Below are 72089 nucleotides of genomic sequence, written 5' to 3'. Positions count from 1 at the left end.
CACCCCAACCACTAATCACTAGAAATATGCCATGATATGAGTAGGCTGATGAAAGCTGATTACAATGATGACACAATTCTACTTCTAGGGTGCATTCTTTGCGAGAGTGGCGATTTCGTTCTCACTTACCGCATTTAGACTTCCATGCACAAGCTGATGCATTCCTTCAACCTTCGCATAAGTTTCGTGGCGAGTCCATTCTTGTACTTGACGAGTAGGTTGAAGTTTACCTTGGACTCGTCGAGTCCAGTATGGGGCTCGGCGAGTTTCCAGTCCAGACAACGGTTTTTCGAGTTTTTTGGCCTGTTTTGGATTAGAATCATTACCAAAAAATATTTTAGTTCATAAAATCTGATTTTCTTGATATGGTAATGATGATTATCATCCAAATAAAAGATAATTGTGAATGTTTCATTAATTGTATTAGTTTATATGGTTAGGCTAATTTCTAGAAACTTGTTTGATATGAATTATCTTATCTTATGATTTAAATTAGATCATAGGCAAATTGTTTGACTTTTTAGTCAGAATTTTTGAATTAATTGATTTTGGTGAAATCCATAACTTGTCCTCAAGTTATGGAATTATTAGCATAATGATTTAAGCGAAAAAGAGAAGAATATGATACATACCTATAGTGTCGTAGGGTTCTGCTCCCCCTCCCTGTAGAAGCACTCGCAATTCAACCTGAGCCACCCCAACCGCTAATCGCTAGAAATCTGCCATGATATGAGTAGGCTGATGAAAGCTGATGGCAATGATGACACAATTCTACTTCTAGGTTGCATTCTTTGCAAGAGTGGCAATTCCGTTCACACTTACCGCATTTAGACTTCCATGCACAAGCTCATGCATTCCTTCACCCTTCGCATAAGTTTCGTGGCGAGTCCATTCTTGTACTTGACGAGTAGGTTGAAGTTTACCTTGGACTCGTCGAGTCCAGTATGGGGCTCGACTTGTTGCCTGACCAGACAACAATTTTGCGAGTTTTTTCGCTTGTTTTGGATTAGAATCATTACCAAAAAATATTTTAGTTCATAAAATCTGATTTTGTTGATATGGTAATGATGATTATCATCCAAACAAAAGATAATTGTCAAAGTTTCATGATTTGTATTAGTTTATATGGTTAGGCTAATTTCTTGAAACTTGTTTGATATGAATTATCTTATCTTATGAGTTTAATTAGATCATAGGCAAATTGTTTGATTTTTTAGTCAGAATTATTGAATTAATTGATTTTGGTGAAATCCATAACTTGTCCTCAAGTTATGGAATTATTAGCATAATGATTTAAGCGTAAAAGAGAAGAATATGATACATACCTGTAGTGTCTTAGGGTTCTGCTCCCCCTCCCTGTAGAAGCACTCGCAATTCAACCTGAGCCACCCCAACCGCTAAACGCTAGAAATTTGCCATGATATGAGTAGGCTAATGACTATGATGACACAATTCTACTTCTAGGGTGCATTCTTTGAGAGAGTGGCCATTCTGTTCACATTTACCGCATTTAGACTTGCCGTGCACAAGCTCATGCATTCCTTCACCCTTCGCATAAGTTTCGTGGCGAGTCTATTCTTGTAATTGACGAGTAGGTTGATGTTTGTCTTGGACTCGTCGAGTTGCCTGTCCAGACAACAGTTTTTGAGTTTTTTGGTCTGTTTTGGATTAGAATCATTACCACAAAATATTTTAGTTCATAAAATCTGATTTTGTCGACATGGTAATGATGATTATCATCCAAATAAAAGATAATTGTCAAAGTTTCATGATTTGTATTAGTTTATATGGTTAGGCTAATTTCTTGAAACTTGTTTGATATAAATTATCTTATCTTATGACTTGAATTAGATCATAGGCAAATTGTTTGATTTTTTAGTTAGAATTTTTTATCTAATTGATTTTGGTGAAATCCATAACTTGACCTCAAGTTATGGAATTATTAGCATAATGATTTAACCGTAAAAGAGAAGAATATGATACATACCCGTAGTGTCTTAGGGTTCTACTCCCCCTCCCTGTAGAAGCACTCGTAATTCAACCTGAGCCACCCCAACCACTAAACGCAAGAAATTTTCCATGATATGAGCAGGCTGATGACAATGATGACACAATTCTATTTCTAGGGTGCATTCTTTGCGACAGTGGCGATTCCGTTCTCAACTGCCGCATTTGGACTTGTCGTGCACAAGCTCATGCGTTCCTTCACACTTCTCATAAGTTTTGTGGCCCCTCAGGCCTCTAGCACTAAACATGGAAGCATCAGATTTCTTAGATGTTGCTAGCAGTGTCGCAACATGAGTTCGCTTCTACTTCCCCAGTTTCCTCTCCAAACCAAGCGCCTGCTCCCAAGTCAACAAAACCATCCCATCAACTACCTGAATGGCCGATATCCGATCCTTGAATCTGGTGACCAGTCTGCCAATGACATGACCATTGATTTCGGGTGACTTTTCGCATAAAGCTCAAAAACCTCAGTGGCATCCAATCATGGAATTGATCCCCATGAAGACATGATGCATAATCTACCTTCAATTCCTCATAACAAGAGATAGTAATAGGATCCTCCTCCCTGAAGTAGTATAGGGCTCCACAAGCCTTGAGCCCCCGATGGGCCCCCTCTAACTTCCATGCTACAAAATTGGCCCGAAAAGTCTCGAGACGATCGTCCAAGATTTCCAAGATTCCTTCTGTGATGGTACCAAATGTCACAGGAGTCAGGTCTAAAATACCATGGGTGATCTCCGACGAGATGAACTCCTGCATCTGCTCATCTATTGGCTCAGCACCTGCACCAGATCCTAAACCAAAACCCGAACCTCCTCCTTACGTGCTCATAACCATTCTAAAAAGAAATCATACATGTGATGAAAACATACCCAAATAATCCTCATCCCACCGGCTGTTGGATCAGGTGTATAAGTCCATAACTATAATTGGAATGTACTTGACCCGAGAGTAGCATGCTCCATTTGGGCTGCATATCATCAGGACAATTTGATAGCATGGACTTTTGAGAAGAGGTTATTTATGATTTTTTAAATATATTATAAGTTCTAATATACTATTATGAAATCATATGATTTAATTAGTATTGGTCAATAATTAATTTGGAATTAATTTTGTGATCAAAAGAGACTATTAAATATATGGGGATTGATTCGGTAAATCAATGATTCTATAGTGTGGGCTAAGTGTTATTTAGGATGGGCTAAACCAATATGGTAGTCCATGGATTGCCCATGGAGGTTTAACCCATGGATCCTAGGTAATATGAAGAGTCATGGGCATACGGGTTTACATGGTGCTAACCCTAATCTTGCCACACTATATAAGAAGCCCCTTAGCATCCAAAATCGTGCAGTAGATGTTATGAGAGTTCATGAGCCGATTTGAGTGTAAGAAGACTCTCTCAAAAGTCATCATTTGTCCAAAGGTGTGTTTTGATTACAATTGAGGTGCAACACTTGGGGCACTAAGTTCTTAAGGCCAAACACAATAAGTTCTACAAGCCACAACCAAGATGTAACTCCATAACTAAATTTAATATTTTTTATATCATTTTGTATGATATTTGTAGGCTTAATGCTTTGGAAACAATATTGCTTGTATAATTAGATAAAACATATATCCAAAGCATTTAGGGTTGTATGTGCACCATAGGATGTTGTAGTATACTATAACCCATCAGCGATATCATAGCCATGGGTTGTTTTCTTTTATATTTGTTGCAATGTGTTAATTTTCAAAGCTGAGAATTGTTGTCTGACAGCCCTACTCACGGAGTCCATTCTTGTACTTGACGAGTAGGTTGAACATTGCCTTGGACTCGTCGAGTCCAGTATGGGGCTCGACGAGTTGCCTGTCCAGACAACGGTTTTTCGAGTTTTTTGGCCTGTTTTGGATTAGAATGATTACCAAAAAAATATTTTAGTTCATAAAATCTGATTTTGTTGATATGGTAATGATGATTCTCATCCAAATAAAAGATAATTGTCAAAGTTTCATGATTTTTATTAGTTTATATGATTAGGCTAATTTCTTGAAACTTGTATGATATAAATTATCTTATCTTATGAGTTTAATTAGATCATAGGCAAATTGTTTGATTTTTTAGTTAGAATTTTTTATCTAATTGATTTTGGTGAAATCCATAACTTGACCTAAAGTTATGGAATTATTAGCATAATGATTTAACCGTAAAAGAGAAGAATATGATACATACCCGTAGTGTCTTAGGGTTCTACTCCCCCTCCCTGTAGAAGCACTCGCAATTCAACCTGAGCCACCCCAACCACTAAACGCAAGAAATTTTCCATGATATGAGCAGGCTGATGACAATGATGACACAATTCTATTTCTAGGGTGCATTCTTTGCGACAGTGGCGATTCCGTTCTCAACTGCCGCATTTGGACTTGTCGTGCACAAGCTCATGCGTTCCTTCACACTTCTCATAAGTTTTGTGGCCCCTCAGGCCTCTAGCACTAAACATGGAAGCATCAGATTTCTTAGATGTTGCTAGCAGTGTCGCAACATGAGTTCGCTTCTACTTCCCCAGTTTCCTCTCCAAACCAAGCGCCTGCTCCCAAGTCAACAAAACCATCCCATAAACTACCTGAATGGCCGATATCCGATCCTTGAATCTGGTGACCAGTCTGCCAATGACATGACCATTGATTTCGGGTGACTTTTCGCATAAAGCTCAAAAACCTCAGTGGCATCCAATCATGGAATTGATCCCCATGAAGACATGATGCATAATCTACCTTCAATTCCTCATAACAAGAGATAGTAATAGGATCCTCCTCCCTGAAGTAGTATAGGGCTCCTCAAGCCTTGAGCCCCCGATGGGCCCCCTCTAACTTCCATGCTACAAAATTGGCCCTAAAAGTCTCGAGACGATCGTCCAAGATTTCCAAGATTCCTTCTGTGATGGTACCAAATGTCACAGGAGTCAGGTCTAAAATACCATGGGTGATCTCCGACGAGATGAACTCCTGCATCTGCTCATCTATTGGCTCAGCACCTGCACCAGATCCTAAACCAAAACCCGAACCTCCTCCTTACGTGCTCATAACCATTCTAAAAAGAAATCATACATGTGATGAAAACATACCCAAATAGTCCTCATCCCACCGGCTGTTGGATCAGGTGTATAAGTCCATAACTATAATTGGAATGTACTTGACCCGAGAGTAGCATGCTCCATTTGGGCTGCATATCATCAGGACAATTTGATAGCATGGACTTTTGAGAAGAGGTTATTTATGATTTTTTAAATATATTATAAGTTCTAATATACTATTATGAAATCATATGATTTAATTAGTATTGGTCAATAATTAATTTGGAATTAATTTTGTGATCAAAAGAGACTATTAAATATATGGGGATTGATTCGGTAAATCAATGATTCTATAGTGTGGGCTAAGTGTTATTTAGGATGGGCTAAACCAATATGGTAGTCCATGGATTGCCCATGGAGGTTTAACCCATGGATCCTAGGTAATATGAAGAGTCATGGGCATACGGGTTTACATGGTGCTAACCCTAATCTTGCCACACTATATAAGAAGCCCCTTAGCATCCAAAATCGTGCAGTAGATGTTATAAGAGTTCATGAGCCGATTTGAGTGTAAGAAGACTCTCTCAAAAGTCATCATTTGTCCAAAGGTGTGTTTTGATTACAATTGAGGTGCAACACTTGGGGCACTAAGTTCTTAAGGCCAAACACAATAAGTTCTACAAGCCACAACCAAGATGTAACTCCATAACTAAATTTAATATTTTTTATATCATTTTGTATGATATTTGTAGGCTTAATGCTTTGGAAACAATATTGCTTGTATAATTAGATAAAACATATATCCAAAGCATTTAGGGTTGTATGTGCACCATAGGATGTTGTAGTATACTATAACCCATCAGCGATATCATAGCCATGGGTTGTTTTCTTTTATATTTGATGCAATGTGTTAATTTTCAAAGCTGAGAATTGTTGTCTGACAGCCCTACTCACGGAGTCCATTCTTGTACTTGACGAGTAGGTTGAACATTGCCTTGGACTCGTCGAGTCCAGTATGGGGCTCGACGAGTTGCCTGTCCAGACAACGGTTTTTCGAGTTTTTTGGCCTGTTTTGGATTAGAATGATTACCAAAAAAATATTTTAGTTCATAAAATCTGATTTTGTTGATATGGTAATGATGATTCTCATCCAAATAAAAGATAATTGTCAAAGTTTCATGATTTTTATTAGTTTATATGATTAGGCTAATTTCTTGAAACTTGTATGATATAAATTATCTTATCTTATGAGTTTAATTAGATCATAGGCAAATTGTTTGATTTTTTAGTTAGAATTTTTTATCTAATTGATTTTGGTGAAATCCATAACTTGACCTAAAGTTATGGAATTATTAGCATAATGATTTAACCGTAAAAGAGAAGAATATGATACATACCCGTAGTGTCTTAGGGTTCTACTCCCCCTCCCTGTAGAAGCACTCGCAATTCAACCTGAGCCACCCCAACCACTAAACGCAAGAAATTTTCCATGATATGAGCAGGCTGATGACAATGATGACACAATTCTATTTCTAGGGTGCATTCTTTGCGACAGTGGCGATTCCGTTCTCAACTGCCGCATTTGGACTTGTCGTGCACAAGCTCATGCGTTCCTTCACACTTCTCATAAGTTTTGTGGCCCCTCAGGCCTCTAGCACTAAACATGGAAGCATCAGATTTCTTAGATGTTGCAAGCAGTGTCGCAACATGAGTTCGCTTCTACTTCCCCAGTTTCCTCTCCAAACCAAGCGCCTGCTCCCAAGTCAACAAAACCATCCCATCAACTACCTGAATGGCCGATATCCGATCCTTGAATCTGGTGACCAGTCTGCCAATGACATGACCATTGATTTCGGGTGACTTTTCGCATAAAGCTCAAAAACCTCAGTGGCATCCAATCATGGAATTGATCCCCATGAAGACATGATGCATAATCTACCTTCAATTCCTCATAACAAGAGATAGTAATAGGATCCTCCTCCCTGAAGTAGTATAGGGCTCCACAAGCCTTGAGCCCCCGATGGGCCCCCTCTAACTTCCATGCTACAAAATTGGCCCGAAAAGTCTCGAGACGATCGTCCAAGATTTCCAAGATTCCTTCTGTGATGGTACCAAATGTCACAGGAGTCAGGTCTAAAATACCATGGGTGATCTCCGACGAGATGAACTCCTTCATCTGCTCATCTATTGGCTCCGCACCTGCACCAGATCCTAAACCAAAACCCGAACCTCCTCCTTACGTGCTCATAACCATTCTAAAAAGAAATCATACATGTGATGAAAACATACCCAAATAATCCTCATCCCACCGGCTGTTGGATCAGGTGTATAAGTCCATAACTATAATTGGAATGTACTTGACCCGAGAGTAGCATGCTCCATTTGGGCTGCATATCATAAGGACAATTTGATAGCATGGACTTTTGAGAAGAGGTTATTTATGATTTTTTAAATATATTATAAGTTCTAATATACTATTATGAAATCATATGATTTAATTAGTATTGGTCAATAATTAATTTGGAATTAATTTTGTGATCAAAAGAGACTATTAAATATATGGGGATTGATTCGGTAAATCAATGATTCTATAGTGTGGGCTAAGTGTTATTTAGGATGGGCTAAACCAATATGGTAGTCCATGGATTGCCCATGGAGGTTTAACCCATGGATCCTAGGTAATATGAAGAGTCATGGGCATACGGGTTTACATGGTGCTAACCCTAATCTTGCCACACTATATAAGAAGCCCCTTAGCATCCAAAATCGTGCAGTAGATGTTATAAGAGTTCATGAGCCGATTTGAGTGTAAGAAGACTCTCTCAAAAGTCATCATTTGTCCAAAGGTGTGTTTTGATTACAATTGAGGTGCAACACTTAGGGCACTAAGTTCTTAAGGCCAAACACAATAAGTTCTACAAGCCACAACCAAGATGTAACTCCATAACTAAATTTAATATTTTTTATATCATTTTGTATGATATTTGTAGGCTTAATGCTTTGGAAACAATATTGCTTGTATAATTAGATAAAACATATATCCAAAACATTTAGGGTTGTATGTGCACCATAGGATGTTGTAGTATACTATAACCCATCAGCGATATCATAGCCATGGGTTGTTTTCTTTTATATTTGATGCAATGTGTTAATTTTCAAAGCTGAGAATTGTTGTCTGACAGCCCTACTCACGGAGTCCATTCTTGTACTTGACGAGTAGGTTGAACATTGCCTTGGACTCGTCGAGTCCAGTATGGGGCTCGACGAGTTGCCTGTCCAGACAACGGTTTTTTGAGTTTTTTGGCCTGTTTTGGATTAGAATGATTACCAAAAAAATATTTTAGTTCATAAAATCTGATTTTGTTGATATGGTAATGATGATTCTCATCCAAATAAAAGATAATTGTCAAAGTTTCATGATTTTTATTAGTTTATATGATTAGGCTAATTTCTTGAAACTTGTATGATATAAATTATCTTATCTTATGAGTTTAATTAGATCATAGGCAAATTGTTTGATTTTTTAGTTAGAATTTTTTATCTAATTGATTTTGGTGAAATCCATAACTTGACCTAAAGTTATGGAATTATTAGCATAATGATTTAACCGTAAAAGAGAAGAATATGATACATACCCGTAGTGTCTTAGGGTTCTACTCCCCCTCCCTGTAGAAGCACTCGCAATTCAACCTGAGCCACCCCAACCACTAAACGCAAGAAATTTTCCATGATATGAGCAGGCTGATGACAATGATGACACAATTCTATTTCTAGGGTGCATTCTTTGCGACAGTGGCGATTCCGTTCTCAACTGCCGCATTTGGACTTGTCGTGCACAAGCTCATGCGTTCCTTCACACTTCTCATAAGTTTTGTGGCCCCTCAGGCCTCTAGCACTAAACATGGAAGCATCAGATTTCTTAGATGTTGCTAGCAGTGTCGCAACATGAGTTCGCTTCTACTTCCCCAGTTTCCTCTCCAAACCAAGCGCCTGCTCCCAAGTCAACAAAACCATCCCATAAACTACCTGAATGGCCGATATCCGATCCTTGAATCTGGTGACCAGTCTGCCAATGACATGACCATTGATTTCGGGTGACTTTTCGCATAAAGCTCAAAAACCTCAGTGGCATCCAATCATGGAATTGATCCCCATGAAGACATGATGCATAATCTACCTTCAATTCCTCATAACAAGAGATAGTAATAGGATCCTCCTCCCTGAAGTAGTATAGGGCTCCACAAGCCTTGAGCCCCCGATGGGCCCCCTCTAACTTCCATGCTACAAAATTGGCCCTAAAAGTCTCGAGACGATCGTCCAAGATTTCCAAGATTCCTTCTGTGATGGTACCAAATGTCACAGGAGTCAGGTCTAAAATACCATGGGTGATCTCCGACGAGATGAACTCCTGCATCTGCTCATCTATTGGCTCAGCACCTGCACCAGATCCTAAACCAAAACCCGAACCTCCTCCTTACGTGCTCATAACCATTCTAAAAAGAAATCATACATGTGATGAAAACATACCCAAATAGTCCTCATCCCACCGGCTGTTGGATCAGGTGTATAAGTCCATAACTATAATTGGAATGTACTTGACCCGAGAGTAGCATGCTCCATTTGGGCTGCATATCATCAGGACAATTTGATAGCATGGACTTTTGAGAAGAGGTTATTTATGATTTTTTAAATATATTATAAGTTCTAATATACTATTATGAAATCATATGATTTAATTAGTATTGGTCAATAATTAATTTGGAATTAATTTTGTGATCAAAAGAGACTATTAAATATATGGGGATTGATTCGGTAAATCAATGATTCTATAGTGTGGGCTAAGTGTTATTTAGGATGGGCTAAACCAATATGGTAGTCCATGGATTGCCCATGGAGGTTTAACCCATGGATCCTAGGTAATATGAAGAGTCATGGGCATACGGGTTTACATGGTGCTAACCCTAATCTTGCCACACTATATAAGAAGCCCCTTAGCATCCAAAATCGTGCAGTAGATGTTATAAGAGTTCATGAGCCGATTTGAGTGTAAGAAGACTCTCTCAAAAGTCATCATTTGTCTAAAGGTGTGTTTTGATTACAATTGAGGTGCAACACTTGGGGCACTAAGTTCTTAAGGCCAAACACAATAAGTTCTACAAGCCACAACCAAGATGTAACTCCATAACTAAATTTAATATTTTTTATATCATTTTGTATGATATTTGTAGGCTTAATGCTTTGGAAACAATATTGCTTGTATAATTAGATAAAACATATATCCAAAGCATTTAGGGTTGTATGTGCACCATAGGATGTTGTAGTATACTATAACCCATCAGCGATATCATAGCCATGGGTTGTTTTCTTTTATATTTGATGCAATGTGTTAATTTTCAAAGCTGAGAATTGTTGTCTGACAGCCCTACTCACGGAGTCCATTCTTGTACTTGACGAGTAGGTTGAACATTGCCTTGGACTCGTCGAGTCCAGTATGGGGCTCGACGAGTTGCCTGTCCAGACAACGGTTTTTCGAGTTTTTTGGCCTGTTTTGGATTAGAATGATTACCAAAAAAATATTTTAGTTCATAAAATCTGATTTTGTTGATATGGTAATGATGATTCTCATCCAAATAAAAGATAATTGTCAAAGTTTCATGATTTTTATTAGTTTATATGATTAGGCTAATTTCTTGAAACTTGTATGATATAAATTATCTTATCTTATGAGTTTAATTAGATCATAGGCAAATTGTTTGATTTTTTAGTTAGAATTTTTTATCTAATTGATTTTGGTGAAATCCATAACTTGACCTAAAGTTATGGAATTATTAGCATAATGATTTAACCGTAAAAGAGAAGAATATGATACATACCCGTAGTGTCTTAGGGTTCTACTCCCCCTCCCTGTAGAAGCACTCGCAATTCAACCTGAGCCACCCCAACCACTAAACGCAAGAAATTTTCCATGATATGAGCAGGCTGATGACAATGATGACACAATTCTATTTCTAGGGTGCATTCTTTGCGACAGTGGCGATTCCGTTCTCAACTGCCGCATTTGGACTTGTCGTGCACAAGCTCATGCGTTCCTTCACACTTCTCATAAGTTTTGTGGCCCCTCAGGCCTCTAGCACTAAACATGGAAGCATCAGATTTCTTAGATGTTGCTAGCAGTGTCGCAACATGAGTTCGCTTCTACTTCCCCAGTTTCCTCTCCAAACCAAGCGCCTGCTCCCAAGTCAACAAAACCATCCCATAAACTACCTGAATGGCCGATATCCGATCCTTGAATCTGGTGACCAGTCTGCCAATGACATGACCATTGATTTCGGGTGACTTTTCGCATAAAGCTCAAAAACCTCAGTGGCATCCAATCATGGAATTGATCCCCATGAAGACATGATGCATAATCTACCTTCAATTCCTCATAACAAGAGATAGTAATAGGATCCTCCTCCCTGAAGTAGTATAGGGCTCCACAAGCCTTGAGCCCCCGATGGGCCCCCTCTAACTACCATGCTACAAAATTGGCCCTAAAAGTCTCGAGACGATCGTCCAAGATTTCCAAGATTCCTTCTGTGATGGTACCAAATGTCACAGGAGTCAGGTCTAAAATACCATGGGTGATCTCCGACGAGATGAACTCCTGCATCTGCTCATCTATTGGCTCAGCACCTGCACCAGATCCTAAACCAAAACCCGAACCTCCTCCTTACGTGATCATAACCATTCTAAAAAGAAATCATACATGTGATGAAAACATACCCAAATAGTCCTCATCCCACCGGCTGTTGGATCAGGTGTATAAGTCCATAACTATAATTGGAATGTACTTGACCCGAGAGTAGCATGCTCCATTTGGGCTGCATATCATCAGGACAATTTGATAGCATGGACTTTTGAGAAGAGGTTATTTATGATTTTTTAAATATATTATAAGTTCTAATATACTATTATGAAATCATATGATTTAATTAGTATTGGTCAATAATTAATTTGGAATTAATTTTGTGATCAAAAGAGACTATTAAATATATGGGGATTGATTCGGTAAATCAATGATTCTATAGTGTGGGCTAAGTGTTATTTAGGATGGGCTAAACCAATATGGTAGTCCATGGATTGCCCATGGAGGTTTAACCCATGGATCCTAGGTAATATGAAGAGTCATGGGCATACGGGTTTACATGGTGCTAACCCTAATCTTGCCACACTATATAAGAAGCCCCTTAGCATCCAAAATCGTGCAGTAGATGTTATAAGAGTTCATGAGCCGATTTGAGTGTAAGAAGACTCTCTCAAAAGTCATCATTTGTCCAAAGGTGTGTTTTGATTACAATTGAGGTGCAACACTTGGGGCACTAAGTTCTTAAGGCCAAACACAATAAGTTCTACAAGCCACAACCAAGATGTAACTCCATCACTAAATTTAATATTTTTTATATCATTTTGTATGATATTTGTAGGCTTAATGCTTTGGAAACAATATTGCTTGTATAATTAGATAAAACATATATCCAAAGCATTTAGGGTTGTATGTGCACCATAGGATGTTGTAGTATACTATAACCCATCAGCGATATCATAGCCATGGGTTGTTTTCTTTTATATTTGATGCAATGTGTTAATTTTCAAAGCTGAGAATTGTTGTCTGACAGCCCTACTCACGGAGTCCATTCTTGTACTTGACGAGTAGGTTGAACATTGCCTTGGACTCGTCGAGTCCAGTATGGGGCTCGACGAGTTGCCTGTCCAGACAACGGTTTTTCGAGTTTTTTGGCCTGTTTTGGATTAGAATGATTACCAAAAAAATATTTTAGTTCATAAAATCTGATTTTGTTGATATGGTAATGATGATTCTCATCCAAATAAAAGATAATTGTCAAAGTTTCATGATTTTTATTAGTTTATATGATTAGGCTAATTTCTTGAAACTTGTATGATATAAATTATCTTATCTTATGAGTTTAATTAGATCATAGGCAAATTGTTTGATTTTTTAGTTAGAATTTTTTATCTAATTGATTTTGGTGAAATCCATAACTTGACCTAAAGTTATGGAATTATTAGCATAATGATTTAACCGTAAAAGAGAAGAATATGATACATACCCGTAGTGTCTTAGGGTTCTACTCCCCCTCCCTGTAGAAGCACTCGCAATTCAACCTGAGCCACCCCAACCACTAAACGCAAGAAATTTTCCATGATATGAGCAGGCTGATGACAATGATGACACAATTCTATTTCTAGGGTGCATTCTTTGCGACAGTGGCGATTCCGTTCTCAACTGCCGCATTTGGACTTGTCGTGCACAAGCTCATGCGTTCCTTCACACTTCTCATAAGTTTTGTGGCCCCTCAGGCCTCTAGCACTAAACATGGAAGCATCAGATTTCTTAGATGTTGCTAGCAGTGTCGCAACATGAGTTCGCTTCTACTTCCCCAGTTTCCTCTCCAAACCAAGCGCCTGCTCCCAAGTCAACAAAACCATCCCATAAACTACCTGAATGGCCGATATCCGATCCTTGAATCTGGTGACCAGTCTGCCAATGACATGACCATTGATTTCGGGTGACTTTTCGCATAAAGCTCAAAAACCTCAGTGGCATCCAATCATGGAATTGATCCCCATGAAGACATGATGCATAATCTACCTTCAATTCCTCATAACAAGAGATAGTAATAGGATCCTCCTCCCTGAAGTAGTATAGGGCTCCACAAGCCTTGAGCCCCCGATGGGCCCCCTCTAACTTCCATGCTACAAAATTGGCCCTAAAAGTCTCGAGACGATCGTCCAAGATTTCCAAGATTCCTTCTGTGATGGTACCAAATGTCACAGGAGTCAGGTCTAAAATACCATGGGTGATCTCCGACGAGATGAACTCCTTCATCTGCTCATCTATTGGCTCAGCACCTGCACCAGATCCTAAACCAAAACCCGAACCTCCTCCTTACGTGCTCATAACCATTCTAAAATGAAATCATACATGTGATGAAAACATACCCAAATAATCCTCATCCCACCGGCTGTTGGATCAGGTGTATATGTCCATAACTATAATTGGAATGTACTTGACCCGAGAGTAGCATGCTCCATTTGGGCTGCATATCATCAGGACAATTTGATAGCATGGACTTTTGAGAAGAGGTTATTTATGATTTTTTAAATATATTATAAGTTCTAATATACTATTATGAAATCATATGATTTAATTAGTATTGGTCAATAATTAATTTGGAATTAATTTTGTGATCAAAAGAGACTATTAAATATATGGGGATTGATTCGGTAAATCAATGATTCTATAGTGTGGGCTAAGTGTTATTTAGGATGGGCTAAACCAATATGGTAGTCCATGGATTGCCCATGGAGGTTTAACCCATGGATCCTAGGTAATATGAAGAGTCATGGGCATACGGGTTTACATGGTGCTAACCCTAATCTTGCCACACTATATAAGAAGCCCCTTAGCATCCAAAATCGTGCAGTAGATGTTATAAGAGTTCATGAGCCGATTTGAGTGTAAGAAGACTCTCTCAAAAGTCATCATTTGTCCAAAGGTGTGTTTTGATTACAATTGAGGTGCAACACTTGGGGCACTAAGTTCTTAAGGCCAAACACAATAAGTTCTACAAGCCACAACCAAGATGTAACTCCATAACTAAATTTAATATTTTTTATATCATTTTGTATGATATTTGTAGGCTTAATGCTTTGGAAACAATATTGCTTGTATAATTAGATAAAACATATATCCAAAGCATTTAGGGTTGTATGTGCACCATAGGATGTTGTAGTATACTATAACCCATCAGCGATATCATAGCCATGGGTTGTTTTCTTTTATATTTGTTGCAATGTGTTAATTTTCAAAGCTGAGAATTGTTGTCTGACAGCCCTACTCACGGAGTCCATTCTTGTACTTGACGAGTAGGTTGAACATTGCCTTGGACTCGTCGAGTCCAGTATGGGGCTCGATGAGTTGCCTGTCCAGACAACGGTTTTTCGAGTTTTTTGGCCTGTTTTGGATTAGAATGATTACCAAAAAAATATTTTAGTTCATAAAATCTGATTTTGTTGATATGGTAATGATGATTCTCATCCAAATAAAAGATAATCGTCAAAGTTTCATGATTTTTATTAGTTTATATGATTAGGCTAATTTCTTGAAACTTGTATGATATGAATTATCTTATCTCATGAGTTTAATTAGATCATAGGCAAATTATTTGATTTTTTAGTTAGAATTTTTATCTAATTGATTTTGGTGAAATCCATAACTTGTCCTCAAGTTATGGAATTATTTGCATAATGATTTAAGCGTAAAAGATAGGAATATGATACATACCCGTAGTGTCTTAGGGTTCAACTCCCCCTCAGTATAGAAGCACTCGTAATTCAACCTAAGCCGCCCCAACCACTAAACGTTAGAAATTTTCCTTGATATGAGCAGGATGATGACAATGATGACACAATTCTACTTCTAGGGTGCATTCTTTGCGATAGAGTCCCTTCCATTCACACTTACCGCATTTGTACTTGTCGTGCACAAGCTCATGCGTTCCTTCACCCTTCGCATAAGTTTCGTGGCGCCTCAGGCCTCTAGCACTAGACATGGAAACATCAGATTGCTTAGATGTTTCTAGTATTGTCGAATCATGAGTCCGCGTCCTCTTCCGCAGTTGGCTCTCCAAACCAAGCTCCTACGCCCAAGTCACCTAAACCATCCCATCAACTACCTAAATGGCCAATATCTGATCCTCGAATCCGGCGACCAGTCTGCCAATGACACGACCGTTGATGTTGGGTGACTCCTCGCATAAAGCTCACGAAACCTTAGTGGCATCCAATAATGGAATTGATCCCCCTGAAGACATGATACATAGTCCACCTTCAATTCCTCATAACAAGAGCTAGTAATTGGATCCTCCTCCCTGAAGGAGATAGGGCTCCACAAGCCTTGAGCCCTCGAGAGGCCCCCTCTAACTTCCATGCTGTAAAATCAGCCCGAAAAGCCTCAAGACTATTGTCCAAGATTTCCATGATTCCTTCCTTGATGGTACCAAACGTCACAGGAGTCTAATCCAAAACACCATTGGTGATCTCCGACGAGATGAACTCCTGCATCTTCTCATCTATTGGCTCAGCACCTGCACCTGAGCCTAAACTAAAACCCGAACCTCCTCCTTGTGTGCTCATTACCATTCTAAAAAGAAATCGTATACTTGATCAAAACATACCCAAATAATCCTCATCCCATCGACTGTTGGATTGTGTGTCTAAATCCATAACTATAATTGGTATGCACTTGACCCAAGAGTAGCATGGTCCATTTGGGTTGCATATCACTAGGACAATTTGATAGCATCGACTTTTGACAAGAGGTTATTTATGATTTTTTTAATATATTATAAGTTCTAATATACTATTATGAAATCATATGATTTAATTAGTATTAGTCAATAATTAATTTGGAATTAATTTTGTGATCAAAAGAGACTAATTATATATATGGGGATTGATTCGGTGAATCAATGGTTCTTATAGTGTGGGCTAATTGTTATTTAGGATGGGCTAAACAAATATGGTAGTCCATGGATTGTCCATGGAGGTTTAACCCATGGATCCTAGGTAATATGAAGAGTCATGGGCATTGGGGTTTACATGGTGCTAACCCTAATCTTGCCACACTATATAAGAAGCCCCATAGCATCCAAAATCATACAGTAGATGTTCTAAGAGTACATGAGCCGATTTGAGTGTAAGAAGATTCTCTCAAAAGTCATCATTTGTCTAAAGGTGTGTTTTGATTCCATTTGAGGTGCATCACTTGGGGCACTAAGTTCTTAAGGCCTTTCACAACAAGTTCTACAAGCCACAACCAAGATGTAACTCCATAACTCAATTTAATGTTGTTTATATCACTTTGTATGATAGTTGTAGGCTTAACGCTTCGGAAACAATATTGCATGTATAATTAGATAAAACATAGATACAAAGCATTTAGGGTTGTATATGCACCATAGGATGTTGTAGTCTACTAAAACCCATCAGTGTTATCATAGCCATGGGTTGTTTTCTTTTATATTTGATGCGATGTGTTAATTTTCAAAGCTAAAAATTGCTGTCTGACAGCCCTACTCAGGGAGTCCATTCTTGTACTTGACGAGTAGGTTGAAGTTTGCCTTGGAATCGTCGAGTCCAGTATGGGGCTCAACTAGTTGCCTGTCCAGACAACGGTTTTTCGAGTTTTTTGGCCTATTTTGGATTAGAATCATTACCAAAAAATATTTTAGTTCATAAAATCTGATTTTGTTGATATGGTAATGATGATTCTCATCCAAATAAAATATAATTGTCAAATTTTTATGATTTGTATTAGTTTATATGATTAGGCTAATTTCTTGAAACTTGTTTGATATGAATTGTCTTATCTTATGAGTTTAATTAGATCATAGGCAAATTGTTTGATTTTTTATTTAGATTTTTTGATCTAATTGTTTTTGGTGAAATCCATAACTTGTCCTCAAGTTATGGAATTATTTACATAATGATTTAAGCGTAAAAGAAAAGAATATGATACATACCCGTAGTGTCTTAGGGTTCTACTCCCCCTCACTGTAGAAGCACTCACAATTTAACCCGAGCCACCCCAACCACTAAACGCAAGAAATTTGCCATGATATGAGCAGGCTGATGACAATGATGACACAATTCTACTTCTAGGGTGCATTCTTTGCGATAGTTGCCCTTCCATTGACACTTACTGCATTTGTACTTGTCGTGCACAAGCTCATGCGTTCCTACACCTGTAGCATAAGTTTCGTGGCCCCTCAGGCCTCTAGCACTAGGCATGGAAACATCAGATTGCTTAGATGTTGCTAGCAGTGTCGAATCATGAGTCCGCTTCCTCTTCCCCAATTGCCTCTCCAAACCAAGCTCCTGCTTGCAAGTCACATCAACCAACCCATCAACTGTCTGAACAGCCGATATCCGATCCTTGAATATAGTGACCAGTCTGCCAATGACACGACCATTGATGTTAGTTGACTCCTTCCGTAAAGCTCAAAAAACCTCAGTGGCACCCAATCATGGAATTGATCCCCATGAAGACATGTTGCATAATCCACCTTCAATTCCTCATAACAAGATTCCTTCCTTGTGTGCTCATCACCATTCTAAAAAGAAATCATACACGTGGTCAAAACATACCCAAAGAATCCTCATCCCACCGGCTGTTGAATTAGGTGTCTAGGTCCATAACTATAATTGGTATGTACTTGACCCGAGAGTAGCATGGTCCATTTGGGTTGCATATCACCAGGACAATTTGATAGCATGGACTTTTGAGAAGAGGTTATTTATGATTTTTTTTAATATATTATTAGTTCTAATATACTATTATGAAATCATATGATTTAATTAGTATTTGTCAATAATTAATTTTGTGATCAAAAGAGACTATTAAATATATGGGGATTGATTCGGTGAATCAATCGTTCTTATAGTGTGGGCTAATCGTTATTTAGGATGGGCTAAACAAATATGGTAGTACATGGCTTGTACATGTAGGTTTAACCCATGGATCCTAGGTAATATGAAGAGTCATGGGCATTTGGGTTTACATGGTGCTAACCCTAATCTTGCCACACTATATAAGAAGCCCCATAGCATCCAAAATCGTACAGTAGATGTTCTAAGAGTACAAGAGCCGATTTGAGTGTAAGAAGATTCTCTCAAAAGTCATCATTTGTCTAAAGGTGTGTTTTTTATTCGATTTAAGGTGCATCACTTGGGGCACTAAGTTCTTAAGGCCTTTCACAACAAGTTCTACAAGCCACAACAAAGATGTAACTCCATAACTCAATTTAATGTTGTTTATATCACTTTGTATGATAGTTGTAGGCTTAACGCTTTGGAAACAATATTGCATGTATAATTAGATAAAACATAGATCCAAAGCATTTAGGGTTGTATAAGCACCATAGGATGTTGTAGTCTACTAAAACCCATCAGTGTTATCATAGCCATGGGTTGTTTTCTTTTATATTTGATGCGATGTGTTAATTTTCAAAGCTAAAAATTGTTGTCTGACAGCCCTACTCAGGGAGTCCATTCTTGTACTTGACGAGTAGGTTGAAGTTTGCCTTGGACTCGTCGAGTCCAGTATGGGGCTCGACGAGTTGCCTGTCCAGACAACAGTTTTTCGAGTTTTTTGGCCTGTTTTGGGTTAGAATGATTACCAAAAAATATTTTAGTTTATAAAATCTGATTTTGTTGATATGGTAATGATGATTATCATCCAAATAAAAGATAATTGTCAAAGTTTCATGATTTTTATTAGTTTATATGATTAGGCTAATTTCTTGAAACTTGTATGATATAAATTATCTTATCTTATGAGTTTAATTAGATCATAGGCAAATTGTTTGATTTTTTAGTTAGAATTTTTTATCTAATTGATTTTCGTGAAATCCATAACTTGTCCTCAAGTTATGGTATTATTAGAATAATGATTTAAGCGTAAAAGATAAGAATACGATACATACTCGTATTGTCTTAGGGTTCTACTCCCCCTCCCTGTAGAAGCACTCGCAATTCAACCTGAGCCACCCCAACCACTAAACGTTAGAAATTTGCCATGATATGAGCAGGCTGATGACAATGATGACACAATTCTACTTTTAGGGTGCATTCTCTGCGATAGTGGCCATTTCGTTCACTCTTACCGCATTTTTTCTTGTCGTGCACAAGCTAATGCATTCGTTCCCCCTTCGCATAAGTTTCATGGCCCATCAGGCCTCTAGCACTAGACATGGAAACATTAGATTGCTTAGATGTTGGTAGCATTGTCGAATCATGAGTCTGCTTCCTCTTCCCTAGTTGCCTCTCCAAACCAAGCTCTTGCTCCCAAGTCACATCAACCAACCCATCAACTGTCTAAACAGCCGATATCCGATCCTTGAATCTAGCGACCAGTCTGCCAATGACACGACCATTGATGTCAGGTGACTCCTCGCGTAAAGCTCAAAAAACCTCAGTGGCACCCAATCATGGAATTGATCTCCATGAAGACATGTTGCATAATCCACCTTCAATTCCTCATAACAAGATTCCTTCCTTGTGTGCTCATCACCATTCTAAAAAGAAATCATACACGTGATCAAAACATACCCAAATAATCCTCATCCCACCGGCTGTTGACTTAGGTGTCTAGGTCCATAACTATAATTGCTATGTACTTGAACCGAGAGTAGCATGGTCCATTTGGGTTGCATATCACCAGGACAATTTGATAGCATGGACTTTTGAGAAGACGTTATTTATGATTTTTTTAATATATTATTAGTTCTCATATACTTTTATGAAATCATATGATTTAATTAGTATTGGTCAATAATTAATTTTGTGATCAAAAGAGACTAATTAAATATATGGGGATTGATTCGGTGAATCAATCGTTCTTATAGTGTGGGCTAATTGTTATTTAGGATGGGCTAAACAAATATGGTAGTCCATGGATTGTCCATGGAGGTTTAACCCATGGATCCTAGGTAATATGAACAGTCATGGGCATTTGGGTTTACATGGTGCTAACCCTAATCTTGCCACACTATATAAGAATCCCCATAGCATCCAAAATCGTACAGTAGATGTTCTAAGAGTACATGAGCCGATTTGAGTGTAAGAAGATTCTCTCAAAAGTCATCATTTGTCTAAAGGTGTGTTTTGATTCCATTTGAAGTGCATCACTTGGGGCATTAAGTTCTTAAGGCCTTTCCCAACAAGTTCTACAAGCCACAACCAAGATGTAACTCCATAACTCAATTTAATGTTGTTTATATCACTTTGTATGATAGTTGTAGGCTAAACGCTTTGGAAAAAATATTGCATGTATAATTAGATAAAAAATAGATCCAAAGCATTTAGGGTTGTATGTGCACCATAGGATGTTGTAGTCTACTAAAACCCATCAGTGTTATCAGAGCCATGGGTTGTTTTCTTTTATATTTGATGCGATGTGTTAATTTTCAAAGCTAAAACTTGTTGTCTTAGGGTTCTACTCCCCCTCCCTGTAGAAGCACTCGCAATTCAACCTGAGCCAACCCAACCACTAAACGTTAGAAATTTGCCTTGATATGCGCAGGCTGATGACAATGATGACACAATTCTACTTCTAGGGTGCATTCTTTGCGATAGTGGCCATTTCGTTCACTCTTACCGCATTTTTACTTGTCGTGCACAAGCTAATGAATTCCTTCGCCCTTCGCATAAGTTTCATGGACCCTCAGGCCTCTAGCACTAGACATGGAAACATCAGATTGCTTAGATGTTGGTATCAGTGTCGAATCATGAGTCCGCTTCCTCTTCCCCAGTTGCCTATCCAAACCAAGCTCCTGCTCCCAAGTCATCTAAACCATCCTGTCATCTTCCTGAACTGCCGATATCCAATCATCGAATCTGGCGACCAGTCTGCCTATGACACGACCATTGATGTCGGGTGACTCTTCGCATAAAGCTCACAAAACCTCAGTGGCAACCGATCATGGAATTGATCCCCATGAAGACATGATGCATAATCCACCTTCAATTCCTCATAACAAGAGCTAGTAATAGAATCCTCCTCCCTGAAGGAGTATAGGGCTCCACAAGCCTTGAGCCCCCGATGGGCCCCCTCTAACTTCCATGCTGCAAAATCGGCCCGAAAAGCCTCGAGTCGATCGTCCAGGATTTCCAAGATTCCTTCCTTGATGGTACCAAACGTCACATGAGTCTGGTCCAAAATACCATGGGTGATCTCCGACGAGATGAACTCCTGCATCTGCTCATCTATTGGCTCAACACCTGCACCTGAGCCTAAACCAGATCTCAAACCTCCTCCTTGTGTGCTCATCACCATTCTAAAAAGAAATCATACATGTGATCAAAACATACCCAAATAATCCTCATCCCACCGGCTGTTGGATTAGGTGTCTAAGTCCATAACTATAATTGGTATGTACTTGACCCATGAGTAGCATGGTCCATTTGGGTTGCATATCACCGGGACAATTTGATAGCATGGACTTTTGAGAAGAGGTTATTTATGATTTTTTAATACATTATAAGTTCTAATATACTATTATGAAATCATATGATATTATTAGTATTAGTCAATAATTAATTTGGAATTAATTTTGTGATCAAAAGAGACTAATTAAATATATGGGGATTGATTCGGTAAATCAATGGTTCCTATAGTATGGGCTAATTGTCATTTAGGATGGGCTAAACCAATATAGTAGTCCATGGATTGTCCATGGAGGTTTAACCCATGGATCCTAGGTAATATGAAGAGTCATGGGCATTTGGGTTTACATGGTGCTAACCCTAATCTTGCCACACTATATAAGAAGCCCCTTAGCATCCAAAATCGTGCAGTAGATGTTCTAAGAGTACATGAGCCGATTTGAGTGTAAGAAGATTCTCTGAAAAGTCATCATTTGTCTAAAGGTGTGTTTTGATTCCATTTGAGGTGCATCACTTGAGGCACTAACTTCTTAAGGCCTTTCACAACAAGTTCTACAAGCCACAATCAAGATGTAACTCCATAACTCAATTTAATGTTGTTTATATCACTTTGTATGATAGTTGTAGGCTTAACACTTTGGAAACAATATTGCATGTATAATTAGATAAAACATAGATCCAAAGCATTTAGGGTTGTATATGCACCATAGGATGTTGTAGTCTACTAAAACCCATCAGTGTTATCATAGCCATAGGTTGTTTTCTTTTATATTTGATGCGATGTGTTAATTTTCAAAGCTAAAAATTTTTGTCTGACAGCCCTACTCACGGAGTCCATTCTTGTACTTGACGAGTAGGTTGAACATTGCCTTGGACTCGTCGAGTCCAATATGGGGCTCGACGAGTTGCCTGTCCAGACAACGGTTTTTCGAGTTTTTTTGGCTTGTTTTGGATTAGAATCATTACCAAAAAATATTTTAGTTCATAAAATCTGATTTTGTTGAAACCTGAAGAGTCTTTTATATAAATGTTTTACGAGCTCCATAACTTGTCCTCAATTTATGGAATGTCAAGAGTCTTTTGATAAGACCTATATTAAACTCATAAGTTATGGAAACCAAAAGTTTTTGAATAGTTCAAAACTTGCCCTCATGTTTTGGAATTTGTAAAGTCTCACTTTTGAATACTTTAGCTCCAAACCCTAAAGTTTTAAAAGTTAAAATTCTACCCTTATACTTTATATTATTATAAGTTTAATAATTATATATGTATAAGACAAGTCAGTCTTACCGTTAGTAGGTCTCATTCAGGATGTCGGTCTATAAGGGGAGTATATGGTTGTTACCTATGAATTGGCAGTTTAATGAGTGTTCACTCTCACCCACCGCTTCCTTGAGTGGTAGAAAGTCGTTAGCCGAACGGGTAGATTAGGATACTAATTCTCATTATAAGTATACGATAATTATAAAGTAACTAAACTTTTATTAAATTCATGATCTTAGTTACTTTAGAAAAATGTGAAAATGGTGTTATTCCATGAAATTGCACTTAGCACCTTGTTAAGTCCTTAGTGGAGCATGTATGGTTAACCGGCACACTAATTTGGGATTGACAGTGCGTGGAAAAGGGTAGCTTGATGTTAATGATAAATCAATGGCGTGTGTGGTTAACTAGCATATTGATTAGGTGGTTGTAACATTGGGTGTACCAAGCTAATTTGCATGGTTATTCACACCTTGTTTGTGATCCTCGACATCCCAGTCACAAACTTGAAGGGCACAATCGAGATTTAAGCATGTCATTGAAAAATTCAATGAATCTCAAATGATCTAGGAATTTCAATGCATTTAAAACTTAATAATCAATTTCGTTTTCGATGGTGGAAATTGGTAAATCGTCATTTACCTATCTTCAAATATTTTGCAATTGGATTACGACATCCCTCTTCCGAATTGTAAAATATTGTGTTGGGTCCTAGCCTTAATATTTCATTTGGGTGTTATATTAAGGACTTAAATCAACTAACTTGAATTTCTCCCATTGTAGATGTCTAGTTCATACTACTATGATCTTCCCAAATCCTTTCTTCATAAAGATGATATTCCACAAGACAATCAAGGTGAAAGATTAATCCCTTCTCCGTGATATAGTGGAACTTCACTTCCTCCACCTCCTCCAATTATTCTCCCTGACCTACAAGTTCGAAGACTTGAAAATTGCAAGGTTACTCAAGCCCTATTGGCAAGTAAACACCAAGATGGCAGGTGTGTGTGTGTACTCATGTCTTGGAGATGAAGTCACATATTAACAGGATGAGAGTATTGGGTTTCGGTGTCTCAAGGAAATTGGCTATTCACTGGGTTCTTTAATCTTTTACCACGTCATATAGTGAGTTCATTAAGGACTACTATGTGACAAACCATGACATGACCCTTATTGATATAGCATATTTGTTTGTTGCTACTGAATCAGCAATGATTTAGCACACTAGTAAACCAAATTTGATTGGAAGATGTACTCCCCACACTTCCATGGACATTGACAATTGGAACATTGGAAGTCCAGAAAAGCTTTCTCTTCCCAATGGAAAGGGATCAGCCATGGTCATGTCATTTGACCAAATGGTAAAGAGAAAAGCTAAGTCTGAGATAGTCTCGTGTATCATTCCCAAAGAGTCCATATGTTTCTATTGCCAAGAGAATAGGCACTAGTTATGAAACTGCCAGATTTACCTGAACCATCGCAAGGATGGTAAAGTCAAAATTTTTGACTCTACTTCAGGTAAATCTACTATCTGACTTTATTAAGTTCCTAATTGTTGATTCTTAATACATGATGTGACAAGGTTGAATTTTGATGTTTTGTAGGATCATGCAAAAGGAAGGAAGCTTAAAGGAAGAGTATGTTGAATCTGGTCGCGAAGATGGATTTCAATCGCATGGTTCGATGATCGGATTTTTGAGCTGTTGCTTAAAGAGTTATGATAGATTGCTTAGAAATATGTAGTAACATAGTTTTCATTTGTAATTGCATTTTAACGAAAAGTTTTTCTACATTTTATAAATAAATAAAAAATATATTTTTATATCTCCTTGCAATGGCATTTGTGAAGATTGATGTTTCTATGTTTCTATGTTAGCAATATGAATTTGATTCCTTCGATTGTGTTAGTGTCGAGAATTTACCAAATATGGAAAGATTCTCATCACCCAAGTTTCAACTTGATAGAAACTTGGAATCATGCAACTTGAAGTGTGTGATGAATGAGAACCTTTGTCTTTGGGAAATTAAGACTAATTCCTTGTTCACATGTATATGTGAGTCAAGTGAAGGACTAGGGGATCGGGTACACTGGCTGTGTACTGGTCAGGTCCACCATAGAGAACGATAAGACTATTCATCATGATTTACTAACGTTTAGTAAATATGGTTATGCTTACGAGTTTAAGTATAATTTGGAAACATTGGAAAAGTTTCAATGTATGGCAGAACGAATGAGAAGAATCAAATTAGGAAGAAAAAGATAGGAGAGTACTTTAGTATAATATTTTATGATTATCTTAATGACTATGGAAAACCATATCACAGTTGATCCTCTAAGGATATCTTATTGCATTTGTATGGCTAAGAAGAGGAATCGTGAATTGTTGAAATGGTTAAATTAAAAAGGTGAATCATACTTCGTTCCAAAATCGAGACTTAGAGTAACACTCCAAGATCGAGCCTCAACTGACATAATCTTAAGAAAGGTTTATAACATTTATCAAATGTAGAGTAAAATGTTTTCTACTCTTGTACAATTGAAATTGGTAAATTGTGTTGTTTTGGATAAAACAAAGAACAACTAAGGCCAATTGTGTGAAGTGTTAGTCTTGATTAGAATCTGCACTGACTCTTGAATATTTGTTTGTCAAGGAATGGTTGTTGACGAGAGAATCTTATATGTCAAGAGGTCAGTGGGAGTCTTAAATATCTTGACAAGTTTAAAGAACTAATCAAGAATAAACCTATTGTTAATCACTAGCATATGACTTGAGGTTGTAACCTATTGTGTTGACATATTCTTGTTTCGGTGCCCATTCTAGTTAAAGTTTACTATGTATATGAGTTCTATGAGTTCTTAATTGTTTACATAAACAACTTGGAAGCAATGGTAGGCCCTTGTTCTGCCAAGTTGCAAGAAATTAAGATTGAACAGGTTCAGTCCACATGGGTTTGGATTTGTCGCTAACCATGTCTTGTGATTATGGTTATGACAAATTCACATGGATAGGAACACATAGACCATAAAATCTAAGTGTTATAAGGTATCTATCCAGTTCATGAAAATGATTACGAGGAAACTCTTTCACTAAGTAGATTTTAAATAGATAGCAATTATGTTATTTGCATTCTCACATTCGATTATGATTACGACATCCTTCTTCATAGTTTGAATTGTGAGAAATGGGAAAAGGTCTAAACATTTGAGGCTTATTGTTGTAAGTTCTAAAATTGTTTAGACACACATGTGAGCTATCTAAGGAAAGGTGTATGATTTTGAGATGCCTAGATAAAGTCTTATCGAAGCATCTCATATCAGAAATCTGAACTTTTGTAAGTAAGTCAATAAGTATTGATTTCTAGAAGTCCAGCTGATTTATGGGTACGTCAAAGCTAGTGGGAGCATAAGTGTTATGCTAGTAAGATAATAATTATGATGCTAGTGGGAGCATAATTATTATGGAAAGTGTTGCAAGTATGCAACAGATGAGGAAACAAAGAAGGTAAGGTATCATGACTTACTGCAGAATGATAGCAGGAAGATCATGAGTATCTCGGGGTGCAAGACACTGAGTGATATGATTTCTAGAGCCCGATAACGGGATAGGGTCTCGGGAAGAGACCCAGGATTTCGGAACAACTTTTGAGAGACCGTAGGGTCAGATTCTGTATAGCACGTGCAGGAAACTACACAGTAGAGCCTTTAGTTCCAAGGGTTTGAGTAAGTGTAATTCAGGTTTATCCGTTGTCTGTGTTTGAATTATATCCCCAAGAGATGTTATATGCCAATTGCATACCAAGAATCATTAGTGGGTAGCGAAGGGTCATTTTCCCTAATTGTGGATTTGGAAAGTATACAGTGGATTCCTAGAAGTTGTGTGATCTTTTGGAGTAGCTGGTGTTGAAATACTAGCAATGGTAAGCGTGGTTTCTAGAAGATTGTTCATAGGTGGTAAGAAGGATTGAGAATCCTTTCAGTATTATGTGTTGTGGAATGTTAGTTGAAGCTAAGTGGGGGAGAATTGACCAGGTGTCCATGAGCAGAAATAGGTGTGAAACTAAGATGAGTTTTGCATCCCTAGTCATGGGGAAAGGCGGTCGAGTGGCCGTCTAGGTGGAGGATTGGGTGAGTTGGAAGTTTAGAAAACATTTCAACGTTTGGTTCATGCTTTTCTTGGCATCAGATAGCAGGTTTTGGAAACCTGGTTAGAGCTCTAGTTAGGACTGAAGTTCAGTTGAGTGTTAGGTTGAGTGCGGGTTCAACCGGAATGAGAGTGTTGTAAGTCTACAGTTGTAGCCATAGCATTCACTATCAGTCAGATAGTGATAGAGTGTTGTAAGTCTGCGGGTGTAGCCATAGCATTCACTAACAGTCAGATAGTGATAGAGTGTTGTAAGTCTGCAGGTGTAGTCGTAGCATTCACTAGCAGTCAGATAGTGATAGAGTGTGGTAAGTCTGCGGGTGTAGTCGTAGCATTCACTAGTAGTCAGATAGTGATAGAGTGTTGTAAGACTACAGGTGTAACCGTAGCATTCACTTGGTTGGTAGATAGCATGAGAGCATTGTTAAGACGCGGAAGGAACAGTGGTACCCACCAGTTTGGGTGCAGCGGTGAGGATATGGATATCCATGAATCGGATTTCGGAATTACCCAGATGGATCTGTTTGAGCCGGTGATAAAACTGTAGGAGCGTCACTATGACTATGGGATCATGGAAGTAATGGATTGTATGAAATTGCTTATGGTATAAGGCTACCATTGGTTAGGTAGCAATCACTTTTAGTCTTGGATTTGGTGACGTCAAGATTCGATGCATGGGCCCGATCGGTTGGATCAGGAGGTTGTTAGAACCGCAGTGGCATGATAACTAGTGGCAACTAGTTCCAGACAAGGATTTCGTATGAAAGTCGTGTGAGGTGACTATGTGGGAGCCCTTTGGTTCCACAGTAAGGTTGGAACCCAGTATTTCAAGTGACTGACGAATGAATTGAGACCAGGAAGGTCTCGATAGATTTTGGAAAGCAGCCATGTAGCAGCATGTTGTTTCAGGCAGTTTAGTGTTTCAGGCAATTCAGTGTTTCAGGCAGTTCAGTGTTTCAAGCAGATCAGTATTTTAGACAGTTTTGAGTCTCCAGTAGTAATGGTATTTGAGTATCTCATGTATGGTAAGTGTAACAGATTGCTGAGTAATGTTAAGTCAACCACAACGGGGTTCATCGATAATGATTCCGTATGAGTGGTCGGTCAGGGAATCAGACCATCTCGAGACAGCAGAATTAGGACTGAGTAGATGTGATCATATCGTGAGAAATTCGTTAACCTGCGGATTTTAGGGATTTGCGAAGATTGGTCACGGCTACCCTGGGGAAGCTAGGATGTGCCCAGGATGGTGACCATTTTACTAGAGTGTACACCCTGTGTAAGGAATGGTAAGGAATGATTTCGAGGACGAAATCTAATTTAAGTGGGGGAGAGTTGTAACACCCCGTTTATTAAATAAATAAATAAATAAAATTAATGGATGAATAGTATCCCAAAAATCCATAATATTTATCAGGGTGTTGGTTTTGGGGAGTTGAATGGCATGATTTAGAGTTTCGAGGGCTAAAGTGTAGTTTTGGGATTTAATTTTTAAAGATTTTTAGAAAACAGGGGGTGGTTGGTAAGTATTGGGACTTAATATGGATAGATTATGGGAAGCAAGGGTTAAATGGTAAATTTCTGACTCAGTTTGTAAAGAATATTGAAGGCAGAGGTTAAAAGGGTAATTTCTAGACTTATAATGGAAACTCTTTATGGAGGAGGGACCAAAGTGTATAAAAATGAGTTAGGTTTAGAAGGAAACACGAGACTTCAAATTGTGCCTTCTTTTCCCCGTTTGAATATATATAGCATCAAGAAACCCTAACCCTAAATTTTATCTAGCCACCACCTTATAACCCCTAACCACCGGCCGCCACCTACAGCGCTCCATCCGGTCGTCGCCGCTGCTTCATAGCCATTATTGAAGTCTCAAGCCACCCGAGCCCCTTTTGTATTCTAACCAGACGAGTTCCGAGCAACGCCAAGATGGTTGAAGATGAAGGTTGCCTTGGTCGTTAGGGCAGTGGGCAAAGTAGAAGAACGTGACATGTTGCTGCTGTCGTTCGCCAGACAGGGTCGCGACCACCCTCATCATCCCCGTTATTCTGTTGTGCGCCTCAGATCGTGTTGTCGGCGTCACCGTTTCCATAGTTTCATTATCGTTCATTTCAATTCCAGCTCATGTATGTGTCCATGTTTTAGTGGTTGTCGTGTGATGTTGGCCGGAGAGAAAGAGGGCCACCATGGTGGCTGTCGACGTCCAAACCCCTTCTACCGCCATCAGGGGTGGCTGTGGGTGTGCGTAATGGTGCAATGTGTGCGCTGATTCTAGTTGAAGTCGTTTTTCCTTGGGTTTGCTTGATCGAAATCCAAAATAAACCACCGCGATGGTGGTTGTCATCGCCAAAACCTTCACTGTCGCCGCCGTGAGCCACCAGGTGGGTGGTTGGAGTGTAGTATGCAATCTGAAGTATATGTGTGCGTGTTTTGTCTAGCCGGAAAATTGAGAACAACCACCACCACCACGTACCACCGTCGACCCCCACTAGAGTGGTTGTGTGTGTGTTAGAGTAGTTAGTGGGTGTGTTTATTTGTGGATTAAAAGCTTGTAATTTTAATTAGCAAAAGAGTAATGAAAAGAACCATAACCACCACCGTAAGGTGGTGCCCGCCGTCGTGAGCCGCCATTGACCACCACTACCCGAGGTGGTAATGGGTGGTGCCCCACTAGCAAAACCCTAATGGACCTAGCAAAACCTTAATGGGATTAAAGATTTATTTTGGGCATATTGGCCCATGTTTGGGTGGAAAACCTAATTAGGTTTTAGAAAAACTCTAATTGTGAGTATTTGGGCCTTGGACTTATTGGGACCCACCTTTGGGCCATTAGGATTGGATTGTGTATTAAGTCCAAATTATTCCATATCACTTATCTAGTAGAGTAAAGGACTTAATGGATTAAGTCCTTAATCGGTTGAGTGAGAAACACTTAACCCTAATTGTCATTTTATGAGAAACCCTAATTTCACTTGGACTTTGAGTAGGGCCTTCCTATTGGGCCTTGGTGATTGGGATAATAATGGACCATCCAAGAATAATCATATGAACTAAAATATTTAGACGGGCTTTAGGGTAAAGCCCATATGAGGGTTTGGGCCCAATTTGGAAAATTGGGCTATAGATGGGCCAAATTTTGGGTCGTGATGGTTTGTAGAGATTAATAGATTGCGTCATGGGCTCGGTCCTTAGCCCAGTTTTGATTGCCGGTATTGGGTCTGTCCAACCGTGCATGTTTTTGTACCAGCGTTTAGTATATAAGCTGCATGCATGCAGTCTTAGAAGTCATCGCTTTTATTGTTTATTTTCTCTGAGTTTTGTAAACCCTAGCTCGCCTCTACATCGGACTGGACTAAATGGTTGGGCCTTAAGGGAAGACCATGTAGAGGTTTGGGCCCAATTCAGAAAATTGGGTCATATGTTGGGCTTTGAGCCATAACTGGACTTTTGGGCCTTTGGATTGGGCCTTTGGCTTAAATCAAGCCAAGTTAGGGGTAAAACAGTATTTATCCCAAGTATGTACATATGGTTATGTGTGGGAACCCAATTATTAATTGGGTGCTATTTTGATGTTGACAGATTCGGGAATCTGTCATCCAGCAACTAGGGTTTTGTCATCAGGACTTCAGCAGTGTGAGGTGAGTTTTCCTCCAGTAGGAACGGGTCTAAGGCACCAATGCCGACCCGTTTATGTAGTAGTAGCATGTCGGGGTTAGCCTGATGCAGTTTATATGATTCTGGACTTTGGTCCGATGTCGGGGTGGTTCTGAGAAGTAGTTATGTATGTTTGATGTCTTTGTGATTCATGCTTGTTATGTTATGTGTTATATGTTCCGGACTTCGGTCTGATGTCGGGCAAGCCCGGTACAGTATATATGATTATGTTATATGTTTATATTTATGTTGTGTTCAGTTTATACCGGACTTTGGTCCGATGTCGGGCTAGTCCCGATACAGTGGGCGGCGCCCAAGTTATTCCGGACTTCGGTCCGATACTGGGCAGGGCCCAAGTTATGCCGGACTTCGGTCCGATGTCGGGCGGGGCCCGATGTAGTGGGCAAGGCCCAGTATATGTTATATGTGTTATTGTATGGTATGTGGTAGTTTGGGGAGCTCACTAAGCTTCGTGCTTATAGTTTTTAGTTTTGGTTTCAGGTACTACTAGCAAAGGAAAGGGCTCAGGATGATCGCATGACACACACTACAGCTTTCAGCCTGTGATTTATTGAGACTCTGATATATTTCCTCATTTGTTTTTGATACAGTATTTGATATGAGATTTTGAGATACATGACACTTGGTTTTCTTATTGATTATGGATGATTAAAGTTTTTATAATGTTTTCAAAACGAAATTTATGGGTCATAATTTAGGGATGTTTCACTTGATATATAACCTGTGAGGGATTAAGTGTAGAGGATTCGTAAGGAATCATTGCAATCCACATAGGATGCAAGAAAAGAGATGTTTCTAAAAGATCTGCAATGGATTAAAGTGTGTGGATTAAGTCAAATGATATTATTCTGATAAGATAGAGTTATGTTGTTCCCATATATATATATATATATATATATATATATATATATATATATATATATATATATATATATATATATATATATATATATAGTCCGGTTAGGTCTAAATTTGATAATAATGGCAAAGCATGAGAATATGAGAATAAAGAGGTAGCCTGTGAGAAAAAATGAGATGAGAGAGGAGGATGAGAAGAGTAAAGAGATAAGATAAAAGAGTATGAGAAGTGTAAAGAGATGAGATAAGATGAGTAGGATAAGAGTTTGATATAGAGTACTAGATAAGTACGAGAAGATACGATAAGACATGAAATTAGATAGAGCAAGAGATTAGATGAGACAAAAATAGAGTATGAAGATTACGGAAAAAGGAGAACAAAAGAGTGGAGTATGAGAAGAAGATAACATAATGTTATAGTATGATAATAAAGAAAGAATAGAAGTAGAGTATGATGACATGAAAACATAGTATGATATAACTCACCCGACCTGTGGGTTGATGTTGTAGATTTTTCATGTGATATAGGTTCAGGTAGTTTATTGATTAAATATTATGTAAGTTTATTGAAAGAAAATAAATAAATAATACATAACATAATAAATAAATAAATAACAAAAATGAAACTAGAATGTTGCTCCATACTAGTGAGAAGATTTATGCAATTTAGCCGATAACAATTTATTTTTTAGACAAAAGTGCAAAAATGATTTATGTGGTATGTAGTTTTTCATGGACAAAATTGCAAGAATGGTCCCTCTCGTATGTCAAAACTAGCTAGTTTGGTCGAAACAAGTTTGGACTCGCAAGGGTGGTCCAAAAGTTTCATTTTTTTTTACGAGTTTGGTCCATTTTGTTTTGATTTTTTTAAAAATGATGATTTTGCCCTTGATATTTTCTTTTTTCAGTTTTTTTATTACAAAAATCTAAAAAAGAAAAGAAAAAGGAAAATACTTTCTCTCTCTTTTTTTTTCTCTCTCTCTCTCTCTCATGTTATCCATCTTAGACACATCTTATTACCCATCTTTTTCTTCTTCCTCAAGAACATCTTCCGTTACCACCACCGTTCGACCACCGTCATCTACTACCGCAGTCTGCCACCTCTATCTCCACCTAAATCAGTTCAGATGAACACACACATACACACACGAAATCAGATGAACACACACACATGAAATCTAATGAACACACACAAATCAACACAAACATCCATCAATTTTTCAACAGATTCAAGATAACACACTCACACACACATAGAGAGATAGAGAGATTAATCACACATACAAACTCGAACAAAACCAATGATTTGGCGAAGATGACGAAGAATTAGAACGCCACCACGACCACGACCTGGAAAACAAGATTAGAGAGACGAAGGATGGTGTAGAAACCTTTCGTCGGAGTTCAGATCTATCTCGCCGCCATCTTCCTCGACAAACCCTAGCCGCTACCACCTTCATTTCTATCCTTCTCCGTTAATCTTTGACCACCACCAACACCATCTTCTTGTCACCTTCTTAGGCGAATAGATGTAATCTGGGAACGACGACGAGGGGAACAAGTCTAAACCCTAGCTGCTGCCACCTTCAACCCCCTGCTAGATCTCGTCTCAGGTTTAAAAAACCCTAGATTCATCAAGCAGTACACGTTGTTGTGGTGGTTCGATTTGTGTTGGGATCTGGAGATACAAAGAACCAACGTCGATCTGAAACCCTTGTCGTCGATCTACCTCAAGGTCTTCGTTTTTCCGACAAAGAAAGAGAGATGCCTGTTCGATTCGTGTTGGGGTCTAGAGTACAAACTCGTCTTTGTCGCTGCCTCTGCAAATTGTAGCTTCGATCTCTGTGTCACCGTTACCTCCACCTCTAAAGAACTCTGATAGCGGTGAAGGTGCTACTTTAGGGGTGTTTATAGAGCTTTACCGACGACTGCTTCGATAATGGTAGGGCAATCAAGCAAGAGCAAACCTAAGATCTACAGTAGAGATTAATGATTTTGTTGATGGGTTCAAAGGGTTTTGATTTTTTGTTCATTGATGTTCCAGAGAGAGAGAGAGAGAGTATTTTCTTTTCTCTTTTTTTTTTAGATATTTGTAATAAAAAACTGAAAAAAGAAAATACTAAAGACAAAATCGTCATTTTATAAAGAATCAAAACAAAATGAACCAAACTTGCAACAAATTGAAACTTTTAGACCACCCTTACGAATCCAAACTTGCTAGTTTTGACATACAATAAGGATCATTCTTTCAATTTTGTATTTTTCATGAAAAATATCAAAACCATTAAACTTTTGAATTGAATTGATGGTTATTTTGAACATGTGTAATTGTGGTTTTGATCATTTGAAAAATTAAAAAGACTAAAATGTCATTCTAATATATTTTTTCTATTTAATTTAAAATTTTAATAATAATAAATTTGAGACCCGACTTTTTCTCTCTCTCGCAAGAAATTGATTATGTAATGGATTTTCTTGTGATTTGGAGATGTGTGGAGAAGACGAAGTCGAGAAAAAGGAGAGAATGATTAAAAGGACTACTCTAAAACTTCTATTTACCATTTTATTGAAAAAAAATGCATTTTTTTTAAATCGAACCCGATAGTCTTTCGTATTTTGTGAAAGGATAAATAAAATTCGTTTAAATTAAAAGAAAAAAAAAACACTTTATGTCTTTATCCCACCAATCCATCCCTTTTCCTTCTCTCTCCAAAGCTTCAATATCCACATTTCTCTCTCATCATCATAAGATAGATTATAGAACAAATCTTTATATGGGTTTTCTTGAGTTTGCGTTTCCCACATCAATATCATCAAGCACTGTTCTTTGGAGTATTCTTGTCTGGATTCTCTAAAACCCCATTTTTGGTCTTTGACTTGCTTCAAATATATGAACAAACAAGGGTTCTCTCTCTAAGGCTCTCTGGTTTTTTGGGTGTGGAATCTTAGTGTATTTTTTAAGCTCAACAACATCTCTCCAATGGCTTCTTCATTGAACCCCATTACTTTTCCTGGTTATCCTACTTCGTTTAACGAAACCCTAATCAAATCAAATAGACCCCTTACTCCTTCCGTTCACGCCACAGATTTCTTGACCAAAAGATCCCAACTTTTCTCAGATCAGAAGGGTCTAACTTCAAGTTCTTGGCATGCGAAAACCCCTATTCATGTATGTTCAAATTTATGAAGCCTTTTTAAGTTTTCATTAATGGGGTTACGACCCCTTAATACCAAGTTTGATTTCATTTTTTCATGATTACAGGCACATGCATCAATTTGTGTGAGCAAATCCATGAGATGGTGGGAAAAGACGCTTAAACCCAACATGATTGAGATTAATTCAGCCCAAGAATTGGTGGATACACTATCAAATTCAGGGGATAGATTGGTCATTGTGGAGTTTTATTCACCTGGTTGTGGTGGTTGTAAATCTTTACACCCCAAGGTATGAACATCTGAAATCCCTCTTAATTATTTGTTAAATTTTAATTTAATTAACTTTTTTTTTTTGTTTATAATCAGATCTGTCAACTGGCTGAGTCAAACCCTAATACAGTTTTCCTCCAAGTGAACTATGAAGAACTTAAACCCATGTGTCATTCTCTTCATATTCATGTTTTGCCTTTTTTCAGATTCTACAAAGGTTCCCAAGGCAAGCTTTGTAGCTTTAGCTGCACCATTGCAACTGTAAGTCGATTCTGGTTATGTTTTATTGATTATTAAACGAATTAAAGTTTATAGAATTGGTCAAAGAAAGAAATGGGTCGGATAATGTAACACTTTTGACCGGACCTGTTTTTGACCCGATATAATTGTCCATTTCAATCCAAATGGATAATTAATTTCATCTTGTCTATTTTGCGAGATATAAAATAGTATTATAAAAAATGTTTACTTTATAAGAATAATTGGTTGATGGGATGAATCTTGATTTTATGCCTACAGATCAAGAAATTCAAAGATGCGGTGTCAAAGCATAAGAATGATGCGTGTGATCTAAATCTTGGTCCAGCCAAAGGATTAGAGGAATCTGAGCTGTTGACTTTATGTTCAATTGGTCAAATTTCATATCATTTGCCACAAAAGTCAAATGAGGAAGATTTGGTTCTTGAAGAGATGAATCCATCTATTAACAAATTACTTCTTGCATAGGTTTTAGATGGTAGTTCGATTTCTTTGCAAAATGCAAAGGGAGGATTTTTCTAGTGAGACTATTCGCTCGAACCCTTGTAAAAACCGATAAATTTTGGTGCATCGGATTGGGTGAAGAGATGGGAGGTTAAGTTTTTTTGTATATAATCTTTTTAAAACTAAAAGTGGGGTTTGTTGGTTTTTAGTTGAAAGATAAGCCCTACTTGTTTGATGTTTGATCATTATGTCGTTAAAGATTGTAACTTGTGATTTGCTGTTATTCTCTTATTGTTTTATTGGAGATTGGTACTAAATTGTATTCTTTCATGGGATTTTAATGACAAAAATGTTGAATTTTAATGATATTATTGTGGTTTGGTTTTTAAAATAAAAAAAAAATGCTTATTTATTTGAATAATAAGTTTTTGATAATAAACTCTAATTTATCTAAAATTATTTTTGACTTATTTATTTACCACTAAATATATGTCTATATACACATATCATATCATTACTAGTCATTTTACATATATAAACAAAAATTATCTTATACTAAAAAACAACTTATCTTTTGATATTAGTTAAACTAATCCAAACATTTTTAAAAATTTTCGTTTTGACACAAAAAAATAATAATAAATGTTTTTACACAAACATAAATTGGATTAAATAAACAATCATAGTCACGTTAATAGGTCCCTACGCAACAAATATACTAAGATTATCCGGTATGTGAGGCTTGTCTACGCATGAAATCCGATATGGCTGGCCAAGCTATGCGTGAACAACGTCCCAAAGGGGCGTAGGTAGGGCTGTAAACGAACTGAACGTTCGGTGAACAGTTCGTGAACCGTTCGGCGGGAAGTTCGTTTATGTTCGTTTATTTAATAAACGAACGAACATGAACAAGATATCTGGTTCGTTTAGTTAAACGAACGAACACGAACGTTTTCGTTTATTTATGTTTGTTTACGTTCGTTTGTTTATTTTCGTTTGTCTATTCATGATTATTCGATTATATATATATATATATATATATATATATATATATATATATATATATATATATGGGTAAAGTGAATATACCTAACAACCTTATATAAGCTTAGGTACCTAACCTCATCAAACTACGTCATTTTGCATTAAATTTTCATTGCAATCATCCAAGGTTCTTAAACTTCATCCCTAAACTTGATTTACTTCAAAAAAGTTTGGAAATTCATCATTATATATCTCCTACATCCTTCCTTTTGTAGCGGTATGATATGAAGCCCATCAGGTGGTATTCGATAGAAAGAAGTGATGTAAAAGAAAGATATTGGTGAAAGTCCAAAGATTTTTGAAGTAATCAAGTTATGGGGTTGAAGTTTAAGAACCTTAGACAATTACAATGTAAATATGATACAAACCGATGTAGTATTATGAAGTTAGGTACCTAAGCTTATATAAGGTTGTTAGGTATATTCACTTTACCCTATATATATATATATATATATATATATATATATATATATATATATATATATATATATATATATATATATATATATATATATATATATATATATATATATAATATCAAATATTGATTACGTAGATCTTTGTACATGCAATAAAGTACTCTAGTGAATTAGTGGTAAGTTTAAAAAAAATGATTTTTTTTTTGTAAAAGTGTCTAAGTTTAGGGACCATTGGTTACAAGTGTTTAAAAGTAACATGCTAATTTTGATTAAAAGAATCATGTCAAAATATTCAAAATATTCATTACGCTCTTTTGTCTTCGTCAAATTCGTTAGGGTTTGCTTCCTCACACGCCGTCTCCGCCTCAGACGAGACGATCAGATTTGTTTTCAAGCCGTCTACACCTCAAACGATAGAACTTCGTCACGAGACCATCAGACTTCAGGTCACGCCGCTTTTGGACTTCTTGTGAGCATCTATCATAGACCATCGTCTCGTACTCTGTTTTCGACTTCGACTCAGACATAGGCGGTTTCATCAGCAGGTAAACATCTACCGAAGCTTTTTAAGCTCTATAATTATGTTGGTTATTTTTTAACACTTCCATGATAAGATTTGATTATTATGCATGGTAGATGTCCGATGTTTCTTGTAATCGACCGCCTCTTTTTGATGATAATCAATATTTAGCAAGGTTCTAAATAACGTAAGGCGTGACTTGTCGGCAATGTCAAGCCTCAAACTTTTCCGAGCCTTGACGAGTCATGACGTTTGTAAGGCGTGACTTAAGGCGGCAATCTTTTATATAATTAATATTTTTATATGTATTTTAAACTATTATTCATTTTTATATACATATATGAGTTAAGGCCGCGTTTTAGCAAAGCTTGGCGGCAAGTGCAAGCCTTGGAGCCGTGGCGTGCCATGGCGGAGCCATGGCGAGCTTTTTAGAACCTTGATATTTAGACTCACACTCGCCATTCGAATCGACAGAATTTGAATCAAGTACAAACACTCCAGTGATGGAAGACACTCCTTGTCCTGATGTTATTGTTATTACAGCTGATGATGGAGATATCGATATAGCTGCAACAATGGATGACCTTGCTGGTGGTATAGAACAAGCAAATGCAGCTAAGAATGAAGAACAAATTCCATTTACTAAAAGAAAACGGAAAAAGACTTCAGAAGTTTGGGAACATTTTCGTGATATTAAGTTGGAGGACAGAACAGAAATGTGTGAATGTATCCACTGTAAAGAAAAAATAAAGAAACTAAAAGAAGGAACAACCATACCATTGCTTAGGCATGTTGCGAAAGATTGCCCGATTTTAAAAGGAAAACGAGAAGTACAAGGTCAGTTAAATTTAAAGATGTTTCCAGGAAAGTCGGATGCTTCGTCAATGGTTAGAACTTGGAAATTTGATAATTCTAGGATGAGAGAGGTTATTTCTCATATGCTTATGATCCACGAGTTGCCTTTTAACTTTGTTGAGTATGATTTGTTTAATGTGGTAATGAAAGAAGCTAATCCCGCATTTAACAAGATATCGTGTGCATCAATTAGAGAAGATTGTATTTATAGTTATGGAATTGCAAAAAAAAAAGTGTTCAAAAGTTGTTGAATAATGTCAACCGAGTGAGCATCACTACTGATATGTGGACATTAGGTCAAAATATTCATTACATGGTAGTGACATGTCATTTTGTAGATTCTGATTTTAAGCTTCATAAAAATATCTTGAGTTTTGTTGATGTGCCTCCACCTTATTCCGGAGTATGTATATATGATTCTCTCTTTAAGTGTCTAAAAGAGTGGAATATTGAAACAAAGGTTGCTACGTTAACGGTGGATAATGCTAGAACTAATGATGTAGTGGCTAAGAAGTTGAGGGAAAACTTGAATCTTCAAGAAAAACTTGTTCTTGGGGGAACGTTGTTCCATGTACGATTTTGTGCGCATATACTCAATTTGCTTGTTCAAGATGGTCTAGCAAAAATTGAACCTATTATTCACAATGTTCGTGAAAGTGTGAAACATGTGAATGCGTCCCCTGGTCGATTGCATATCTTTAGTGAGCTAGCTAAACAACTTTCAATGTCAAAGAAGCATTTGATTCAAGATGTTTCTACTCGATGGAATGCTACATATGCTATGTTGTCTAATGCTTTGGAGTTCAAAGAAGTGTTTGTAAATTATGCCGATCGAGAGTCCACATATAAAAATTTGCCAAGTGATGAAGATTGGAAGAAAGTTGAAGATGTTTGCTTTTTCTAGCACTTTTTGAGGAAACTACAAAAATCATTTCAGGTATTATTTATTTTTATATGTTTTGGTTTAATAATCACTTTTAGATTAAAAACTAATTTGATGCCTATATCATACATCTATGTTTATTTTGACTAAAAAACAATCTGATGCATATATGTAAGTTTATTTTTTATAGGTTCTGAATATCCTACATCCAACTTATTTCTTAGCGAGTTGTTTGGAATAAAGAAAGCTTTGGATGCAGTAGCTTTAGATGGAAGTGAATATATGAAATCAATGGCCATTAAAATGAAGACAAAATTGGACAAATATTGGGGTGATTGTAATTTGTTGATCTCAATTGGTGCGGCTTTGGATCCAAGGTATAAAATGAATTTAGTTGAGTTATTTGGTTTTATTTGATGTTTTTTTTTAATTTTATTTGTTACTCTTTTTGTACCAGGTATAAAATGAAATTGATCGACTTCTCTTTCAGGGCCATATATTCTGACAATGAGGCTCCTCGACAAATGCAAATAGTTCAGGATACTTTGTATCTATTATTCGAAGAGTATGTTGATGCCCATAAAGCATCGGTTGTTGCTTCATCAAGTAGTGGAACAAACAGTGGTGTTGCCGCTCTCAAGAGTAGTTTTGCTTCGTTAACCAGACGATTGGGTAGAGGTCTTAAAACTGGGACAACTAAATATGATCAACATATTAGAAGTGTCGATAGTTTTACTGCATCAAAATCAGAACTTGATACTTATTTGGAAGATAGAGTTTACATTGGTGAACCAGGTGCAGATTTTGATGCATTGGCATGGTGGAAAGAGAACAATTTGAAGTTTAGAATTCTTTCCAAAATGGCTGCCGATATCTTGGCAATTTCGGTCACTATTGTGGCGTCTGAGTCTGCTTTTAGTGCTGGTGGGAGGGTTATTGATCCACATCGTTGTTCTTTAGGAAGAAACATGGTAGATATGCTTATTTGTGGAGCTGATTGGTATAGACATTATTATGGGTTAGAGAGAAAGAAAAACAAGGTATATTTCTTATTATTAATTTTTTAATATTGTGGATTTATTGAGCTAATAACTTTTTGGTGTGTAATAGAAAAATGAGGATATTGTAACTATTGAACTACCTTGAGGACGAAGATGATAATTGATGTTCTTGATGGTAAATGTAAATAAATTGTTTATACTTTAACGCTAATTACTTTTTTACTTTTTGATATAACTTTAATAATTTTGATATGTTTTATGTTTTTTTGTTAGTAGAATAGATGTTGAATTGAAAGGATGGGTGTTGGATTGAAGGATTGGCTAGAAGGGAAATGGTTTTTTAGTCTTTTTGAAGTATTATTTGGTTATTTTTGTATGGAATGGCAAACAACCAAGTAAAACTTTATTGTAGTGTTATGTTTTTGGCGAACAACTAAGTAGAATGTTATTATTGTATGGAAATATTGAAGACGTGTTTGTTTTCATTTAAGTTCATGGTTGTTTATCTATGTTCGTTTAAGTTTGTTTGTGTTCGTTCATATATGTTTGTTTAAGTTTGTTTGACTTTGTGTTCGTTTATGTTTGTTTGTGTTCGTTTATGTTCGTTTGTGTTCATTTATGTTCGTTTATCAACTAAACGAACGAACATAAACGAACACAAACACAATAAATTGATTAACGAACGAACACGAACATAAAAAGTTAGTTCGTTTAGTTGTTCATGTTCGTTTGTTGTTCAGTTAAAGTTAAACAAACGAACACGAACAAGCCTCTGTTCGTGTTCATTTGGTTCGTTTACAGCCCTAGGCGTAGGTGTTTTGTGGCATGACTCTCTTCACGGACGAAGACAACCAATGAATGAGCAACTTTGCAAACGGTCAACAATGACATTGCGTTTAATTCCATTTGTAGGTGAAGAAGCAACTTGAATTTCAGGATATGGCACATTTGTAGGTGACCATTTTCAAATGCTAGTGGTTTGGTAATGAACATATAGTAGAGAGGACGTGGCATATAGGCGACATCATTTTTCTAGTAAATTAGTGGTGACCATACACATTAGCCTAATAATACCTTTATGGCCATTGTCTCTCCTTCCGCTAAATGACTATTTTACTAATCTTTTATATTTTAAGTAATTTTAATTTATGGTGATACCGTCTCTCCAACCACTATTTTTCATTGCCAAACCAAGGGTAAAGCTTTTTTTCTTCAAATGTCAGTGAATAGGATTTTTGGTTATTTATTTCCCCCTCTCCAAAAAAATTAATTAATTAAATTAAAAATATGTTTTTCCTTCGTAATTACTTCATTTCGTTCCCATCTCCTTCATAAAGAAAAAATAAATAAATAAAATTAAAAAAAATAAAAGCTTGAGAAGAAGGTTCTACCGATGAGAGCTTAGTGTTTTGAAGAGTGAAATTTTACACAGGAGGTCCACGGTTCAAAAAATAACATATATAGTGTTTTGCTATTAACTTCTCACATGGACATTATGGCGAATTAACATGAGATGTTAAATGTGTTGGATTTTAGTTCAAAAATAATTTCATAAATTTGAAAAATATGCCAACGGAAGACTTTAATTTTTGAAATAACATAAACATTTTATACCCACCAAGGATCTTCTTGCAAGTTATATAAAGATTAAAACACCAACCAGAGAAGAAGTGAAAAAATAACAACCTTTGTAGTTCTTTGGGTCCTCTCGGGAGGCTTGGAAGTTGATGAAGAATGTGGAACCTTTGATTCACCAACAATGATTCAACTTAATGTTGATGCTAGTCCAAAACTCTTTAACCATTAAGCTTTAAGTTCATAACCAATATGAACTTAAAGAGGGCTTGAAGATGCAAGTGTTCTTCAAGTTTTCTAACCAACACTAGAGAGAAAGGGAGAAGGAAGAGAGGATTCGGATTTTGCATCAAGAATTGAATGAGAAAATAATCCAAGTGCAAGCTCTCTTATTTATATGCATAAAGTGAAGTTATTAACCATTAGTCCTTAGTAATTTAAGCAAACATGTCCCCATTGTCATAAATATGTCTCCCATGCATTTAAAGCATGATTAGACAAGTCATACACTTCTTCTTTTTATGCATATCTTGAAAATTGCATAAAGAAAAAGAAAGAAAGTCAACCTTGTATAAACTCTTTTATAAAATATAAACCTTGTCTTTTAGGAAAAAGACAAAAGGATTCAACTAGCCAAAAGTTTGTACATGACTCATAAATCATACCATATGATATATATTAAGTTACTTGCTAATGGAATTTATTATTTCCATAAAATAAATAATTTCCAATTTAATTATAAGAGCCATATTGAATATTTATTAAAATCAATTTCTAATAAATAATCAATTGCATCAAGTTATTTTTAGTGTGACCCATTAGTATCATGTGTTATTTAGTAATATCACTTTAATATGACTCTTGAGCATACTAGGCCTTTCGATCTCCCACTTGCGCAAGACTCATATTAGACTGATATAGACAGTGGTGAACGTCTAGCAACATTTCACTGCCCCTAAGACTATACGACTGTTTGTGCCATTCTATCAATGGCGAATTCCCCAAAAGCTCAAAGCTATAATTGGTGTATAAGGTAAGTTTATCAGTTATCCCTTTGCTACAGACATCATGTTGAACATGAAATTTGGATCGCGATCAATCTCATTAGTTATTCAACTTTTGGTAAGGCACCTTAGATGTTTAACTCTCAACACATAAGAGGAACAAATTCCATCTTGACTAGATAAGCCTCTTCTATAGTTCACACCATACCTGAAGATGGCTTTTTATAACTGCCCGGTTAAGGAAAAGCATTTGGCCATTATCAAAGCATAGTACTCCCTACACATTAGTCCCACTATGTATCTCAGGTGTTAAGGATACAAAAAAGTACCTTTTAATTAAGTATCATTCACGATAGCAATCCATGAGATGATCTTAATGCGGGTCAGTTCAATACTAGTTCTCTGACAAGTACCTATGAAACTTGGTTACAACCACTTGCCTATTTTCATCTAGTGAGAGTCAACCAATCCAATTCATATTAGTCATACTTCATAATTGTTCCCACAATTATAACCGACTATGAACCTTTAGAATAATAACATTATTCATGGATTAAACATGTTAATATAGAACATAACAAGTATTAATGTGATGACTATATCCCAATATATCACAACATTATCTAATAATTGTTGTTATAATGTTACAATATCCAAATACTAAACCCAAATAAAAAATCCATTTCTAGAATAATAAAGTCTTATAGCTGAAGTGTGATCATTCATACTTAGCTCAAAAGAATGACTTTATCAATGGATTTGACAAAAATTAATTTGTATGAATTTTGTGAATACTAACCTATCCATACTTAAATTTACTCTAAGTATAGTTAAATATTTTGGAGAATATGATTGGTGTTCTTTCGTGACATAGAGTCTCTTAGCTAGATTAAGTATACTCTCGAATTCACAAAGATTTCTATGTGGTCCTTGAATGGAAGAAATCAACATAGTTTTTCAATGATCGCATTCATCCAATCATATTTGAATTCAACTTCTAAAGTAGTGTATTCTTATTTTGTAGTAGATTGTGTCATTATGTTTTGCTTGGGCCTCATTCCAACAAAACTTACCTTTCATTCCATAATGAAGTAAAATCCAATTATAATTCATAATTATTTATATCTATTTAGAAATTAACATCTTGTGTAGATATCTTCTAGTAGATGTCTAGTAAGAAAAAGCGGTCTTTCTTGAAATCTATTTACAATATCTCATATTAAGAATATGAATTTATAGTAAACAATATCCTTATTGATCTAATCATAGCTACTTGTTAGAAAGGTTTGATCACAGTCAATGTCATGAGTATGATGAGGACCATAGTCAATGACATGAGTATAAGAAAAATCCTTTTATTACAAGTCTTTCTTTAAATGTGTGTGGTTATCCATGAATTTATTCTTTATAGAAGAATCATTTACTCCTTCTAGCCTTGCTATAGGGATAAATCTAATCAAGCCTATTCGTGATTATCATACATGGATTGCATCTCATGTTCATGACTCTAAGTCATTTATCAGATTCAAGATATGACATAGCATCCTATTATTTGATGGATTTTCTAGGAACCATCAATAGAATATCATCAATGAGAGATTCCACATTTCTCAAGTCATAGATGAATTCTACCATTAATGCAAACAATTTGTGTTTATGAATAGTTATTATTCAATTTTAACAATCCTTGTTAAAACTAGTGCCAACTATTACTACATAAGGTTATGGTTCTTGAGCTGCTTCAAGTTCCATGTACCTCCCACTTGCTTTGTCATTAGAAGCTTGCTTTTTACTGACTTAGCTTGTAACGACGTAAATTTGCAAACCAACATTTTCAATTTAAAAACACATTTATCACAGTAATAAAATCTGAAAATGTCACAATGTCAAATCATCAAATCTCATAACCAAAATCTATATATATCAAACTCCAGGATCCTCTCGAATAACTCAATCTCCGATGTGTGTACAATCAAACCGGAGCCTTCCTGTGATCCTGAGAAGTAGCTGAAACACATAACATATAACATGGTAAGCACGAAGCTTAGTGATTTCCCCAAAATACCACCTACAACTCTTTAGCCACTCGAGGCTATAACTCTGTAAGACCCTACGGTCAATGTGTCTCAGTGGGACCCTCCAGTCCTACAAATCTAATGGACCCTCCGATCCTAACTCTGTGGACCATCTGGTTCTAACTCTCTAACTCATAATAATACATGGCATAAATCACACAATGCAGGATATCACATTACTCAAATAAACACATAATACCCTCCGGTAACACACAACTCATATAACCACTCTAGGTATGTATAGTGAGAAGACTCACCTCGTAAGCTAGCAAGTAAAAGTCTCGTACTCGGAAATATCGAACTAGCCTCTGCCTAACACATAGGATAAGCATCTCTAAATAATACTCTACTCATACTCAAATACACCAAAGGTTGTTCTCTCTTTCTCTCTAATTCTTGGAATGGTTAAAAGACCATTTTACCCCCCCCCCCCCCATGGTCTCTGATATGTGTGTTTTTATATATATTTATGTGAAACATATCTTAATATTTTAGCCTTTATTATTATTATATAGAACTAAAATATACTTAATATGCTTTGAAATATTTAATTACAGTAAAAATGGGAGTTGGAATGCAAAAGGAAGAGAATGGAGCTGAAAAGATGCAAAAAGGATATTGTTGGCAGATTGACCCCTCTTCAGTGTTTCGGGTATATCTGATGACTCACAAGTCCAATTGACGAGATTCAAAATGTTCTGAAAACTAGACGAAATTTACTACGACTTATGTGAGAGGGACTTTTGGCTAATTCGACACTTATCTTATCCAAAATCGGCCTTGAAGATGAAGCATAAAAGCTGGACGGAAATTCCCTCCAAGTTACTTATTCCCCAAGCACCACTTTCCTTATCTTTATTTGCTTAATCCCTAAGCCACATTAGTTTCCTTATTCCAATCCAACTCTAATATTCCATATAATTCCATCTCCATCAACTATAAATACCCCATATCATTCCACCAGTTTCATAATCTATGATATTCCACTTCGACTTGTGCAACAAGAAAACTTCATAGTTGCCGTTTTGAGGGTCTAGGAGGCGGCCGGAAGGCCGTTAAGCTAACGGGAGAGAAGATCGGAAGGATTGGAGAGCAGATACATGTCGGTAATCATATGGGTTGTTAACGTGACCATGTTTAGCATTCCATTGTGTTACTATTCTGTATTTAGTTTCTGATTTAGGTGTAAAAACCTTTTACTTTGTGTTTATGATTGAATGAAACTTTGATTATTAGACTAATTGCTATATTGAATTATTTGTTTATGTTTAATTTATCTTGCCAAGCTTGTTAGAAGATCCTTACGTATTAATGATAATTATTTGCTGTTAATTATTAAGTAAATTGAGTTGTATGAACATCTGCTTGATTGCTTGTTGCTTATGATTTTGATGACCATCGAGATTATAAGTCTAGGAATAACGAATGTGAAACTAGGATTAACTTGGGAATAAGTAAGTTAATGTGTGAGCCTTGTTTGATGACCATCAACAAGAGGTTAATTTGAATTAGTAATTCGATTAACTATATTTACAAGTCTTGCTTGATTCGAACTGAACACTAGGAAGCATGTTAGTTTAATCAACTGATCACTGTTTAAATTGACTTGTTTGCTAAAGGATTAGTTATAGTGAACGCGAATCTAATAATTTTAGGAATCGGTGAATATGAATAAATGAATTTGTGTATGCAATTATCTATGTTTTTAAGGTGTAATTTATCTAAACCAAAGTACCTGAAGAGATTTGCTTTCCTGTTAGTTTATCGAGAGTTGTTAATTAATTGTTAGTTTGAGATTTATTAAACTATTTCCTTATTCTTTTCGTGTGACCTGTAACCTATAATCAAATATATTAAATTAATTCACCACCGTTTCCTATGATCGACACCCGACTTACCTAAGCTATACTGTAATCTGACTAGGTACACTGCCTATAAGTGCATAGTTAGTCTAAGTTTGTTAGGTAATAAATATTAAAATTAGTGAGTACTTTTGTGCACATCAAGTCATCAGTCTCCATTACTCATGTTGACCAAACCCTAAAGTCAATAGAAGTCAACTCGAGTCAACAGTCCACCTTTGATGTGACTCGCCAAGTGCACTCATGCGACTCGTCGAGTCCACTCGTTCCTCATAAGTCTCGTGAAGGTCTAGCTCTTCGAGTTAACCCCTAACTCGCTGAGCTATCGTATGGTCCAGCTCATCGAGACAAACCCTAACCAACTCGTCGAGTCAGCTCATGGACTCGGCGAGTCCCTTCGATCTGATTTCTCATTTAGACGATTTAAGGTAGATCTATCACTCTAAACACTAGATCTACCATCCTAAGGCTCGATTGTCATGTAAATCTTCGATCTTGACGCTTATGCATGGTGGTTTTGCTCCAGTCTACCAATACATGTTCTCACAAGGTGTTAAACACCATACGCCTCACATAGATGAATAAATTTGGGACCTTTTGGCTCTAGGGACCTCACAAGGTCCAGATCTGAGGTTTAAACCTCTAGATAACTTAGTATTCTCGAAGTCCCAAATAAAATGTGATGAAAACCCTAATTTCTCAAACTCATGAGATCTAACCAAATAAAGGGGAAAGATTCAAGCTTTTTACCTTCCTCTTGATGCTCTGGACGAAATGGCCTGAACCCCAACAGCTCCTTCTTGTTCCTTGCTGAATAAACTTTTCTTCCTCCTTAAAGATGCACTATAATCCTTCAAGATTAGCTTGAAGGCTCTCTTAGCTCACTACACTCATTTAGGGTTTCACACAATAAGGTTAAGCAGCCGATGAGCCATAAATGAGGTTATAAGTGCACTTATATATGCCCCAAACCCGGGGATTTAAGGTTTCACTTCACAACGTCTACTTGGCAAGTCGCTTATGACTTGTCGAGTAGATTATTAATCCCACATGGCACAACGCGACTCTACTCGACGAGTTGTAGCTCCAACTCATCAAGTTGCTCAATGGTCCTAAAAATAAATAAATAGATAATATACATGGGAGTCTGGATGTTACATATCTTTCAAAAGAATAAGAGAACTTATTCTTGGTGGGTTTACATATGATAATCTAAGCCACATTTAGAGTATTATACAAGTATGTATTTAGTAGATTTTGGGTTTAGAAGCTTTAGTCCAACATTAGCTTCAAATCCACAAAACATTAAGTAAGATGAGGATGGAGCATTTCCATACTAAATAATATAAAGTGTTTAATCTACTTATTAGTCGGTATTTGTATTCAAGATACAATTAATAGTGATTGAAGTATTATCCCAAAAAGATTAAAGGAGGATATTTCTACCGATTGGAAAGTAAATCATACCAAGTAAGATTTAATTCATCATTTATTATCATTAAGGCCTTAGATAGTTCTTACCGGTTTGTATCCCAACTTTAGAAACCTTTAACCAAGATTTCATAATTATGTTTTACCACGTAAAATATATTTGAAACTACTATAGTTGTTAACAAAGTTGATTTGGTATCTTACGCTTAATCTCAGACATTCATTAGAAAGGAAGTCATACATCAAACTGTATAGTTCCTTAATCATTTTCTCTACACCTTAGTGAAAATGTCATTAGGAATCCTTTACATATAAATAAGGTTCACATGTGTCAAATAAACTACATTATTTCCCTTCAAATATCCCTTCCTTGAAGTTGGAATATGTAAATGCCATTTATATAATAAAGATAACAATGTCAAAGATGAGTTTGACTTAAAACAAGTTTAAGTCAAAAAGTGTTTGCATATAGAACTTAATTTTATTTATGAATGTTGATATTTACTTCACAACTCTATTAAGAGATCTAGTCTCATAAATAGAAGTTAATCATATCAGAATATGAATATTATCGTTATGAAAAACGATTGAGTAAATTATCAAACATCTAAATAAAATAACTGAGACATAAATTTAGACATGCTAAATTAAAACATACTTTGTTCCAAAACAAATATTGTTTTATATTACAAGTAATTTATGTTCTAAGCATAAATAACATACTAAACTCCGAGAGTGTAGTTCCAACTTGATTGTGCTTAGCTTGGTTACTCTTCAACAAATATTTGCAAGCCATTTACAAATATTAGATTAACATTTGAGTACGAAGTACCTAAGTGTTATATGAAAAGTATGAGTTCTATCTAGTAGATACAAGAAGTACTAGTCTCTTCTAGACTTTCTTTCCAACTAAGAGGAGTAAATCCTCTTCCAGTGTCCAGTTTCTTCGCAAAAGAAACAAGATCCATCTATGTGGGATTTAGTAGATTTATTGGGCTTAAAGGTGTTCACTCCATAAAACATGGGCCTCCTAGATCACACTAGGTGACTCTTTAGCCTTGCATTATTCCAATGTTTAAACTAGCTTTAAATAGAATATCATTGTATTTATTGGAATATTTCTTGACCTGTTATATCATCAGATATATGTTTAAATTATCCAAGACTTCCTAGAAGTCATGAATAACTATTCCTAGCTTGATGTTAGAAGCATCTTAAGCATCACAGTGATGCCTTTACTGGGTATCATGTCCAGGTTTAATTGCTCAAACCAAATAGTTTAGGACTAGGACCTTTAAGTGTATACAATTTCATATCTATTACGAGATTGTCTCTTAAGACATGAGCTCATTCATTGAAGTTGTATCTATTGAATGTTATTGTCTCATTAAGTCATTAAAAAAAATAACAATACATGATAATGACAATGTATTACTTAACTACAAAATTTTTAACAAAATTCATTTAGTATTTTCAATATTTAATCTTTAATAATTAATACCCTTTTAGTTTCCAAAAACATTAATTATAAAAGTTTAGGATCCAAGTTGCAAAACAAATAAATGGTTAGGTATCCTTTATCCCATCCATTTAAATTCAACTTTGTAGATATCGATTATCAATTATATCTTGCTATATAATTCCTAGATTTATGGGATCTCTAATAAAAAATTTAATTAGACGTGTTTGATCCCATATATGCCTCAGAGCTCTCTTGCTTAGGTATCCTTTATCACAAAAGATTTTTGATCAAATTGTTAAATTTGAAAAAAACTTGTGTAATCAGCCTATAACTTGGTTATAGAAATCGTGAATACACCCGGCCATCAAAAGATAACACTAAGCGGTTAGTTATCCTTTATCTCACTAGTGCATACCAGAGATGTGCGAGTGCTCTTCAAAAGGATTGCATAGATTTGCGGTTTGTAAGGAAAGGGTCTTTATATGTTTTATAATTCTAGTTTAAAAACATATGATATCATGGTTATTACATGCATATAGTAAACCATGGTATCAATTTTCAAAAGAAAATCACATTTAAAGGCAAGTTATGGACTTCTTTTGGAAATATTTTTATGGTGGAGGGACCATTCCTGTCATTATGGGATAAAGTTTCTTGAGACCGGGTATATAACCCGTCACCACCCTCCCGAAAACCTAACCCTAAAAGAGACATCAGCCGCCACATTCACCTCCCACTCCCTCCAGCCGCCACCACCACGACGCCTGCCGCTTTGCCATCGAAACACCACCACTGGACATCGTGAGCAGCCGAGAGAGATAACCGTCGGAGACCAGAGTTGGAGCTATGAACACGGATGCAGGGTTTGATACAACAAGAGTGTTATGGCCGATGTATCGCTCTAGTGAAGACGGAATCACCATCGGATGTCGCGAATGTCGTCCCCAGATACGTTGGTTGCTCCTTTTTGCCGTCAACGAGGACTGAGCGGGCGCCTTTCTACCGCTGCTTCTGTCGCTCATGGTTCCACCATCCTTCTCCTTTTCCAATGATTCGTTCTCGCCATGACCACCACCAGCCGCCATTGTTGCATCTGCTACCAGCGAAGCGAGAGTTCGAGCCCAACGTTGTGGCCGCTAGGGCTACTGCTGCCGTCGCTCTACGCCACCGTGAGGTGGGTGGTCGTGTTCATTTCCGAGCAAAAGACATGTATTATGTACATGTTTTGGTTTGTAGGCGTGTGTTGCTTAGCTCGACTTCACAAGAAAGCCACCACCACCACCGTGAGGTGTTGGCTGCCAACCTCTACCACCGCCGGTAACCATAAGGGTGGCTGTGTGGGTGTGTTTATCTTAGTGTGTGTAGGTTTATTTCGAGATATTGCATTGTATATGAAACATCCCAAAAATACCGTCCAAAACATTCGTTTTAAATCATGAAACAAAAAACTCATAACTCATAAAACAACATAATAAAATCATATGTCGTGTATCTCAAACATCATATCAAAATACTGTATCAAAATATCAGAGTCTAAAATATCCCAGGCTGAAAATTGTGGTGTGAGCCATGTAGTCATCCCGAGCTGTTCCCTTTGCTACCTGAAGTACCTGAAACTAAAATTGAAAATTATAAGCACGAAGCTTAGTGAGTCTCCTCAAACTACCACATACCATACAAATAAACACATAATAGCATATACTTGGCCTTGCCCACTGCAGCGGGTCCCACCCAGCATCGGACGAATCCGGCATTAGACCTCGCCCGACATCAAACCGAAGTTCGGCATCGGGCCCCGCCTGGCATTGGACTGAAGTTCGGTATACATATAACATAAGAAAAAGCATATAACACATAAACATATAACATAAATACATAAAGATTCCTCGGGCTTGCCCTGACATCGGACCGAAGTCTAAAACACATACCACATGACATATAAATTAAATATTCATCGGGCTTGCCCCGGCATCGGGCCGAAGTCCGGAACATATAACACATAACATATAAACTAAACCTTCATCAGGCTAACCCCGACATCGGACAGAAATCCGGCATACATATAGCATAACAACAAACATATAACACATAAACATATAACATAAATATATAAATCTTCCTCGGGCTTGCCTCGGCATCGGACTGAAGTCCGGAACACATAACACATGACATATAAACTAAATCTTCATCGGGCTTGCCCCAGCATCGGACCGAAGTCTGAAACATATAACACATAACATATAAACTAAACCTTCATCGGGCTAACCGCATCATCAGACTGAAGTCCGACATACACTAACATACATAAACGGGTCGGCATTGGTGCCTTCGACCCGTTCCTACTGGAGGAAAACTCACCTCTCAAACTGTCTGCTGAAAACTTGTGCGAGGGTATCTCTGATGGCTGCTCCAACGACTCCCCGACTATTATCACCAAAATAAACACTTAGTCAAAAACTGAGAATCCTTTTAAGAGTAAAATGACTATTTTACCCCTTGATCTAACTTAGACCATGACCTAGGCCCAATCCCTTCTAGTCTTTCCAAACTCACTAATGGCCCACTAAAGGCCCTCTAATGGCCCAATTTTCTAAATTAGGCCCAACTCCTCAAATGGGCCTTTCATTAAGCCCAAACATGTCCTTGGATCATTATCTAATTTCTGATGGCCAATTTTAGACCAATAACTGCTAAGTCCAAAGATTGGCCCAAACAAAGGCCCAATGGCATAAAGCCCAAAATCTGAGAGTACACTGAGCGTACTCTTCGATACGCTACGCGTACAACTTGCATGGCTTGTACGCTGCACGTACTGGTGTGTACGCCCAGCGTACTACTCTGTTAAGCCATTTTCTTCAAAACCTATTAACCCCTTAAGACACTAAGTCAAAATTACAGATCTGAGTCCAATAATCCGTCTTAACCCATAAAGTTGATCACTTGGTGACTTGCAACCCATCAAGTGAGATCAAACATGGAAAAATAGCAAATAACTTCATGGAAATGGCTAGATCTCATGCATGGTTGCAAATAAGCCTTAAAGATTGAAACTTTACTGCTTATGGGACACTTTTAGCTCTAAGGGTGGCAAACCTAAGCCTAAATATGAAGTTGCATCATAAAAATCTATTCTTTGGAACTAAAAAGGTCCAAAGCTCCATAAACCTAGATCTAAGCTTTTATGAGGAAAGTTGGAAGCTTTATACCTTCTTTGAGTGCCAAAAGATGAGGTAATCCCAGATCCTTGAGCTCAAGATACTTAAGTTCTTCTTCTCAAACTTCTCTTATCTTCTTCCAAGCTCTACTTCACCAAACCAAGCTTCAAAAGGACAAACACACACAAGAATGGAGTAAGAGAGGATATTTATGGTTTCTGAGGGTGAGGGGCTGGTAAGGAGGCCAGGGTTTCTGTCATAATGAGGTATTTATATGGCTTAAACCCAAAAAATCAGGGTTTTGGAATCTGCTCACATATGTTGTGCGTACGTGCATGCGTCCCTCGCATTCAATGTGTCTCTACGCCCCACGTACAACAAGCCTACGCACAATGTACGTCTTATGGGCATCCCAAGTCCTCAGCCCACTTGCTAAAGTCCACTCCAAATTCCTTCCATATACACTTAGCCCAATAAATAAATTAAGAAATATTTAATAATTATTACCTCAAATGACGGTTGTTACACTTCACCCCTACTTGAATCAGGCTTCGTCCTTGAAGTCCGTAGCATCCGGTAACAACTCCAGGTAGTGCTCCCTCATCTCCTCCTCGGGCTCCCAGGTCCACTCTGAGCCCTTGCGGTGCTGCCACTGCACCTTCACCAGCTCCATTCTCTTGTTCCTCAGCTCCTTCGTCTTCCTATCGAGGATAGCCACTGGTCTCTCGATGTAGTTCAAGCTATCATCAACCTAAATATCCTCTAAAGTCACAACCGCTAACTCATCCACTAAGCACTTATGCAGCTGAGAAACATGGAGAGTGCTGTGGATCTGGCTGAGCTCTGTTGGAAGATCCAATCGGTACGCCATCTAGCCCACCCGGGCTATAACCCTAAAAGGACGGATATACCTGGGGCCCAACTTGCCTAGCTTTTAGAACCGGATGAAACGTTTACAAGGTGACACCTTCAAGAGGACCATGTTGCCCACCTGAAACTCCAAGTCTAAACGCCGCTTGTCGGCGTAGCTCTTCTGCCGACTCTGAGCAGTCTGGAGCCTGCTTCAGACCTGCTGGATCCGCTCTGGGGTCTTGAGTACTAACCCAGTACTCCCCATGACCCTCTAACCAACCTAACCCCAACATATTGGGGTCCTACACTTCCTCCCATAGAGCATCTCGAACGGAGGTCGGTCTATGCTGGCGTGGTAACTATAGTTATACGAAAATTCCGCTAATGGAAGATACGTATCCCAACAGCCACCTAAATCCAAAATACACGCACAAAGCATATCCTCGAGAATCTGAATTGTCCTCTCACTCTGTCCGTTTGTCTGGGGGTGGAAAGCGGTGCTAAAGTGGAAATGAGTACCCAACTTGTCGTGAAACCGCTTCCAAAATCTAGAAGTAAAACGGACATCTCGATCTGACACCACCGAGACAGGCACTCCATGTTGCGCCACTACCTCTCCTACATAAATCTCGGTCAACTTCTCGGCCGATATGCTCTCCTGGATCAGGAAAAAGTGAGCGCTCTTGGTCAACTGATCCATGATGACCCATATCGAATCGACCCCCCGTGCGATCCTGGGAAGCTTAATGATAAAATCCAAAGTAATGTCCTCCCACTTCCTAGGGGATGTCTAACGGCTGCATCTTTCCATAAGGCCTCTGGTGCTCTGCCTTGACCTTCCTACATGTTAGGCATTTCTCTACATACCAGGCTACATCCCGCTTCATGCAGGGCCACCAGTAATCGGGTCGAAGATCTATATACATCTTCGTTGCCCGGGATGGATGGAGAACCTGGACTTGTGGGCCTCATCCATTAATATATGACGTACTCCGCCCCAGTACGGTACCCAGACCCTCCCATGCAGGGTCAACAATCCACGACTATCGTAATCAAAGAAGGCCACCTGGCATATGATGCGCTCACACTTACGTCGCTCCTCCTTCCGGCCCTCAACCTGCTCCTCTCGAATCTGCTCCAACAATGGGGTAATCACTGTCATCCTCAGAAAAATGTCTCGAATCATGGCCGCTACCTCCTTGTGGCTCAGGGCATCAGCCACCACGTTGGCCTTGCCCGGGTGGTAGAGGATCTCACAATCATAGTCCTTCACCACATCTAACCATCGATGCTGCCTCAGACTCTTGTGATCCGTGTAAATGGTACAACAAACCCCGTAGAGGTAATTCTGCCAAATCTTGAGGGCAAACACCACAACCCCCAGCTCTAAATCGTGCGTCGGATTGTTAGCCTCGTGGGGCTTCAACTGCCTCGAACACCACTGACTTCTTGGTCAGTCGGGTCAAAGGAACTACAATCTTGGAGAAGTCATGAATAAATCTTCGGTAATATCCCACTAGACCTAGGAAACTTCGAATCTCAGTTGGAGACCTCAGAATCTCCCACTTGTAACATCCCAAAAATGCAGTCTAAGAATTTCGTTTTAATTCATAAATAAAAACCATGAGTATCATACATCATATAAAAACCATAAACACTGTGTATCTCATAAATGTTATAATCAACTGTCAATATATCAAAATCATGTCAAAACATTAGAGTAAATCATCCTAGGCTAAAAGTTGTGGTGTGTGCCATTCAGTCATCCCGAGCTCTTCCCTTGCTAGTGGAAATACCTGAAACCAAAACTGAAAACTTTAAGCACAAAGCTTAGCGAGTCTCCCCAAACTACTACATATCATACAAATAAACTCATAATAGCATAACTTTGGGACTCCGCCCAGCTGCAACAGGACGAACCCGACATCGGGCTCCTGCCCGGCATCAGGCTTACCCTGGCATCAAAAAGCATCTGGCATCGGGCCTTACTCGACATCGGGCTTGCCTTGACATACATACAACATATCATATAATATAAGCACATAATATAAGAATATAAACATTCATTGGGCTTGACCTGGCATCGGACCAAAGCCCGAAACACATGACACATAACATATAAGCTAACATGCATCAGGCTTTCCCGGGCATCAGACCGAAGCCCAGTTTACATAACACATATCATATAAGCTAACATACATCGTGCTTGCCCCGACATTGGACCGAAGCCCAGAACATATAACACATAACATGCAAGAATCACAAAGACATCAAGCATACATAAACACTTCTCGGAACCGCCTCGACATCGGACCGAATTCCCGAAACACATAATTTGCATTGGGCTAACCCCGACATTGGACCGAAGCCGGGTATACGCTAACATACATAAACGGATTGGCATTGGTGCCTTCGACCCGTTCCTACTGGAGGAAAACTCACCTCACATTGCTGAAGTCTCGCAGACAAAACCCTAGTTACTGAATGACAGATTCCCGAATCTGTCAACATCAAAATAACAACCAATTAATAATTGGGTTCCAATACATATTCATAAGTCCATGCTTGGGGTAAAAAACTGCTTTACCCCTATCTTAGCTTAATTCAAGCCCTAGGCCCAATCCAAAGGCCCCAAAGTCTAATAATGAACCAAGGCCCAACCATAAAATTGGGCCCAAACCATTACATGGTCTTACCCTAAGGCCCAACCATGTATTCTTGGTCTAACACTTGGTATTCCAATGGTCCAATATCTCAGAATCATCAAGGCCCAGTTATAGCCCATCTATGGCCCAATTTTCCCAATTGGTCCCAAACCTGTCCAATGGGCCTTATCCTAAAGCCCAATCCAAATATTCTAGTCCATTTACTTGTAAATAGTTGGCCCATCAAGAGTCCAGACATCTAGGCCCAACTCTAAACCCAACACATTTAGGGTTTTCACATGAAATGAAGATTAAGGTTAAGTGTTTCCCACTTAACCTTTAAAGACTTAATCCATTAAGTCCATCAATCTACTAGGTTAATCATGTAGTGTGGTCGACTTAATCCATAATCCCAATCCAGTCATCTAAAAATGCGGGTAGCGACAACCCATAACCCATATATCCAAAATTAGGGTTTTCTAAATCTTAATCAGGGTTTCTAACCCCTCACAACCCAATTAGGCCCAAAAGCTAAGTCCTTAGGCCCATTAGGGCTTCATTAGGACAATTAGGGTTTCCCTAAGTAGGGTACCACCCACTACCACCTCGGGTAGTGGTGGTCAACGGCGGCTTAATGCGGCGGCCACCACCTCACGGGGGTGGTTATGGTTATAGTCCATTTTTGTCCAAGTATCTAAAATGAAGTCTAAATGTAAAAAAAAACATACCGCCACCCAACACAGTGGCTGGTGGTCGCAGGAGGCGGCAGCCACCACCTCAAGGTGGTGGTTATGAGTTTTCTTTTTATTATTCCGTCACGATTACAATTTTTACAATGAAATTCCCAAATAACACACACACACACACACTCTAAGAAAAACACACACACACATAGCCACCCTTGTGGTGGCTGACGGTGGTACGTGGCGGCAGCTACCACCTCACGGTGGTGGTGGTGGTGGCTGTTCTTAGTTTTCCGGCCAAACAAACCACACGCCTACAACTGAAACACGCACACAAAACACGTATCTTGCTCAGGAATGAGCATGGCCACCCACCTCACGGTGGCGTATAGTGGTCCGGCATCAACAGCAACATAGCGTCCGGCGGCAACAACAGCGGCACAACGGCGGTCATGGCGTTTGGCAGCCGCCCACGTCGATTCGTGAATCCTAACCAGAAAACGCACACGCCAATATTTCTTCCCTGCTACAGCCACACAACACATCTACTTCATGAGTCCACGAGCTTAGCCACCATTTCACGGTGGCAGAAGAGCATTCTCGGCGACAGCTTGGTCTTCAATGACACCGGGCAACAGTTATGGCGTTTCAATAACAAAGGAGCGGCGGCAGTGGGCTTGACAGCGCATCGGCGGCTGGATGACTTCCACCTTCAGTGGCGGCTGAAGTAGGAGAAGAAGAGGAAGAATGGTGGATGTTTGATAGCCGCTAGCTAGTCGGAAAAATGAACTAGATGGATGGTGACGGCGGTCGGCGGCTAGGAGGTATATGGTGGTGGCGGGTGTTATCATTTAGGGTTAGGGTTTCTAGTGCACTTAAATATATATGGAGCCTGCATGGGGGGTGACGGGTGTAACCCGTGTTTCACCAAACTTCTATCCATTTTAACAATACCGACCCCTCCCCACCAAATCTTTTCCAGTTTAAACCCAAATCTTACCTTTTAGCCCCTGCCTCCATAAAATCTTCTCAACTTTAATGCAATACTGACCATTCAGCCCTTAGCTTCCAACATATCTTCAAATTAAGTCCCAATAATTTACCAAGTGGTCCCTACCTTCACAAATATCTACAAAATCAATCCAGAACATACAATTTTAACCCCCAACTTCTAAATTATGTCAGTTATCACCTCGAAACCAACACCTTGCTATATAATTATTGATTTTAGGGATACTATTCGTTCATTACCTTGTCTATTTATTTATTTAAAACCCGAAGACGAACGAATTCCTTGCAACATGGTCACATTTACTCCGTCTGAAAGTTGTAGTCTCGAGATGGTCTGACTCCCTGACAGACCGCTCATACTGAATCATTATCGATGGATCCAGTACACTTGTTTCTCAACCGACTACTCAACTTATGATAACTCGAGTTTCCCACTGGAAAACAGAACCACAGACCTAATTATACCTGCAGATCAATTGTACTTTTCCTTAGGCTCAGCTAGTCCCGTTGTGAGTGACTTGTCATTTCCCAATCAACCAGCTATTTCGTCCGTACTTGCAACCTAAAGCACAAATACTAATACTGCCCAAACTCAGAAACTGCCCGAAACAACATGCTGCCACATGGATGCTTTCCAAAATCTATCGAGACCTACATGGTCTCAATTCGTTCACCGATCATCTGAAATATCAGATTCCGGCCCCGTTGCGGAGCCAAAGGACTCCCACATAGTCGCCTCACACAACTTTAGAACAAAATCCTTCTTTGTCAATAATTATCACTAGTTGTCTTACCCACTGTGGCTTTAACGACCTTCTGATCTAACTGATCGGATCCATATGTCGAGTCCTGATGTCACCAACTCCAAGGCTAAAATTGATTGCTACCTGACCAATGGTAGCCTTATATAACAAACGACCTTAAGTACTCTATTGCTTCCTTGATATCATAAATGTAGTAGTGTTCTGACAGTCTTATCCCTGGCTCCACCAGGTCTAATCCTTCTGGGGAAATCCATAAACCAATCTGTGTATTTTCCATGCCCTCACTGCTACACCCGAATTGGTGGGTACTATTGTTCCTTACGCAATCTAACAATACTCCCATGATATCTACCAACCTAGTGAATGCTACGGCTACTCCCATAGTCTTACAACACTCTAGCACTATGTGTTAACCTTGTGAATGCTATGGCTACACCCGCAGACTTACAACACTCTATCACTATCTGCCAACCTTCTAAATGCTACGGCTACACCCACAGACTTACAACACTCTAACACTATCTAGCTGCTAGTGAATAAATAAAAACCAACTTGTAACACCTCGTTTATTAAATAAATAAATATACAAGCCAATGAACGAATAGTAGCCCTAAAATCAATAATTATATAGCAAGGTGTTGGTTTCGAGGTGATAACTGGCATAATTTAGAAGTTGAGGGTTAAAATTGTAAGTTCCGAATTGATTTTGTAAATATTTGTGAAGGAAGGTAGTACTTGGTAAATTATTGGGACTTAATTTGAAGAGATGTTGGAAGCTAAGGCCTGAATGGTAAGTATTGGATTAAAGTTGGGAAGATTTTATTGAGGCAGGGGCTAAAAGGTAAGATTTTGGTTTAAATTGGAAAAGATTTGGTGGGGAGGAGCCGATATTGTTAAAATGGACAGAAGTTTGATGAAACACGGGTTACACCTGTCACCCCCCCCCCTCATGCAGCCTCCATATATATTTAAGTGCATTAGAAACCCTAACCCTAAATGATAAAACCCATAGCCACCTTATACCTCCTAGCCGCTGGTCGTCGTCACCATCCATCTAGTTCGTTTTTCTGACCAGCTAGCGGCCATCAAACATCCACCATTCTTCCTCTTCGTATCCTCCTTCAGCCGCCACCGAAAGTGGAAGTCATCCAGCCGCTGCTGCGCTGTCGAGCCCACTGCTGCACTCCTTCGACATTGAAACGCCATAACGCCGCTGCCCGGTTTCGTTACAGACCAAGTTGTCAACGGGAATACTCTTATGCCACTATGAAATGGTGGCTGAGCTCACGGACTCATGAAGTGCATGCGTCGTGTGGCTGTAGCAGGGAAGAAATGTTGGCGTGTGCGTTTTCTAGTGAGGAGTCGCGAACCGACATGGACGGCTGCCAAACGCCATGATCGTCGTTGTGTTGCTGTTGTTGCTGTCGGACGCTATGTTGCTGTTGCTGCCGGACCTCCGTACACCACCGTGAGGTGGCTATTCATGTTCATTCCCAAGCAAGAGACTTGTTTTGTGTGCGTGTGTTAGTTGTAGGTGTGTGGTTTATTTGGCCGGAAAACCAAGAACAGCCACCACCACCACCACCGTGAGGTGGTGGCTACCACCATGTACCACCGCCGGCCACCACAAGGGTGGCTATGTGTGTGTGTGTGTTTATTTTCTTGTAACATCCGTATTTTCAGGTACATTATTGTTGTGTTTCAATTTTGAGTTTTAAGGAGAGACTCGCCGAGTCGAAGGTCTAACTTGCCAAGTCGTGTCGAGTTGTCCACGTGGATTTCATGAGTGGACTCGAAGAGTCTGAGGACTGACTCGCTGAGTAGGTCTTGGGCAGAGAAAACCCTAAGTTTTAGGGTTGGGGCCTATTTAAGGGAACTTATAACCTAAGATGCGCCTCACCAGCTGCCCATACCTCCTGTGAGAAACCCTAGATTGCCATTGGAGCAATGAGATAGTTCTTATGATGAAATCAAGTATTTGGTGGGTCTTTTTGGAAGGAGAAGAGTATGATTCAAGCAAGATATGAGATAGGGGCTATGGATCTAGCACTTCATCACGTGGGGTTGCTTTAGAAGGTATAAGATTGCATCCTTTTCAACTATTTTGATTAGATCTCATGATTTTGGGAGTTTTAGGGTTTTACTCCCCTTCGTTTGCACCTATGAGCTATTTGAGACATGATCTGAGTTGGGAAACCTTAGATCTGGATCTTGTGAGGTCCTTGATGACTAGATACCCCAACTTTAGTTGTCCAAATGAGGGCTGATAAGCTAAATCCTTCATGAAGGGCATGTAATGGCATTTTGGAGCAATAGCATCACGCATGAACATAAATATTGAAGCTTTACGTGATTATTGAGCCTTGAGATGATAGATCTATAGTTTAGAGTGATAGATCTGGTTGAAATCGTCTGAATGATAATGATTCTTAATAGACTCGCCGAGTCAATGAGCCGACTCGACGAGTCGGTTAGGGTTTTCCCGATCGTGCTGAATCGCATGCTAACTCGGCGAGTTGTGGGGTCAACTCGACGAGTTGAGCTGAATCTTCGCGAAACTTCAGAGAAAATGGGTGGACTCGACTAGTCACAAGGGTGCACTCACCGAGTCGGGTCAAATATTGACTGTGGACTCGAGTTGACTTCGGTTGACTTTAGGGTTGGGTCATCCATGTGTAATGGAGACCATGGTGGGGTAAAATGGTCTTTTATCCACTTCAAGAGTTAAGCAGGGAGAGAGAGTGTTCCTTGGTGTATTTGAGTCTGATTAAAGTATTATTTAGAGATGTGTAACCTATGTGTTAGGAGGAGGCTAGTTCGAGATGTCTGGGTATGAGATTTATATTGGCCAGCTTATGAGGTGAGTCTTCTCACTATACTTTACCTAGAGTCGTACTTATGTGTGACAGGAGGGTCTTATGTGCTTAGATTGTGTATTATGTTATCCTGCCTTATGTTTTATGTTGTGCATTATGTGTTTGTGATTTATGCTATGCAGAGCTTTACAGATCGGACCGAAGGGTCCAACGAGCAGTGAGACCAGAGGGTCCTCACAGAGACCGGACCAGAGGGTCCAACGAGCAATGGGATTGGAGGGTCCCACTGAGACACATTGACTGGAGGGTCATATTGAGTATTGCCTCGAATGGTTGTGGTGCTGTGTGTGGTATTTTGGGGAACTCACTAAGCTTCGTGCTTACCGTGTTATGTGATATGTGTTTCAGGTTTCTCTTGGGATCACGGGACGACACCGTCTTGATTGTAGACACCGGAGATAGAGTTATGCCTTGAGGATCCTGGATTATTATATAAACAATTATGGAGTTGTGTTTTATAAATAAAAGAGATTTTTGTAATATGTGAGAACTGCGAGATTTTAAATGAAAATTTTACGTGAAAATTTACGGTGTTACAAGTTGGTATCAGAGCCTTGGTTTGAGGGATTCGGATACACCTTCGGTTATGTCTGGACTCAAACTGGGGATTTGAGAAAAAATTTCAAAAGAAATGAGTTTTTCTAAAAGAGAAAGAGTTTAAGAGAAATCGAGATGGAGCAGTGTGTACAATCAGCCAGAGCCCGAACGGTGATTTCCCAAAATACCCTTACTTATTTGTGAATACCCTTACTTAATTGTGTTATGCGTTATTATTGAGATATTAGAGATGCATGCTAGAAGATAGGATAGGTATTTCATATATTAGGGCTAGAATTGCCTGATTTATGATGCCTTAGCCTAGGGGTTGTTGCTATCTGTGATGTGCTTTGAGTATGTGTGGAGTAAGAGTATCCAACATGAATCTTTTAGAGAGAGAGATTTGAGTAGAGGAGTAATCTAGGAGAGATACCTAGATGAGCATTTGAGGAGCTAACTGAGGAAGTAGTTAGATACCCGCGTGGGGTAGAATTGCTTAAGTCCGGTGACATCTTTGAGTGTGTGTAGAGTAAGTGGAGTTGTAACCTAGAGTGGTTTTACATGCTGGTGGAGATGATTCGATGCCCGAATGCTGCTTGCTTCGTGCTTTGTGGAACTCTTGATGATGGGAGTCAGCTACTAAGCGAATATAACGATATTCAGGAGGTAGACGACTGGCATCATAAGGAGTTCTTTAGAATCTAAGAAGAGCCTAGGGAGTGACCTTTGTCAGATGAGTAGGCTGATAGAGGAGAGTATTCACAGGAGAGCAACCAGTATGATGAGATGAGTGATTGAGGAGGTTGAGCAGCTACTTAGGAATTATGGGATGATCCGTGTGGAAAGTATGGGTAGATGTGGCAAGTAGTATGGGCCCGTACTACTGAAAGCAGAGGACCTATACTTGAAACAAGGAAATTTTCAGAGGTTCTAGGTAGAAAATTGAGAGGTATTCACGTGGTTTGGGTACCATGATTCATGGCGGTTAGTGCTTCTTGTTTTACCAGTTATTCCGTTGTGATTAATTAGATTGAGATAAGATGTGATAGAATGTGGGGCCAGAGGGCCATGACATGTGAGTTTCAATGGAGCATACCTGGAGAAGGAAATCGAGTTAGTATCTGAGAGATGTTGGTGAGACGCCAGTTGGAGTCGCAAGACTCAGGGATGAGTAGGGATGAGGCTTTATAAGGGATTCCGGTCTAAGTTGAGCAATCGGCCGATAGTGGAGATGTCACTTTCTGTGACCAAGATTTGTGCTATTTCGGTTTCCTGTGAGGGGCTGAAGAGATATTGAGCTTCCGGTTTCAGAGTTTGAGGTAAACCCTGTGGGGTAGCATATGGGTATGATCTTTTCACCAGAGTATTTGAGTAGCATGTCTACTGCGAAGTATGTCCCATTCCATGTGAGAGTTATTAGTGGAGACTGAGATATAAGAGAACAAGGAAGTACCTTCCTGGTAGAGGCATAATTTTTAGCATCAGTTCCAGGAGATTTCGAGGAATATGTCAGGGCAGTGGCCCTCGTTGATTGTGCATCGGTTCTGAGAGTGAGGCCTTGTGCCTTGATGATGATTCCCATATTGGGAGGCGGTTCGATGAGCCAGAGACAAGGTGTACGATAGTGCATTATTTCTAGACTGAGGGTCAGGGTTAATTCGGAACAGTGAGGTATTTGGTGGTGTATTAGCCTGAGATTTTGAGATGACAAGTTGGGAGGATTCTAAGATTCTTGTCTGAGCTATGGGATATTTGGATACACTTAGTTTCCACCAGGAAGATCATGGAATGACTATGTGGTACGTTCCAAGAGTCAAGGGCGATGTACCGGGAGAAAACAGTATGTGGAATAAACTATTGGTATGCCAATTGGTGATGGTTCGAACCTGAGTGGGGGAGGACTGGGTGTTCTAATGAGAGGATCAGTGATCCGCTTAAGTGCGTTTTGAGAACCGGTTATGGGGATCTGCGGTACGGATAAATGAGACCTGGGTTATCGGTAGATGAGGCAAGGTGCGAGACAGGAAGATTTATGAGTATGCATTTAAGGAAGGATGTGTGTATCCGCGATAGGTGGCTGTTTGTCAGAGAATTTATTGTGGCTAGGGATTTTCGGGTTTGCCAATGTCAAATTTGAGGCGATTGGGTCACTGAGTTCATAGAGCAATAGCAGAGGTTTGCGGGTATATGTATAGAATGTGATCTATACTCCAAGAAAGGTGGCAGTTAGTTTGTCAATCAATTTCGGAGTCGGTATGAGTAATTTCATATGAGTAGTTATCAGTAGAGGATGGAGCTTCGGGTTTTCGTACGCGAGTTCTTAGTCATTAACGATGCCTCTTTGTTCAATTGGTAAAGGGAATACTCCGAGGTTACAAGTGGTGCAAGAGGAAGATTGGTTGTGAGATTCCAATGAAGCAATGTGGTATCTGAGTATGATGTTGTGAGTATGAGATCAGTGATAGAGACAAGGCATCGTGAAGTTTTGTGATGGCGTTCTGAGATATCCGAGTTTGATCTCCTAGATTCGGATTATTTTGAGTTTTGAGTTAAGAGATGGCAATTGGTGTACCAAGTATCTATGGTTCCGTTGGGAGCCCTTCGGCTAATTGACATCAAGCTAGATTAGTTAAGAATGGGAATTGCAGCAAGAAAAGGGGGTTTTCTTATTGTAGGTTGCCGTTAGGAGTAGTGATGCTTATTTTTGGATGGGTGTGTGAGCACCTATCTATGTTGAGCTGCGGCATGAGTTGGTGAACTTGGTATGGTGATTCTTGATGATGAGGATATGAGGTGATAAGAGAGCAAGCGAATCCAGGTGGGAGTGTTCGCTTGGGATTATCATGAGGAATCGTGGAATGAGCCTATGGTGAGTCAATGAGCAAGAGAAGTGTTGTAAGACAACGGGGAGACGTAGCATCCATGAGTCAGCAAGATAGAGTATCGTGATACTACGGGGAGCTGTAGTATTCACTGGGTAGTGGGAGAAAACTATGATACTGCGGGGAACCGTGGTATTCACTAGTCAGCGAGAGAGTTTCGTGATACTACAGGGAGCCGTAGTATTCACTGGTTAGATAGAGTATATGTGTGTGTGTGTGTGTGTTACTGCGGGGAGCCGTAGCATTCACAAGTCATAGAGTATCGCAAGACTACGGGGGAGGTCGTAGCACTCAGCAGTCGATAAGAGTAAATATTGTTCCGCGGGGAATTGTAGTATTCACTAGTTAGAGAAGAAGAACTTGAGTATCTTCAGCTCAAGGATCTAGGATTACCTCATCTTATGGCACTCAAAGGAGGCATAAAGGTTTCAACTTTCCCCATAAAAGCTTAGATCTAGGTTTATGGAGTTTTGGACCTTTTAGTGTTGGATAAGGTGTCTAAGTCCGTAACTATATTTGGTATGTACTTGACCTGACCCGGCATGGTCCATTTGGGTTGCACTTCACCGAAACAATTTATATGGAAAATCTTTTAAGAATAGTGTATTTATGATTTATTAATATATTATTAGTTATAATATATTAATTTGAAATCATATTATTTAATTGGTATTGATCAAGAATTAACTTGGAATAAATTTAGTGATCAAATGGAACTAATTAAATATAGACTCTTACATATATACATGGAATGGGCCAAGTTCATTTAGGATGGGCTAAGCTTGCATGGATAGTCCGTAGAGTTCTTAACCCATGGATCCTATGGAAATGAAAGGTGATGGGTATTAGGGTTTACATGAATGTAACCTTAATCCTCCATACTATATAAAGTGGTCTTTGGCACATGAAATGGCACTAGTGTGTGTGAGAACATAAGGGTGGCCGATTTCTACTAAGTGCGTACTATTCTCTCAAGTTTCCAAGTTGGTTTGGTGATTTGTGACTCCACTTGAGGCATCCACATTATTGGTGCTAGGCTCTCATAACTCCAAGCAATTAACCACAAAGAAAATGTATGTTATTCTATCACGTTTTTATATTAGAAGTACCCCATAACATGCTAGTTAGGTTGAGAACCTTGGAAAAACAAATTTGCATGTATAATAGAGAAAATATAGATCTAAGGTTCCTGGGGTTGCATGTACACCATAGGAGTGTTAGAATGCTCAAAACCCTTCAGTGGTATCAAAGCCTAGGCTTGTTTTCATTATACTTGATGCAGAATGCTTGAAAAAGTCGAAAATATTTTCAAGGCTCACTGGACTGTGGTTATGAACTTTCTCAAATACCTGTAGAGGACTAAGGACCGGGTCCTTACCCTTGGTGGGAGTGATGACTTGAGAGTAGTGGGGTATAGTAACGCTAGCTTTCAAACTGATAGGGATAATTTCCGCTCTCAGTCGGGATAGGTCTTTACCATGAATGGAGGAGCTATTACTTGGAAAAGTTCCAAGCAGGAGTCAGTAACTGATTCGACATGTGAATCAGAGTATATAGCAGCGAGTGAAGTGGCCAACGACGCAATGTGGCTGAGGAACTTCATCAGAGACCTTGGAGTTGTACCATCTATAAAGGAGCCTATGGAGATTATCTGTGACAGCAATAGTGTGGTTGCCTTAGCCAAGGAACCGAAAGATCATAGTAGATCCAGACACATTGACAGAAAATATCACTTCATAAGACATAAGATAGAAGAAGGAATCCTCGTGGAAAAGAGGATATCATCAGAAGAGAACCCAACAGATCCCCTCACGAAGGGACTGAATAGGGTTAGGCATTTGCAGCATGCGAGGCGCATCGGGCTGAAGGACGATATTAGTTTTACAGATTAGATAGCTCTCAAACTCGTAAAATCTAATTGACATTTGATGATTGAATAAAAGTTGTTGTTTATTTATAAGTAAGGTGTTGCTATCTTGTGTCAATTGTTTGATATTGTTTCAATTTTGCAAGTTTTGTGAGATGGTAATATCATATAAGTCTTCAAACCGAGAGATATGAGTTGTTGCCTATGAGTTGGTTGTGCATTGATTGTACGAAAACGCATCAGTAATTTGATGTTACAAAACATGCCTTTGTGTATGATTCAAAAAGTAGTAGAACAAGCATATGAGTTGAAGTTTATATGTTCCTTTTAGTCCTTGGAGGATTAAAAGCGATATCTGGGCCCCTCGATGATTTTATTTTGACCTCTGTACCAAGCCCGGTCAGAACCAAATTGATGTGTTCAGTTTCGTTCTATTTCAAACAAATTGGAAATCGAGAAACAAACTATTGGACAATAAGTACAACATTGTTCCATGTATTTGTCAGGCTGATATCTAAAACAGAGGATTATATGATCACTTATCTAAAATGGTATTTCATAGTTCAACAGAGTTTTAAGAGCTATGATTGCTGATTGTTCCTGAAGTCATAGTATAGTTATCAGACTTATCCAAGTGTGAGACTGTTGGATAAGGTGTCTAAGTTTGTAACTATATTTGGTATGTATTTGACCTGACCCAGGATGGTCCATTTGGGTTGCACTTCACCGAAACAATTTATATAGATAATCTTTTGAGAATAGTGTATTTATGATTTATTAATATATTATTAGTTATAATATATTAATATGAAATCATATTATTTAATTAGTATTGATCAAGAATTAACTTGGAATTAATTTAGTGATCAAATGGAACTAATTAAATATGGACTCTTATATATATATATATATATATATATATATATATATATATATATATATATATATATACATGGAATGGGCCAAGTTCATTTAGGATGGGCTAAGCTTGCATTGATAGTCCATGGAGTCTTTAATTCATGGATCCTATGAAAATGAAAGGTCATGGGTATTACGATTTACATGAATGTAACCCTAATCCTCCATACTATATAAGAGGTCTTTGGCACATGAAATGGAACTAGTGTGTGTGAGAACATAAGGGTGGCCGATTTCTACTAAGTGCGTACTATTCTCTCAAGTTTCCAAGTTGGTTTGGTGATTTGTGACTCCACTTGAGGCATCCACATTATTGGTGCTAGGCTCTCATAACTCCAAGCAATCAACCACAAAGAAAATGTATGTTATTCTATCATGTTTTTATATTTCAAGTATCCCTTAACATGCTAGTTAGGTTGAGAACCTTGGAAAATCAAATTTGCATGTATAATAGAGAAAACATAGATCTAAGGTTCTAGGGTTGCATGTACACCATAGGAGTGTTAGAATGCTCAAAACCCATCATTGGTATCAGATCCTATGCTTGTTTTCATTATACTTGATGCAAAATGCTTGAAAAAGTCGAAAATATGTTCACTGATCAGTGGACTTGCCGAGTCCATGGGGGGACGCGACGAGTCCAATTGTAAATTCAACCTACTCGTCGAGTAGGTTCTTGCACTTGACTAGTAGATGGCCCTGTGTGCAGAATTTTGAGTTTTGATGCTGGAAATGGACTAGAATCAGTACCCTAAACTTTTTTGGACTTGTAAAACCTGTTTTTGATGTGGTAATGATTATGTTAATCCATTTACAATGGTTATTATCAAATTTTCAAGTTTTATATATGTTTATATGATTCTTGAAATTTTCAATATGAATGTTCATGCTTATGAGTTTAGTAGATCATAGGAATTATTTGCAAATTGTTTGTTAGTGTAATTCTTGATCTAAATGCAAATTAATGGACTCCATAACTTGTCCTCAAGTTATGGAATTCTAGAAGTCTTTTCTTTAAAAACCATTAAAACTCATAAGGTATTGAATATGAAAAGTCTTAAATAGTTTCAAAACTTGCCCTCAAGTCTTGGAATTTGTAAAGCCTCACACACACTCTTTAATTCCAAACCCTAGAGTTTTAAAAGTTAAAATTCAACCCTTATACTTTATAATATTAATGGTTAATATGTATATATATATATATATATATATATATATATATATATATATATATATATATATATATATATATATATATATATATATATATATATATATAAGAACAAAGTCGGTCTTACCATTAGTAGGCCTGATTCACGAAACTGGTCTATAAGGGGGTATAAGGTTGTTGCCTATAAAATGGCAACTTAATGGGTGTCCACTCTCAACCACCGCTTCCTTGACTGGTGGAGGGTCATTAGCCGAACGGGTAGGACAAGGACTATAACTCTCATTAAAAGTGTAATGATAAATATAAAGTAACTAAACCTTTTATAAATTCCCAATCTTAGTTACTTTAGGAAAATGTGAAATTGGTGCCAACCCATGAAATTACACTTTGTAACTTACCAAGTCGTTGGTGGAGCGTGTGTGGGTAACCGGCACACTAACATGGACTAGTAAGAGTGGAAAAGGGTGATTTAATGTTTATCATAGATCGGTGGAGCACGTGTGGGTAACCGACACATCGATTAGGTGATAAAGATTAAGAGTACCAAGTTAATTTGCATGGTTATTCACACCTTATTTGTGATCCTCGGCATCCCAGACACAAACTTGAGAGGGCACAATCGAGATTTAAACATGCCATTGAAAAGTTCAATAAATCTCAAAAGATCTAGGAGTTTCAATCCAATTAAAACCTAATACTTTATTTCATTTTTCATGGTAGAAATTAGTGAATCGTCATTCACCTGTCTTCAAATATTTTATAGCTTGGATTACGACATCCCTCTTCCAAGTTATAAAGTATTGTGTTGGGTCCTAGCCATAATATTACATTTGGGTGTCTTATTAAGGATTCTACATCTAATCTAAACTTGTATTTCTTCTTTTCAGACGTCTTCCAACAATGTTGCTCCTGGCTCAAACCCTACCAGTTCCTTCTCTCTCATGAACCTTTGTGGGAGAGTCATCTTTGATGGTTCCAACTTTATGGATTGGATCAGGAACATCAGGATGGTCATTCGTTATGAGGACAAGTAATATGTCCTCGACAAGGAGCTGAAAGAAATTGATGAGTCTACTACTACTCCAGAGGAGATCGCTGACTTTAGGGCACATGAGAGAGATGCTACCAAAGTGGCATATATCATGTTGGCCACAATGACAGCTGAACTCTAGAAGTCCTATGAGGACTTTTAACCTTTTGAGATGCACATGGACCTGATGGACCGCTACCATCAGAGTGCTCGTCAAGAGAGGTATGATATCATCTCTTCCATGATAACAACCTGAATGAAGGATGGTGAATCCATCACGGTCCACTTGCAGAAAATGCAAAGGTATGTGGACCGTTTGCTGAATTTGAATGTGAACTTCCCTGAGGAGTTGGCTATTGACATCATATTGCACTCTTTACCTACTTGTTATGATCAATTCTGAATGACATATCACATGAACAAGGAGGAAGTCACACTTAGCAAGCTTCAAGGACTTTTTAAGACCGCCGAAAGTGGTCTCAAAGGTAAATCAGTTGTTACTACTCCTACTTCTAACACCGCCCCTGTCTTGGCAATCGGGAAAAGTAGATGGAAAAAGAGAAAGACCCATTTGAAGGGTACCAAGGGAAAGTCTCCTGATGGCTCCTCTTTGAGTGGAACCAAAGGTGGTTCTGTCACTCCTTCTTCCAACCCAAAAGAAGCTGAATGCTTATATTGTCATGATAGGGGCACTGGAAACGAAACTGCCCCAAGTACCTACAAGATGTTAAGGATGGGAAGGTCAAACCTACCCATGCAGGTATTTACATTATATTGTCTAATAACTCACCACATACTACTTCTTGGGTTCTTGATACAGATTGAGGTATTCATATATGTTCTGATTTGCAGTGCCTAAGAAGAAGTGAGGATGTGGAGCACGAAAAGATAAACTTGATCATGGGGAATGGGAAAGCTTCACCTGTCGCCAAGATTGGATTTTATTCTTTTTTGCTAAGTAGTGGGTTAATGTTATATTTGAATAAGTGTTGTTACTTGTCTGAATGGCGAGAAATATTATTTCTTTTCATGGTTTGTACAAACGAGGATTTACTTTTTCATTTGATAATGAATGTGGTGGTATTAATGCCTTTTATGATGATGTTCTTTATTTTAAAGCATTACCTTGTGATGGTGCATATGAAACTGTGTTGGTTGTATACAACTTAGGAAATAATGTCTTACATATCGATTCTTCCACTAGTTTGGATAAGGCATCCTTGTGGCATTGTCGTCTTGGACATGTCAACAAGAAGCGCATAGGCCAACTCCAAAAGGCTGGAGTCTTGGAGTCATTTGACTTAAAGTCGGATGATAGTTGCGAGTCTTGTTTGCTTGGAAAAATGACAAAGTCACCCTTCACTAGTACTTGTGCTAGGGGTGAAGGTTTGTTGGACCTCATACACACAGATGTGTGTGGACCCT

General features: G+C 38.3%; 2 protein-coding genes across 2 annotated transcripts; both read left to right on the top strand.

The window, feature by feature from the left end:
• The first annotated feature begins 34691 nt into the window (after nt 1-34691).
• LOC111909727 (thioredoxin-like 1-1, chloroplastic) lies at nt 34692-36508 on the top strand. The gene is made up of 4 exons (XM_023905508.3): nt 34692-35183; nt 35277-35459; nt 35537-35701; nt 35960-36508. The coding sequence occupies exons 1-4, from the start codon at nt 34995-34997 to the stop codon at nt 36164-36166; spliced, it is 744 nt and encodes a 247-aa protein (XP_023761276.1). The 5' UTR covers nt 34692-34994; the 3' UTR covers nt 36167-36508.
• A 2120-nt stretch (nt 36509-38628) lies between these two features.
• LOC111909718 (zinc finger BED domain-containing protein RICESLEEPER 2-like) lies at nt 38629-41793 on the top strand. Its single transcript, XM_023905501.1, has 6 exons — nt 38629-39181; nt 39319-39840; nt 40054-40240; nt 40321-40903; nt 40974-40988; nt 41605-41793. The coding sequence occupies exons 1-6, from the start codon at nt 38629-38631 to the stop codon at nt 41791-41793; spliced, it is 2049 nt and encodes a 682-aa protein (XP_023761269.1).
• The last annotated feature ends 30296 nt before the right edge of the window (nt 41794-72089 follow it).

Source organism: Lactuca sativa, chromosome 5, assembly GCF_002870075.4.
Source record: "Lactuca sativa cultivar Salinas chromosome 5, Lsat_Salinas_v11, whole genome shotgun sequence".
Classification (NCBI taxonomy): domain Eukaryota; kingdom Viridiplantae; phylum Streptophyta; class Magnoliopsida; order Asterales; family Asteraceae; genus Lactuca; species Lactuca sativa.
This window is presented reverse-complemented; position numbering and strand designations above follow the sequence as displayed.

Coding starts and splice junctions, on each gene's coding strand:
- LOC111909727 (XM_023905508.3), top strand. CDS start 34,995: ATGGCTTCTTCATTGAACCCCATTACTTTTCCTGGTTATCCTACTTCG. Junction 35,460..35,536: donor GTAAATCTTTACACCCCAAG/GTATGAACATCT, acceptor GTTTATAATCAG/ATCTGTCAACTGGCTGAGTC. Junction 35,702..35,959: donor TTAGCTGCACCATTGCAACT/GTAAGTCGATTC, acceptor TTATGCCTACAG/ATCAAGAAATTCAAAGATGC.
- LOC111909718 (XM_023905501.1), top strand. CDS start 38,629: ATGGAAGACACTCCTTGTCCTGATGTTATTGTTATTACAGCTGATGAT. Junction 39,182..39,318: donor TGCATCAATTAGAGAAGATT/GTATTTATAGTT, acceptor GTCATTTTGTAG/ATTCTGATTTTAAGCTTCAT. Junction 39,841..40,053: donor CACATATAAAAATTTGCCAA/GTGATGAAGATT, acceptor TATTTTTTATAG/GTTCTGAATATCCTACATCC.